General features: G+C 32.2%; 2 long non-coding RNA genes across 2 annotated transcripts in view; both read left to right on the top strand.

Moving 5' to 3' along the window:
* The first annotated feature begins 45,348 nt into the window (after nucleotides 1-45,348).
* LOC127732840 (uncharacterized) lies at nucleotides 45,349-50,309 on the top strand. The gene is made up of 3 exons (XR_007996452.1): nucleotides 45,349-45,468; nucleotides 47,128-47,171; nucleotides 49,931-50,309. It is a non-coding gene; the product is annotated as an uncharacterized LOC127732840 (long non-coding RNA).
* Nucleotides 50,310-70,173: 19,864 nt separating this feature from the next.
* Nucleotides 70,174-72,089, top strand: part of LOC127732890 (uncharacterized) — a 9,112-nt gene continuing 7,196 nt past the window's right edge. The window contains exon 1 of the long non-coding RNA XR_007996488.1: nucleotides 70,174-70,320. This is a non-coding gene — a long non-coding RNA (uncharacterized LOC127732890). The remainder of the gene's footprint in view (nucleotides 70,321-72,089) is intronic.

The raw sequence follows: 72,089 nt of genomic DNA, 5'->3' as shown, positions 1-72,089 counted from the left end.
TCTACAAAAGACTCATCAGTGACACTCAAATGAAAAAAAAAAATGAAAAAGTCAAAATAAAGTAAGAAGTTGAAGAGCATGGAGGACAAACAATTCCTAAAATTTAATTTTGATATATTTCATTTTTATTTTATTTTACATTAATAATACTTGTCATCTGTTGTATTACTTTGGTCCATCGTCTGTGTCAAAATGATTTTAAACTGTCAATTTCCGTTTACCTCTACAACCTATTGTCCTATTGGTTCTCGGTGTGGACAGGTTTCACTACATAACAACTATCATACAATTAGAAGGGTTTAAAAATTACACCCATAAGAGGGCTAAAGGCATGACAATTACATGTATTAACAACAATATAATGATGACAATTAAATTTACATAAAAAATAAAAATAAACCTAAACATTAAACACAACAAATGACCTCAAATGCCCCCTGTCCTCAGTTCCATAGATTGTTTAATAAAGGAGCCTAAAGATTTTACTTGCTGACTAGTGGTTGGATTTAGTATATATTTCATTTTATTATCAGAACAATCTTCCAAAAAGACATGTCTTAAATCATCACTTATTTTACATAATAAAAAGAAATGAGATTCATCATCAAAAACTTTGCACTTATAACAAAGTCTTTGAGGTCGTGAAATATTTTTATATCTTCCAGTTTCAATAGCGAGGGAATGATCACTTATTCTAAATTTGGATATAAGTTTTCTTGTATCAAGATTAGGGTATGTCAAATAAAATTCTTGTTTATATTCATTTTTGATATGCTTAAACAAAAGAAGTTCGCTATTTTGGTCGAGAGATGATATTTTATTGTCATATATTTTTTGATATCTTGAGATTCATTTTTATAGTATTTTTACTGAACTTCTTACAGTCTTCGTTTTTGTGAGACATAGGTATTACTATCCGGCGACGGCGGCGTAAACTATTTGTATAAAGCTTTATATTTCAGAAGGTAGAAGACCTGGATGCTTCATACTTTGTATGCAGATACCTTATGTTACGAACTTTCCGTCTGTCATATGTCCAATGTCCTTGACCTTATTTTCATGGTTCAGCGACTGCTTGAAAAAAAAGTTTAGTTTTTTTGTTATGTAAATTTCTCACTTATTATGAGTAATAGGATAACTATATTTGGTATATGGGTTCCTTGCAACGTCTACATGTCCATCAGACAGGGTTCACCTGACCTCAGCCTCATTTCATGGATCAGTGATCAAGGTTAAAGTTACGTGATTAGGTCCGTTTCTCAGATACTACAAGCAGTAGGTCAGCTATATGTGGTGTATGGAATGATTATAAGGGAAACATGTCAGTCTGGCAGGTTTCATCTGACCTTGACCTCATTTTCACGGTTCATTGGTCAATGTAAAGTTTTTTTTGTTTTGGTCTGTTTTTCTAATACTATAAGCCATTGGTCAACTATATTTGGTGTATGGAATGATTGTAAGGTGTACATGTCTGTCTGGCAGGTGTCATTTGTCCTTAACCTATTTTCATGGTTCATTTGTCAATGTTAAGTTTTTGTGTTTTGGTCTGTTTTTCTAATACTATAAGCAATAGATCAACTATATTTGGTGTATGGAATGATTGTAAGGTGTACATGTATGACTGGCAGGTGTCATTTGTCCTTGACCTCATTTTCATGGTTCATTGGTCAATGTTAAGTTTTTGTGTTTTGGTCTGTTTTTCTAATACTATAAGCAATAGGTCAACTATATTTGGTGTATGGAATGATTGTAAGGTGTACATGTCTGTCTGACAGGTGTCATTTGTCCTTGACCTCATTTTCATGGTTCATTGGTCAATGTTAAGTTGCTCTTGTTTGGTCCTCTTCTCAGATACTATAAGTTATAGGTCAACTATATGTGGTGTATGGAATGATTGTAAGGTGTGCACGTCTGTCTGACAGGTTTTATCTGACCTTGAGCTTATTTCCATGGTTCATTGGTAAATGTTAAGTTTCTGTTGTTTGGTCTTCTTCTCAGATGCTATAAGTAATAGGTCAACTATATTTGGTGTATGGAATGTATTTTATTATTTAACTGCTGATTACTTACATTGAAATAGATTACAGTTGGGTGCAGACCAAGCATTACATAAAGTAAACGCAAGTTAACGCCGCGTGCACATATTTCGTTAGTTAACTTCAATTTTCGCGTTTACTAGTAAACGCGCGTTTACTATAATTACGTTAACGCGGTCAAAATGGAAATCTCTAATGTCTACCCGAGTAAACGGGCGTTTACTATGTGTCCGTTTAGTCAGTAGTAAACGGGCGTTTACTTCGGATTTCACAAGTTTATTTTTACGTGCACTTAAAAGTAAACGGGCGTTTACTACAAATTTCACAAGTGTATTTCTACGTGCACTTGAAAGTAAACGCGCGTTTACTTTTCGCGTTAACTGATTGTGTAAATTAAGAAATAAACTTCGTGTTCATTTGTACATTTATTTTTAATTAAAACGATTTGTATCTTAATATTTTATGTACAAGTGTTTCAAACCAGAACAATTCAAAAACACTTTTAATTCGAAATATTAGCTTTTATTAATTACAAAAAATCAGTTCCAATAATTTTCCCGAGTAGCAGATTTTCTATATTTTCTTTTCAAAAGTTACATTTACAAATATCGAGGCAAATAGAAAGGTTATCCAACACATCGGAAAAATATTTGTATAGGATGGGATATAGACATCATGGTTTACGTTGCTTCCTTCCCCATTTTTAACAGTCTCTTCCTAAATATAACTCTATGCATTTAATACATGGATTTTTTAATCGTAATTCACCTTGTTTGCCTTGGATTTACATGATTTAAGATTCTGTTTTGCCAAATGTTCGATCGAAAATTGTACAGTGTATATATATATAGGGATATTGATCAGGTGTTGTATAAGTATGTACATTTGTACCATCTCGTCAATTTAGACAGACTTATCCATAACGATTATAAATGATATCTGGGACGTCCGAAAAATATACTCGTTCTGAACATGAAAAAAAATATTTGCCCCTGGACGTTAGGCTACAAACGAAACCAATCAACCGCCATAATATATTAACAGTACACTTTTCCAAGAAGAGAACTTCTCATACTTTGGATACATGTCAACTCGTACTTTTCATTATAAATTACTTTAATCAGTCATGTCAGTGTTGGATCATGCCGTTAAATATTATATTTTTGTTTTAAATACAAACCATCCCGAACTACTGACTTGAGTGACAGTTCATTATGCAACTAAAAAGATTTCCATAATAAAGTGCAAATATGGTCAGTTTTGGTTGATGCGGACAAATAATTTTGATATATGAGTCAGTCTAAGGTATGAAAACACTAAAATTTGTTTACGATTCAATATTTTGAATAAAAAGACAACATGCTGGCACTATAACTTGATGCGAACAAAATTGTGTAGTCATTGTTTTCTAATATTACTGTCATTTGTTTTATACAGTTCCTCATGACCTAAAAATATAACTAGTTTACTATGCAGCTATATAGATTAGCATGATATAGTGCAAATATAGTCAGTTTTGGTTGATGCGGACCAATTATTTTCTTATACAGGTCAGTCTGAAGTATGAAAACTACTGATATTTCCTTAGGATTCAATATTTTGAATAAAAACAGGACATGCTGGCACTATAAATTGATGCGAACCAAATTGTTTACTCATTGTTTTCCAATATTGCTGTCATTTGTATTATACAATCCATCCTGATATAAAAATATTACTGATTTAGTATGCGACTATAAGATTTACATAATAAGGTGCAAATATGGTCAGTTTTGGTTGATGCAGACAAATAAGTTTGTTATACGAGTCAGTCTGAGGTATGAAAACTACTGATATTAGTTTACAATTCAATATTTTGAATAAAAATAGGACATGCTGGCAATATAAATTGATGCGAACCAAATTTTTTAGTCATTGTTTTCCAATATTGCTGTCATTTGTATTATACAGTCCCTCTTTAAAAAACTGTGTTATACGAGTCAGTCTGAGGTATGAAAACTACTGAAATTTGTTTACAATTCAGTATTTTGAATAAAAACAGGACATTTTGGCTTTCTCAATTGATGCGTACAACATTTTGTAGTCATTGTGGTCCAATATTGCTATCATTTGTTTTTTACAATCCATCCTTACATAAAAATATAACTGATTTACTATGCAACTATAAGATTTACATAAAAAAGAGCAAATTAGGTCAGTTTTGGTTGATGCTGACAAGTAATTTTGTTATACGAGTCAGTCCGAGGTATGAAAACTACTGATATTTGTTTACGATTTAATATTTTGTATAAAAACAGGACATTTTGGCTTTCTCAATTCATGCGATTAAAGTTTTGTAGACATTGTGGTCCAATATTGCTATCATTTGTTTTATACAATCCATCCTTACATAAAAATATAACTGATTTACTATGCAACTATAAGATTTACATAAAAAAGAGCAAATTAGGTCAGTTTTGGTTGATGTGGACAAGTAATTTTGTTATACGAGTCAGTCTGAGGTATGAAAACTACTGATATTTGTTTACGATTCAATATTTTGAATAAAAACAAGACATTTTGGCACTCTCAATTGATGCGAACAAAATTTTGTAGTCATTGTGGTCCAATATTGCTATCATTTGTTTTATACAATCCATCCTGACATAAAAATATAACTGATTTACTATGCAACTATAAGATTTACATAAAAAAGAGCAAATTAGGTCAGTTTTGGTTGATATGGACAAGTAATTTTGTTATACGAGTCAGTCTGAGGTATGAAAACTACTGATATTTGTTTACGATTCAATATTTTGAATAAAAAGAGGACATGCTGGCACTATAAATTGATGCTATACAAATTTTTTAGTCATTGTGGTCCAATATTTCTGTAATTTGTATTATACAGTCCCTCCTGACCTAAAAATAAAACTGAATTACTGTGCAGCTATATAGATTGACTTGATAAAGTGCAAATATGGTCAGTTTTGGTTGATGCAGACAAATAATTTTGTTATAAGAGTTAGTCTGTGGTATAAAAACTACTGATATTTGTTTACGATTAGATATTTTGAATAAAAAGAGGACATGCTGGCACAATAAATTGATGCGAACCAAATTTTTTAGTTATTGTTTTCCAATATTGCTGTCATTTGTTTAAAAAAATCCATACTGATATAAAAATATTACTATTTACTATGCGATTATAAGATTTACATAAAAAAATAGCAAATTAGGTCAGTTTTGGTTGATGCAGACAAATAATTTTGTTATACTAGTTAGTCTGAGGTATGAAAACTACTGATATTTGTTCACGATTAGATATTTTGAATAAAAAGAGGACATGCTGGCACTATAAGTTGATGCGAACCAAATTTTTTAGTCATTGTGGTGCAATATTTCTGTAATTTGTATTATACAGTCCCTTCTGACCTAAAAATATAACTGAATTACTGTGCAGCTATATAGATTGACTTGATAAAGTGCAAATATTATCAGTTTTGGTTGATGCAGACAAATAATTTTGTTATAAGAGTCAGTCTGAGGTATAAAAACTAATGATATTTGTTTACGATTAGATATTTTGAATAAAAAGAGGACATGCTGGCACTATAAATTGATGCGAACCAAATTTTTTAGTTATTGTTTTCCAATATTGCTGTCATTTGTATTATACAATCCAAACTGATATAAAAATATTACTATTTAGTATGCGACTATAAGATTTACATAAAAAAGAGCAAATTAGGTCAGTTTTGGTTGATGCTGAAAAATAATTTTGTTATACGAGTCAGTCTGAGGTATGAAAACTACCGGTACTGATATTTGTTTACGATTCAATATTTTGAATAAAAACAGGACATTTTGGCTTTCTCAATTGATGCGAACAAAATTTTGTAGTCATTGTGGTCAAATATTGCTATCATTTGTTTAAAACAATCCATCCTTACATAAAAATATAACTGATTTACTATGCAACTATAAGATTAACATAAAAAGGAGCAAATTAGGTCAGTTTCGGTTGATGCGGACAAGTAATTTTGTTATACGAGTCAGTCTGAGGTATGAAAACTACTGATATTTGTTTACGATTCACTATTTTGAATAAAAACAGGACATTTTGGCTTTCTCAATTGATGCGAACATAATTTTGTAGTCATTGTGGTCCAATATTGCTATCATTTGTTTTGTACAATGCATCCTTACATAAAAATATAACTGATTTACTATGCGATTATAAGATTTACATAAAAAAGAGCAAATTAGGTCAGTTTTGGTTGATGCGGACAAGTAATTTTGTTATATGAGTCAGTCTGAGGTATGAAAACTACTGATATTTGTTCACGATTAGATATTTTTAATAAAAAGAGGACATGCTGGCACAATAAATTGATGCGAACCAAATTTTTTAGTTATTGTTTTCCAATATTGCTGTCATTTGTTTAAAACAATCCATACTGATATAAAAATATTACTATTTACTATGCGATTATAAGATTTACATAAAAAATAGCAAATTAGGTCAGTTTTGGTTGATGCAGACAAATAATTTTGTTATACGAGTGACTCTGAGGTATAAAAACTACTGATATTTGTTCACGATTAGATATTTTGAATAAAAAGAGGACATGCTGGCACTATAAGTTGATGCGGACCTAATTTTTTAGTCATTGTGGTCCAATATTTCTGTAATTTGTATTATACAGTCCCTTCTGACCTAAAAATATAACTGAATTACTGTGCAGCTATATAGATTGACTTGATAAAGTGCAAATATTATCAGTTTTGGTTGATGCAGACAAATAATTTTGTTAGAAGAGTCAGTCTGAGGTATAAAAACTACTGATATTTGTTTACGATTAGATATTTTGAATAAAAAGAGGACATGCTGGCACTATAAATTGATGCGAACAAATTTTTTAGTTATTGTTTTCCAATATTGCTGTCATTTGTATTATACAATCCATACTGATATAAAAATATTACTATTTAGTATGCGACTATAAGATTTACATAAAAAAGAGCAAATTAGGTCAGTTTTGGTTGATGCTGAAAATTAATTTTGTTATACGAGTCAGTCTGAAGTATGAAAACTACCGGTACTGATATTTGTTTACGATTCAATATTTTGAATAAAAACAGGACATTTTGGCTTTCTCAATTGATGCGAACAAAATTTTGTAGTCATTGTGGTCAAATGTTGCTATCATTTGTTTTAAACAATCCATCCTTACATAAAAATATAACTGATTTACTATGCAACTATAAGATTAACATAAAAAGGAGCAAATTAGGTCAGTTTTGGTTGATGTGGACAAGTAATTTTGTTATACGAGTCAGTCTGAGGTATGAAAACTACTGATATTTGTTAACGATTCAATATTTTGAATAAAAACAGGACATTTTGGCTCTCTCAATTCATGCGAACAAAATTTTGTAGTCATTGTGGTCCAATATTGCTATCATTTGTTTTGTACAATCCATCCTTACATAAAAATATAACTGAGCAAATTAGGTCAGTTTTGGTTGTTGCGGACAAGTAATTTTGTTATACGAGTCAGTCTGAGGTATGAAAACTACTGATATTTGTTTACGATACAATATTTTGAATAAAAATAGGACATGCTGGCACTATAAAACGATGCGAACCAAATTTTTTAGTCAATGTTTTCCAATATTGCTGTCATTTGTATTATACAGTCCCTCCTGACCTAAAAATATAACTGAATTACTGTGCAGCTATATATATTTACTTGATGAAGTGCAGATATGGTCATTTTTGGTTAATTTAAATTAATTAATTTTGTTAAACGAGTCATCCTGAGTCGGACAGTCTGAGATGTGAAAAATGCTGGATTTTGGTGATTATTTAATTATTTGAATAAAAGAAGGACATACTTGAACTGTTTGTTTGTGCAGAAAAAAGAAATTTAATATAATCAATTTTCAATTAATTTAAGAGGTGTTATTACATTATTAATTAACTGTTAATGTCAATCGAAAATGAACAGTTGGTCATTTAATTTTGATATACTTTATCATTTGATATTTAAGGTCAGTGTATCCAGGATACGATGACAATTTGCGTTAACGCGCGTTTACTACAAATAGTAAACGTGCGTTTACTTTTGACGAAATTAGAAGACGCGCCTTTTTCACGTTAACGCGGAAGTAAACGCGAAAGTAAACGCCCGTTTACTCTTTACAAAATTAGAAGACGCGCCGATTTTGCGTTAACGCGAAGGTAAACGCGAAAGTAAACGCCCGTTTACTTTTTATGTCTACTGAAATTTCCGAGTTAACGCACAGTTAACGCGGCGTTTACTTGAAGTGCACGCGAGTAAACGCCGCGTTAACTTTTTCCGCCCGTTTACATGTAATGCTTGGTCTGCACCCAACTGTATTTTATAAAAATCTTTAAATAACATTAATAATGATAATAAATAATAAAAACTTTTAAGGGATCATTACTAAACCGTGATTAACAAAAACATTGGAAGGTGTGAAAATGTTAAAATAAGGTCACTCATGCATGAATGTTTCACATAATCTACAGTTCACTCCAGTCCCTTCATAAAGATTAATTGGCTGAATATGTACAGATTGAAGAACTTTTGAAATTTTGTTTGCACAACAGAATCACATTTACTGATTTTTGATAAATATGAAATAAGATAAGTATTGAGATAAGTAAAAATGTTTTAGCATAGCAACATAAATAGATAAATAGATAATATGAAAATGTGACTTTTTACAATATTTTGATCAAAGATTGAAGATAATTTTAGTTTTTTTTTTTTTTTTTTTTTTTTTGGGGTGGGGTGGTCTTTCAGGTTCATCTCAAGGAATTGACAAATATTTATCCAGTTTCTGCAATGCCTTAACTTTATCTCACCTTGACTTCATGTTCATTCATCATTTAAATGTTAATTTAATGTAAAGCTTATATAAACTTATTTTTTTTAACTTTCGACATAAATTCAATTATGAACACTAAAACAGGCGAGACATTTCAGTGTGTCCACTCTTGTTGTTTTTACACCTAACATTTGTGTACCATGAGTATATACCTTGATCATGAAGTGATTTAAAGAAAGAGTAACACTCTTTGAGATGAGTTTTCACTCAAAAGTCGGTCTTCATATAAAAGTGACTGTGAGGCAATGAAACAAAAAAGCGTTAACCCCACTATTTTCTCCTGAAATTGATCGCGTTTGATTTGTTCCTGTTTTTTATGAACATCCCACTTTTGAATTTTCTATGGGGTTCAGTACTTAGTTATATTTTTGTGTACCTACACCATTAATTACATCAATATAACTAGTAATATTAAAATTGTAATTATAATTATAAGATGTTGTATGATTCCTATAAATGAGACAACTGTCCACAATGTTCTCAATTGGTGGATGTGAGCAATTATAGACAACCGTACATTCTTCAGCATTGAAAACCTATACCTTATAGTCGGCTAAAAAAGATTCCAACATAAAAAAAAGTCAATTGAGAAAAGTTACGGACTGATGTATGATTTTTTTTTACGAAAAACCAAATGTGACAGACATAATCCTGCGACCACCCCTGCAATTTGGGCCCCTGACTTTGGACAGACACATATAGAATAAGGCGGAGTAAAATTAGTTTGCTGGCGTTAAACCGTCCCACCCCTTTACTTGTAACATTTATAACTGCAGCGCTTTGAAATGGTATTTGGACAAATCTCGATCAACAATGATGTTTAGTATGAAATTTTATTTATTTCGTATCATTTAAATTGAACCAATTCGAGTAATCAGCGTTTTTTTTTTGTAGCAATTACTATTTAAACATTTTAGGCAAAACAGTAGCTTTATGTTTTGTGCAAGCGTTGTCGTTCTTACCACATTAACGTATTGGTTAGTTTAAACTTTTCAAATTTATTCCGGTTGTGGTTATTGAAATATTGTAATAAAACTTATCATTGTATAAATGTATGGTCATACATATTATCAGTGTAACAAACGCGTAAACGAGATCCGCGAAATGTAGATAATTACGGGAAATGACCGGTGCGAGTCACAGTTTTGTTTTCTAACGTAAACTGCTTGGTAAAACTGTCCGAGAAAGAGACTGTATTCCGTTCTCCTGACCTGTTCGTTCCAAGTTTAGCACTTTGATTTTATTAAGAAGTTAAACATGAAAATCTGATACGCGAAATGACTGACGTAGGAACAATGGCAGCAGGTGATATGCATTATAGGCTACTGTTTAGTTTAACAAATTCAGACAACAGTGTCAATGGAAGTGCTAGGACTTTTTTTAGAAAAAGGAAGAAAAAATATTAAACAACGGCAATACATCAATTTGGGTAAATGCCAAGACTAGCATGTCGTGTTACACATTATTATTAGAGAATGTACTTCATAGACGATTTTTGTATAGCTACCTCATACACAGAACATGACATGTTCTTTTACAATGTCCATAACAAACTATGCATATTTAGATGTTACATTGTAACTGTCAATAATCTGAGTCATGGTAATTGCACATCAATTACGACGCTCTTCGCATTTAAGAAACATGTTGCCGTTGAAATAAAGGCAACATAAGTATATCGGTGGTTAAAAGTCATAAATCGAAAATATGGGTTACGAAATAAAACCGAGGATACACATCAACTATAATGTTAAACAATATTTGACCTATAGAACATCACATTAATAGTCCTTTTATCAATGGGCATCAATCGCTAAATGGAGTTACTTGAACGAACGAAAAATTGCAAAGATCTTTTAGAGTACATACAATCTAACCCTCTTTCATCTTGCAATAGTATTAAAACATTTGACTTTTCTACACTTTACACAAGTATTCCACATTCCAAACTAAAAGACAAATTGAAAGAGTTGGTATTGCTTTGTTTCATTAAAAAGAGCGGCCAACGTAGATACAAGTATCTTGTCTTAGGGAGGGATAAATCCTACTTTGTAAAGAATCACTCTGATTCAAACAAAAAAATCTCTGAAACTGACATTATCAAGATGCTTGATTTCTTGATTGACAACATATTTGTTACGTTCGGAGGACGTTTTTTAACAGACTGTCGGCCTTCCAATGGGAACAAATTGTCCCCTCTTCTTGCCGACTTGTTTCTTTATTATTATGAGGCTGACTTCATACAGGAACTTCTTAGGAAGAAAGATAAGAAGTTAGCAATATCCTTTAACTTTACTTTCCGCTATATAGATGATGTTCTCTCACTAAATAATTCAAAATTTGGTGACTATGTTGAACGCATCTATCCCATCGAACTAGAGATAAAGGATACAGCAGATACAGTTAAGTCGGCCTCATATCTTGACTTACATCTAGAAATTGACAATGAGGGTCGGTTGAAACAAAACTTTACGACAAAAGAGATGATTTCAGCTTTCCAATTGTGAACTTTCCATTTCTAAGTAGCAACATTCCAGCAGTACCTGCATACGGGGTATATATCTCCCAATTGATACGATATTCCCGTGCTTGTATTTCCTATCATGATTTTCTTGATAGAGGGTTGCTGCTCACAAGGAAGCTATTAAACTAAGAGTTCCAAATGGTGAAGTTGAAATTATCCCTTCGTAAATTTTATGGACGCCATCACGAGTTGGTTGACCGTTATGGAATAACCGTTTCACAGATGATATCGGATATGTTCCTTACGTCGTAACTACAATCCCCTTCCCTTTCATGAATGTGACCTACCGAATTAAACTATTTACCGGATTTGTTATAACATGAGCAACACGACGGGTGCCACATGTGGAGCAGGATCTGCTTACCCTTCCGGAGCACCTGCGATCACCCCTAGTTTTTCGTGGGGTTCGTGTTGCTTATTCTTTAGGTTTCTATGATGTGTCATATGTTCTATTGTTTGTCTGTTTGTCTTTTTCATTTTTAGCCATAGCGTTGTCAGTTTATTTTCGATTTATGAGTTTGACAGTCCCTCTGGTATCTTTCGTCCCTCTTTTCAATACTATTGATTATTGGATATGGTTCATACTATGTTTTGTCTTCGTTACGGTCACAAAGGCAAAGTATGTTCTTTTCCTCTCCTACTCACTTGGGCCCCAAGGGTGACTGGGGAATATAAGTATGGTCACCATTGGTCTTCCTCCGACCGGCAGTAAAACCCTTGCTAAAGTGGGGCGTCCGTTTGGCTGTGCGGGATGTACAAGTTCGCAGTCACGTCCGGTCAGAATGGGGACGTTGAATCCGATGCCTCGTGTAAAGAGAGTGCCACGTTCTTTGCACGTTAAGAACCCTTGCAACAACTCTTTGAGGGGTCCGTAGGTGGCCTGTTGCAAGGCTAAATTTCTGTCCTTATCCATGTACCCTCATTTGTCCGTGGCAGTCCAAATTTTCCCGACCTTCATCCCGGACGCCCCTATTACAGAACCTACCTATTGTATTTATTGTTAATTTGTTCTCGTCCTGAATATGCATGAAATATTTGCCACTGGACGTTAAGCAACCAACAATCAATCAATCAATCAATCGTGTAAAGAGAGTGCCACGCTCTTTGCACGTTAAGAACCTTTGCAACAACTCTTTGAGGGGTCCGTAGGTGAACTGTTGCAAGGCTAAATTGCTGTCCCTATCCAATATACCGTCATTTCCCGTGACAGTCTAAATTTCTCCGACCTTAATCCCGGACGCCCCTATTACAGAACCTACCTATTGTATTTATTGTTAATTTGTTCTCGTCCTGAATATGCATGAAATATTTGCCACTAGACGTTAAGCAACCAACAATCAATCAATCAATCCTACTCACTTGACCAATCTTTACATGTTTTAATGTCAACTTTGGTTTTGTATTCTTATTTACATTATCTGATAGAAGTGAATCAGTATCCTCCAGCGACATGTTAGGAAATCTGTGTTCCTTCTTGTTTAAAACATTTTCTGACTCTGAGTTCTGATTCACTGACGGCGACGAGATTTCAGGGTTTGCATCATTACCATAGTTAAACCCATTAAGATTCATTTCTGACAAATTGTGCTATTACTGCCTTAGCCTCTTCTCCAGTAAGACAAGCGATTAGGTCCCCCTTTTCTACTTCCATTGACAAAGATTGCTCTGCAGACGACATTGTTAACCATTTGGTCGTTTCCAAAACCGAAACGACAAAATTCAGAAAACAACTGGAAGTCAATGTCCCATATTAATCCATGGGCAAATACGGATTTGTTCCGTTTTTTGGCCCTGTTTGAAAAGTCGTATTAATATTAGCGAAGTTACATCATGCCGATTTTACCCTAATAGGTCAAATTTAATCATATTATTTGATAAACTTTGAAGAGATAAATTGTAATTAACAACATAAACATAATGTACACAGTACAAACTAGAGGCGTTATTGACTTCGTACTTCTGTATTTCTGAGAAGGTTATCCAATGCCGTTCCTTGATCGTACAAACTTAGAAAATGAGATTCCCCAGGCTGCATTTTTACTACTTCTAAATGTTAAACTTAAATATAAAATAGGATGATTGTGCTTCTTAAGGTATTGATAAATGATACTTTCAAATTTATAGGGTCTTTTAAAACAATAAAGGTGTTATCGCGTGCGTTTAAATTAAAAAAAAAACAACGTCCAGTTTCACTTAGTACTCAATACCGCATCCCGGTTTGTTTCATGTGAGAAAATAGATAATACTGTTAGTTTTTCAATATATGTCAGTTTCAAAATTTAAGGAAAATGTGCGACCATTAAACGTGGACTTTACCGTATTATTGGTGGAAAAACGGGAACATGCAAGTCATTTTTTGGCATGCCACTTATCAATAGAAGAGTAAAAATGAATTCATCTTTGGTTGAAGATTTTGTCAACAGAACGACAAATTAGATCTTTATATGCTATAATTCTATGGGGGAAAATATTGGTGCTACCTATCTTAAAATTCTTACTCTCTGAAACAATCCTTGATAATAGTTGAATTTGAATGTATAATGGTTATGCTAAAAATTGAGTAATCAAAAAGTACTTACACTTGAAATATATATATAAAATGGCAGCAACCTTTAGTAATTACTTTGTCTGTCCGTTTGTACGTTGGCCACAGCTTCCTATTTTGTACAATAACTAAGTTTTCTTCGACCGAGTAAGCAAAACATGTTTGCATAACAATAAGTATCACTCGACCTTTAAATATTTTCCATTTAGTCAATATTGGTTTATAGCTTCCTAAAGCCTGACAGATTTTTATTTTGGTAGACAAGTTTTTCAACAGAATGTTATGAACTTGTACAAAAAAGTAGGAGCTTATGTAACAATACCAGTCGACTGAATATTAAAAAAGGGGAGATAACTTTACTACATAAACCAACATAACTAGCATAAGACTAGGCCATACATCAGAAATGAGGGGACTAATAAGGTGGAATAAAGTAAACATATTGTAATTTTTCAGCTCCATAGTTTGACCATCTTGCTCCCTCGCGTCTTTTTCACATTTTTCTAAGATTGTTGTACCAATCTGACCCCAGGTCAGACTATTGTTTCATTATTTGATGAAGTTGTATTGGAATATATTTCAGAGATTGCAGTTTTCATGAAATTGTACAAATGTTTCAGGAAGACCCTTGTAAACAGTTCCCCGAAATTTATCTTTATTTTTGAGTGTACACTTTTCAAGTGTAATCTACCTTCTCATTATGGATATGTATTGTAAATTGTTGTTATATTGTCATAATGTATTGATAATTACAGTGGTTTGTCTTATTTTAGATGTCCTTCCAGATAAAAAAAAATCTTGTCTGAAAAAAAGTCTGCTCTGGATTTTTGTTTTCATTTATCAATGTGGATGGTAGTTACATGGAAAAAAATGATGTTGAAGGATTTTTTTTTATATGAGTTGGGTCAGTGTATCCAGAATACGATGACAATCTGCGTTAACCTACGTTTACTACAAACAGTAGACTTGCGTTTACTTTTTACACAAAATAGAAGACGTGCTTTGTTTCACGTTAACGCGGAAATAAGCGAGAAATATAAAAGTAAATATACAGCAAAGAAGAGACGCCGTATTTAATTTTTACACTAGAACTGTCCAAGGTTTATATGGTAGTTACTTTTCTTTAAATCAAGTCCCCTCGGTTGATCCCTATCCTTGCATTGGTCGGGGTCTGAAAGGGTCGACCATGTTGGACAGATCGAAGGGTATAGGCCAAACTGAAGTGATCCGAACATCGTATGAATGGCTAGATGTTTTGAATAAAATAGGCATTCCAACCAGTAGGCCGTGGGAGCTACCCGTGTCTGTGGTTGATCAGATCCTTGTGGATGAGGGCTGAAGCCATACTCCTTAAGGTCAGAAAGTACCCGAGACAATACTCCAACAAGCTGCTTTGGTTTAGATATCATATAAACGGGAGGACGGATGGACTTAGTCCGATCAATCGGCTGGCAAGTCGAACCCTTCAGTTAATCCTCAACAATAAGCTTCCCTATAACAATTTTCATTACATATATTTAAATTAAAGTATATCATATTTAGCAGTCGAGGCAAATAGGAAATTGCATAATATTATGAAATATCCTAATTAAACACATTATTATGAAATTCAATAATATTAGTTATTCGAATAATTTTGTTGCTATATTATGAGATTTCGTAATTCATAAAATTATGGAAATCCATAATATAAGATGAAATTTTGATTTTCAATTAATTTTTTCGTTCGTTTTTTGGACCCCTTGACTATTTTTGGGACATTCTTCGGAGAAAAAAGTTATTTCTGAGTGGCGTTAATATCAGGGCGTTAGGAACAACTGTCAGATTTTCTACGAAACGCCTAAAATTCTCCCGAATCCCCGCTATATGAATTATTTCGAATATTTGACAATGGGAGGTAATCCATATCGACTAAATGGGCAAATAGCGGTTATTGCTCTTTGATAATTATATTTTTATCTTATGTTGATGATGTGAATTTTTAAAATGTCTTTATTACTTTGCAGTGATTTACATCTGTTTACATCTGTTTACTTTAATTACTTTTATTCATCTTAAATCATATAGTTAGGCCACACCAATTAAATTCCTTTTTCGACAGACCAGTCCCCATAATATTTTTGTCTAAACAAATTTTTTTTTTTTTTTTTAATATTCCCGCTTCCAGCATCTGGAAATGTAACTGGGTGTATTTCCCGCGCCTGTTTTTTTGTAAATATTTAAGAAATGACTTTAATATGTTTTCTGTTTATTCGAAATAACATAAAAAATGTGGTGCACACTGAATAACCCGCGTAGCGGGTTATTTAAAAGTGTGCACCACATTTTTTATGTTATTTCGAATAGACAGAAAACATATTAAAGTCATTTCTTAAAATTTAATTCTAAAAAGAAGTAAATCATGATAAAAACGTTGATAACGTCTCGGTCGCATGACAAAATTATGTCTATGAGCTGATAGACAAAACACTTTCAGCCAATCAGAAGACGTGTTACATCCAAAATTAAATTATTACTAAATTAATTAGTGATCGTCAGAGCGTTTTAATCGACGTCAAATCGCGATCCTTTAAACTGTCTCGAGCATAAACACATATTTCTTATCAAAGTCACGACGAAGAAACACACAACCAACATACATGTATAACACAAAAAACTAAAAAGTATACACATTAACGAACACAATAAATCCCTAAAACCTTGGGTGAACTCAGGTGTTCGGGAAGGATAAACAACTCCTGCTTCTTGCAAGACACCCGCCTTGTTTCTAATTATAAGTCAGGTCTTGTGAATGAGGAAAGACATCTATGAAAGTTCAATGAAAATCATTTAAGACAGTTAAAATAATTATTGAATTATTCAGTTCGATATCTGATGTTCTTAGAAAGTAACAGTAATACAAGAAGCCATAAATATGATGCAATTAAAAGTGGGCATTACATGTTGGTGAACAGAAAAAAACACATCAGCAGTTGATATATTAAAGAAATGCCAAAGTTCAAGTTGTAAATCAAATTTCATACCATCTTGATCAATATTGTATGAACCTATGATTTTATTTTTCAAAAAAAAAAAAATATATAATTGGTCGCCTTTACTTTTGAAGCTTCTCTTCAAAAATTTGTAATTTTTTTTTTTAATTTTCAAATCGCTCGCTCGCACTAATTTCTGGAGTGGAAAAATCCGTAGAACAAGAAATTAAATTGTTGTGGCCTTAAAGACGTTAAAAATTAAACGTAGTTGTTAAGACTGTTGTCATTTTGAACAATAAAACATTGATAAAATAATAAATACATTTGGTGATAATGGTGTAATTTTTCCAAATAAAATAACGACAATTAACAAATGAATTTAACAGTTAAAAGTATATTTTGTTATCAATTTTGTATATGCAGATATTTACTTTATTTATTGCGTGTATAAGACACTCTGATAACAACAAAATAACGATAAAAATGGTTTCAAGTTAAATTATAAATGACATTGCCTTTTCCCTATTTTGTTGGGGTAATACATGTAATACATAACCTTTTGTTAAATGAATCATTGGTTAAACTAGGATTCACACATTTTGAGGAGATTCAAACCAGTTTTCAATCAACAAATAAAGTTGTAGACATTTTTCTTGTACATGGAAGAATATTAAAATATAGCTTTGATTTATCGATAAACTCCAGATTTAGCATTATGTCTTTTTTTTAAACTGAGCCCTATCCGCGATCAAATGATTTCCTAAATAGTATGCAGTTGTCAAATTAATGGTCATAATGGAACGTTAAGAATTAAGACACATACAAAATGCAGGGTATTCGTAAACGAATAATTATCTTCTGAACGTACACTATCTAAATAAAAATCTAATCAGATTAAGTAGACACACTTCTGTATAATATCATTCCGAGTGATAAGTTTATCCGACCAGTCTACAGTTATAACATCACAGTTGTTTGAATTATTACAAAGAGATGTCTCACTATGCCTGTGATCTTGATTTAAAGGGGAATTAGTTAATATTTTTATCGTTATGAAAGTGTTCATTATACAAAATATAAATATTTAACTTAACAAATGACGAGAAGGGATACTGTGCAACGATTAAACAAATTAACACCGTATAAAATCGATATATTAAATTATTTCATATATAATGTAAAATGTATTCAGAAAAACGTTAATCTCTTAATGAAATTTATTTTAAAATTGTTACTGATAATCTTATTTTCACAAAGTCTTAAGATTGTTAACCACAGTGTGTTTACGCACACCGGTCTATTCACTTGCATCAAACTTTTAAAAAGTTTTAATGTCCTTATGAATGTTATAAATTGAAACTAATTCTGACCTGGTCTCCAAGATTATTTTTTACGAAAGCATTATCATGATTAATCATTTAAAACTGATTTTAACAATAATCAAAACACTAGAGGTTTTCTTGATTTGTACGATTTATTCATATCAATTATTTATTACTTATATCCAACAAACAGGCATGATGAAACATCATTGATCCTGTATGTGTTCCAACAATGTTACAAAAGAGTGTGCGTTCAATAAGCATGATAAGTGATAAAACCTTTGAAGGACAAAATTAATGTACCTGTCGGATATTTTTATTATAGAACAAGTTGTCGTTGTGATGCATCGTTCTTTCGTCACATTTAAATAAAGAAGTTATTCAAAACATCTTCGTTAAACCTGGTTTTACAGCTAGCTTAACCCCCCACTTGTATGGCAGTCGCATACAATTCCATTATATTGACAACGATGTGTGAACAAAACAAACAGACACAATAGGTAAAAATGTCAAAAATTGGGGAACAGCAGTCAACATTGTGTAATAATCTTAATCACTATAAAAACAAACCAATATATAATAAAGAAATACAAAAAGGCATATAGACAAAGCACATAAGCAAAAATGAAAGACAAGAATACTAAAATTGACCATAACACAATGACGGGATGTATAAGTACAGAGCCACGTCATATGTAACAAAGAAACACAAAAAGACATATAGACAAAAAACATTAGCAAAAACATGAAAAAGGAAAGACAAGAATACAAAAATTTACCATAGCACAAAACATAATAACAGAACGTTCCATCTCTTTTGAAATTCGTCTGCGATATCCCTCAAATCATTTGGGTCAGTTGGTTATGAAATCACCTCATCTTTATATTCTTCAACTATTGCTCGGCAAACCTCGGGTAAAAATTTGCTTACAGTATTCCGAGCAACTCTTAAGTCATACTGCTAGGAAGAATACTTTTCACCAGTAGCTTATTGTCTTAATGTGATGGTAAATTTGAAACCAGGCGACAAGGCTCTTCTATATAGAGTATCTGTCTTCTTGATTCTTGGTTTAACTTTTTCAAATATAATGCATCGAACATCTCTGGTGGCATTCTCAGAAAATTAAAGAAGGAAGGTTCATCCTCGAATCGTAACTCGTTCATCAACTGACCATAATGACCACACTGGAGCCTCCTTTCGGAGGAAAACTAAGATCAACCCCAACAGGCCTAAAAGTCTAAAGTTTCTTTTTATTCTTCTTATTCGCTTTCTCAATAACAATATCATGGCCAGGTCGTTAAGATTGTGTTTCTGTGTTAATGATTGTAGAAGAATAACTACATTTACATGGTCTTGTATTTTCATGGTTCAAATGAAGTTGATGTTTCAAACAAAACCTGGAGAGCTTTTTTTATATTTTATCTGACAATGACAATGAGCATGACTAGAACTCGAAATGGTCGTGGTATGAACGTATAGTCAGGTCGTAAGAAGAGCGTGATGAGGACGGCATGGGCGTGCTAGAATCGTACTATGGTCTTGAACAGGGTGATATAAACGTGGTAAAGTCGTAGTAGAAGCGTTGTTCGGTCGTGGGGAGAATGTGATTGTCGTAGTAAGGTCGTAGTAACGTCGCTGTGAGATCGTAGCTCAGTCTCTCCGACTAGAATCGCGCTTTTGCTACGATGGTACAGCAACCTGTACGATCTTACCACGACCTTACTGCGCTCTCACTACGCTTCTACAACGACCTGATTTCTCCACGACCGCACCACGATTTGGTTGAACATGTTCAAAGTTGTTCCACGCTCATCACGATTATGAAAACCTTACCACGACCGTCGACACTTGAATTTATTTTTCAGAGATCGAAGTACGATCTGGTCTAGTGTGACGGGGGTTTATCATATTTTACTATATATATATATAAGTGATAACAAATATTTGCCACTGGACGTTTGTTTAATTTCAATCACTTGTATAGTCAGAATAATGTTTAGGGTAATTATGAACTCCCTACAAGAGACCCAATGACCAAGAAGTTAACAACTATACGTCACCGTTGGCCTTCAATAATGAGCCCACACCGTTTAGTAAGCTACAAAAGGCCCCCAGATGACAAATGTAAAACAATTCTAACGAGAAAGAAAACGGTCCGATTCATGTACAAAACAAGGACCAAACAATACATATTATTACAACTACAAACGACTACCACAGAAATACATGCTCTGAGTATACTGCATGAGACGGGGTTAAACTAGTTTTCTGGAGCCAAACCTTCCTCCTTACCTGAAACAGTGATGAAACAATACAGCATAATAACAAACTATAAATGTTCCCGAAAAAGGGCTTAAATCATTAGATATGGAATTTAGTTGATAAGGGCTTTGATCGTTAGATCATTACAAAACAGAAAAAAAAACATCTTAACAAAACACAGACCGGACGTGGCAGGATATTTATATATACCTACAACAACAAGAAAGTCACTAAGAACAGATATGAGAGGACTCGCAGTTACTGACAGTTTATTCAAAACCAATAACAACTAATAAAAAAACATGTTTCTAAGACTAAAATATCAATCAGTACACATCCAACATCTAATCTATTTAGTGTAAAGGTGTCATTAACAGTCAGAAAAAATCATGAATTCGTGAAATGCTGAGATACAGTGAATGTGCATAATGATATAACAATTATATTTAGATTGGTTTTATTTTAGCGGTAACAAAATCACCAATATTCAAACAACACAGCTGTCTTTTAATACGCCTATGCCAGACCCAAAGACCTCTAAATTTCTATTGGCACTATCATTCAAATGGTTTCTGTTAGATTGTCACAAACTGACCTTGTTACAAGAATAATAAATGTCGGTGTATCGCAATATTTATTTATATGGTAATACAAGTTTCAAGAAAGAGTTTGTCAATAGAAATGGATGTTTAAATATCTAAATCTAATTTCATTGAATTTTTAAAGTTTCATGTTTTTTATATGATTTCTTCAGTAGTTTTAAAATTAAAAAGATTTGTACAAAAAAAGTGCCAGACAAGTATACGACAGTGAAAATGCAATCACACGACACCGAATAACGAAAAATGTATGACGAGATTAATGCATGAGTGTCTACATTATACTAATGTTTATTATTAATAACTCAAAAATCCAAATGGACAAAAACATGATTGACAATGTGACAACTATCCACCAAAGTTTAAATCAAGTGGATGAAAGCAATTATAGGTAACCGTAGGCAGGGTTTATATCCCTCCTTTTTCTCTAATATCAAAAACAGAGTTTCTATTGTTCCGGCTAAAAATCTATGAAAATGCACTGATATGCCTGGACAGGGAATAGGATAACAGGGTTGGTGTAACCCCTCTTCCTTTTTTATTCTGTTTTTCTTTGAATTAAAAATAATGAATGTTTTTTCTCTGTTAGATATTATCGTAAACACAATCTTACTTTTGAGACAGGGTTACTTGTGCCTACCATTTTCTCTTATTTCCTACATGTATGTGTTAAAAATCACAGAAATTTTAACTGAAAAATCGTTCAAAATCATTTCACGACCTGATTTGAACCAAACTTCAATGAAACGATAAATTCAGGAACCTGTTTGGGAATCAGATATATCCATTGAAGCCATAAGTTAGTGGCCTGATTCGTAACCTTGCAGGAAACAGACTCATAGACCAACAAAAAGAAGAGTGGTTTTTGCCCCCCCCCCCCCCCCCCCCCCCCCCCCCCCTCCTTAATTCTTTTAGAATAAAACAAATTTGGATAAGCTGTATACTTTGCAGTAAATTAATTTGCATTTTGATTTGCTTTAATGATAGAATGGAAACAATTTGCACAGTTGTTTTCCTCCAATACTAATAGTGACTTTAACTCAAAAATGTATTTGCTGCATATCAATATCTAGATGTTTGTATGCTTCTTTTGATCTCATTTGAAAAACAGTTTATTTTGACGGAATCGGTGTGTTTCATGGATTAACCAGTAGAATATGGCCGGAATAACAGCATATAAGCAGAGTAAAGCTATCCATCCGTATGGCCAGAAGAATAGACATTTTTGCTATTTTCCGGCTAACCGGAAGAAAAGCCACTGCCTAACAAAAAAGACACAAAGTATAGATCTGAGAGTACTCGCAGTTACTGACAGCTAGTTGAAAGCCAATGACAACTTATAATAAAGCATGTAAACATCCTAAGATTATAATATCAGTACATATCCAACATGCAATGGATTTAGTAAAAGCCGTCATTAAAGTCAGAGAAAAACCGTGTGCCATGCAAAAAAATAGGTATCGACAGAAAATTTTAGTGATAGCATTGGAAACATATAGATAACTCGAATGTCCTAGATTTTATTGTTTACAAAAGGTCTTAAACAGCCTGAAAAAATACAAACAAACGTCGTGCTGAGTTACTTTAGTCGAGCGCATCCGAGAATGTGTACTTAAATTGGTCCATTTTTTGTTCTTGTTACCAACTAATATTTTATATTTAAAAACTTGTTTCAGAGAAATTATTTCTTGCAAAAGCCATGCAAACAAATGTATCCAATCGAAAGAAAAGTAAAATAAAAAGGAAATCAGAAAAAACAAATACACAGCTGATACGAACCAACACATTCGTTAAAATAAAAGAATTCGGGTTTGTAAAGTAGGAGTGAAACACAACAGATTTCTTTCCTAAATTGTTAAAATATTTTAATTTGTAGTAACCCCTGGGGAAGGACGAGTGAAATGAATTGAGTGCTAGGGGTGATCCGCTGGAATCAGACTCTTTCCGATGCTATATATATAATACATGATATGGGTGCACAGTTCAGGGGCAATATACCACAAGGTCAGATGCGGATCTGTAAAAAGGGGGAGGAACCCCGACGAGACGACGTTCGGAGATAAACTCAGAAAAACAGTAAACAGTCTGTATAATTATAAATGTTGCTAAAAAGGATGAGCCCTCTCCCATAATCCGCCTTTGAAGGTTAATATTAACACAAAAGTATTAAAAACTAGAAATCAAGTTTTCACATGTATAAAGATACATGTCAGAAATCGTTAATTGATCAGATATTTGTAAAATTGCATTACCAACTCAAATTATATTTTAGTATTATATATTGATATGGCATTATATCAGAAGCGGATTCATGCGGGGACGTAGCGGGCGTGCATCTCCCCACCTAAAATTTGCAAAGCATGGGTTGTCTTCAGCTTAATAAAAGACATTTCGATAATTATAACTTAAGAAAATGTTCGCATCGCTCCGCTCGGCGAAAGTTTAAGTTTGTGCCCCCCTCCCCCTCACCTGATCCACCAGTCTTATCTGCCTTTTGTAAAATAAACCACATGCAAATACATTCTAAATATTAGAAAAAATATGATACGGCTGCGATAGCCTCGAGGGGAGGGGGGGGGGGGACACTTCAATATTTTTTTGGTAGGGGTGAGCAGCTGAGACATCAAGTACCCCACCCTTTTCATATATTTTGTTTGTCAAAAATATATACCTTGTCATATATCAATTAAAAAAAAAACAACCTATAGATATATTTGGATATTTTTCATCTTCTGGTACATTAGTATAGAGATTTTTTTTTGGTCCCGCTCATCGTCAAGTTTATGTTAAGAACAACGCAATTGTACACACCTTGCTTTTCAGTATCCTCTATTTGACCCTTTTATATCTTTCATTTTGAAGAAATTTCATTTTCAATAGACAATAAAATTTGTTTGGTAAGATAAATGTGGTAACACTCCCAGAGAGTTACACTTTCACAGGGTTTTATATTATATATTGAAAAACTGATAAAAAGTTACATTGCTCTTGACACTATGGAATTTCTTTTAATAATTGTTATCATGTTTCATTCATACAAACCTTTGAATGTTAATTAGGTGCACATGTCAAAATGGTCGGATTTATAGCATCTAGCTATATTATAACTACCATCAGTGGAAATACCACATTGGAATAAATAGAGATTAGTGGATTGACAAATAACTGATGCATTTACGACTCTGATTTTACCGCACCGAAATTAAATACTGACAACTGATTAGTTTCAAATACTTATGATATAATCAAGCAACCTATTGATATATTTAATCTGATTTTCTCACCCTTTTCATATATCATGGAGCATGAAATAGTGACCTATTCCAGCGGCTCATCCCTAACACTCATTACATAGTAAGTGCTCCCCCCCTCCCCACCCTAATCCTCTTTAAAACTTTAAAAACACAGTGTCATTCCTAGTAAAATCTTACAATCCTCAAAGTACAAACGAATTAAATAAACAACACAAAATTACTAGAAGACACGTTTTTTTTAATATATTATTCAGTTAATTTTACACATATTTAATTTTTTTCTCTCGAAAATCAATCAGCTAAAAATTCATTTTTCAAGAAGTAGAAGAGATAATAAAATAAAGGTAACGTAGTTGGTGTCTCTTGATCATGACAAGTTGTTTATGAACAAAATAAGTGTGTATGTTATATACTTTTTTACGATTCACATAACTAAGGCGGTTATAAATTCTTAAAGAAAATAAACCGAAATATTAAAGTTTGTAATAAAACACCTGTGACTTGTAAAAACTTTCTAACTACAAAGAAAGCATATGCCAAGTCAATCTTGGAAGCAGAATTTCTAGCAGAATCAATAGCAAACATCGGTCGAAACGTCATAGCTGGGTAATGAATATTCATATTTTAGTAGATTAACAAAACATGCAGCCATAGAAAGACAATAAAAACCGATACAATCTACAATATACATGTTGTATAAGAGATACAATATAGGATAGCTGCGTTCATATCCGTGGATATGGATATTTTAACACCCTGAAGTATCCAAGTTCACCATGAGGCGAAGCCGTACAGAAGGGTGTTAAAATATCTACAGGTATGAACCACCTGTGAACATATATAACGAATTCATCCCCGGTCTTAGTCCAAATCTGGCGTTTTTTAGATAAATTCGACCACAAAGTGTAACGTGAAAGCAACGTAGGGTACTACTTTTGGTACAACCCTTCAGATGGTCAAATATAAGACGTTTTTAATCCAGAGACAGAGGAACTGGAATGGGTCAAATTTGGCGTCCAATGTTGTGAAAGTCAAACATCAAAGACAACAAGGAACAACCATGGAACTAAGGAAAACGCGCGTGAAGTTCCCCGGTGTAATAGGTAGCAACGTCCGGGTATATGGGTTTGGAACAACCCGGGGCTATGGGTTTTGTGACGACGTGCGTTAACCAATAAAAATTCTAGAAATATACTAGTACCCCGGCCACGTCCCCTCTTTGAATTTGTTAGATGTATTTCTATGTGTATCCTTCTGATGAGTTAAGCCTTTTTCAACTGAATTTTTATAGTTCGTTCTTATGTTGTACTGTTACACCACTGTCCAAGGTTAGGGGGAGGGTTGGGATCCCGCTAACATGTTTAATCCCGCCACATTCTGTATGTATGTGCCTGTCCTAAGTCAGGAGCCTGTAATTCAGTGGTTGTCGTTTGTTGATGTGTTACATATTTGTTGTTCGTTCATATTTTGTACATAAATTAGGCCGTTAGTTTTCTCGTTTGAATTGGTTTACATTTGTCATTTCGGGGTCTTTTATAGCTGACTATGCGGTATTGGCTTTGCTCATTGTTGAAGGCCGTACGGTGACCTATAGGTGTTAATTTCTGTGCCATTTGGTCTCTCGTGGAGAGTTGTCTCATTGGCAATCATACCACATCTTCTTTTTAATTTAAGCCGGGGATAAATACTTATATTGTTGTTTCAAATTTTGAACAGAGTGTGATCAACCTTTGAGTTGGAAAATGAGTTCCAGTTCCAGTTCGAATTTAAGTTGAGATCAAGTTCGTATTCGAGTTTGGGTTCGAGTTTAAAGTTTAAGTTATACTTTGAGTTCGAGAAAAGGTCCGAGTAATAGTTCGAGTGAGAAATCGAGTTACAAGACGAAGTAGAGTTCGAGTTAAAAATATTGTCAGACAGTAACGAGATATATAGGTTTTGTTGAAACATGACTAGAATGAATACTAGTATATAAAAAGATGAAGTTGAATAACAAACAGAGAAATCGTCAATATTAACATGATTATGAAAAGAAAAGAAAAGAAAAATGATTCTAGAGGAAACGGGAAATACATACATATTAAACTTAATCGTTAGTCACTAAATAAGTCTAATTTATAGTGTGTTGGTGGTGGTGTTTGGGTCTTGTTTCTCTATTTTTAACTTCTTTGCCGAAATTCTCTATTCTGAATACATTACCACACCAGCATTCTCTTTTGTTTGAACTATTTTCCTCTATACTGTTTAAAATTTTCGCCTTTTACTTCATTCTCTATTGTTTGCCCTGATATTCTGTAAACCCTATCCAGACTCTTTGATATGTATTCACGTAAGCATTATTTCATTTTTAGTTGGACTTGAGACTTGAAAACAATGTAATGATTGCAGAAGAAAATGTTGTTTTTTTCTTCGTCGTAATAATTATTAAACAACGTCAAATAGTACAGTAGCGACATTTGGTAACGAAAATAAATCTAGTATTAAAAACAAAATTAATATTATGTTAATTTTGAAAGAGTTTCCATGAATATCAAAATTAGAAATGCAAGTAGGCTACAATTGCAATTACAGTTTCATAGAAACGCCTCGTTTTGACGAAGGAAATGACTTGTTATAGTTTTTTCCAGATTTTATATAGCTTGACATATGATATAGACTAGATTACATTCACTTCATTTTAACTTTGATGGATAGTTGTCTCATTGACAATCATACCATATCTCCTTATTCTTTTATAGGACTCTTATTGAAGACCATTTCCTAAAGATACTTGATAGGTTTTTTGTTTGCTTTTTGTCGTTGGATTGACTTCTTTTTTCATATAATTCATGTTTTGCAAATCTTCTTGTATTCATACCCTGAATTCTTCAGATTTAAGACTTCAAAGATCAATGTTAGGCACTTTGTGATTGATTGATAGATTTGTATTGGATAAGGCCACATTCAGCACTATTGACTATATCGTGGTGGCCGGGTTGTTGTCTCCAATATTGTATTAATGGAATAAACACATGTTATTTACTCTGTAACGCCGACATAATCACATGCGAAAAAAAAAACCCTTTCTATTGAGGGGCTTCCGTTGATTGTTCGGGATATATAAAAGAGGGACAAAAGATACCAGAGGGACAGTCAAACTCATAGATCGAAAACAAACTGACAATGCGCAGCAAGGAAAACAGTCAGAATAAGTTAAATCAGACGTCTTGTACAGAATGCACTTGCATGTACTCGATCGTAGTTATTACTCTTTGACTGATCGGAGATGGGCCGGCCGGTGGCGAACCCCTCACTGGTTGGGGACGAACCACGGAAGCAACAGATTTTACCTCATGAACCTGTTGAATCCTAAAAATTCACCGGACATTAGTTACCGATAAATCAATAAATGAATGATATATACTCAAATCCGAACGGATGCTTACAACTTTCAAGTGTTTACTAGAACCAAGCCTAATTACCAACTGTGAACTGTGATTCGTGGAAATGCATGCATTTTGAATGTTCTAAAACATTTTTAAGTTTACATTGTATTAATCTTCAATTGTTTAAACCTTTATGCATAATTCTAATAGTATGGCAAATTATATAACCGAATATGAATAAAGCACAAATCTACAACGATTGTATCTAATATGTTACTTATACTATCCTAACGTTGACTGATTGATGACTGACCGATGACTGATCGCTAATTCTGTTTTACTAAGTACTAAAGGTTGCCACGGTTCTAAGCGTATAGACCATTTTCAACAACTCATGTAGGTGGCTATTGCAGAGCAGCAGGTCCATTCCTGTAAAACTCTTATGTATACTCTTTTTAAATAGCAGTTTTTTTGTTCCCCGAAACGCCTGATTTTCTCTAGACAAACTGTATTAAGGGAGTAAACACATGTTATTAACTCTGTAATACCGAAACTCGGTCAACTCCGCTATACAAAATAGAAAGTTACTATTCTTCCGGTCAGCCGGAAAAATAGACAAAGCATAGAATAAAACAGACTAAATAAAAAAAATGACGTAGATATGATTTTATCATTTCTCTTTTATATAAAAACAGAAAAATGTCAGCAGATTTGATAATTTCGTGTAGAATTCAATTTTGTTTGAAATGTTGCTTATGAAATACGTTCCCACCGTACTAAGTTCAATGTATATTTCTCAAATAGCTGTATACTTCGTTGGAACACGCCGTTTAAGGGGTAAAAAGTTTTATTATACTAAATACTAGAAAAAAACCGCGTCTTGAGAACTAATTGAAATGTCCAGTTAGTAGCTTCTATCTCTGTGCTACACAGGTGCTCCTAGAACGGAGGAAATAACTCAGGGAAGAAGACGACAACCAAAACACTGATGATTAAAACATTTCTCAGTGGTGTTAGTTCGTAGTATTTTTTATCTTCGAAAGGTGCGCGTCAAGTTCTGTCTCTGTGTGATACGGGTGCTCAAAGAACGGAGGAAATAACTGAGAGAAGACCATGATTTAAAACATGTCTTCAGTGATGCGAGTGTGTTGTATTTTTTTTCGAGTGGTGCGAGTTTTGTCTCTCTGACATGGGTCCTCCGAGAAAGGAGGAATGTACGCACAGAAGAAGAAAACAATTTAATGAATAAAAACACATTTCTTCCGAGTTTGAGTGGTGCGAGTTTGTGATGCAACTTGTAATAATTAGTAAGAGTGTTTGAGTATAGTGAGTTGGTCGTTGGCCGAGTTGTCATAAATTTAAAACAAATTGAATACAGAAACATTTCCGCTTACAATACGTAGACGATAAGGAACCAGCTACGGAACTTTATTTGGGGTTGGATTAATTAAGTTACGCTAATTAGATAATAATCTATATTGTCATATAAACAAATCAAAAGAAATTGCTATATGAAGTTATAAAGTACATTACATACACTAACTATTTATTGTTATATAATACTTCAGACGATCGCCGGCTCGGAGACAAACCGGCTAAAAACATTTGTTAACAAATGTAATAGTTTACATGCAGATAATTATCATATTCCCCATTTCCATTCTCAATTTTATCAGGAACAGACCGAAACTTAATCACTAGACCAATGTGTTGTAGAAGCTGTTCATTTTAAGGGCATATAAGTAAATAAACATTAAAATGAGGGGACAACAAAGCTAACAATGCACTATTTACTTTGATTCAAGAGCTACACGATCTTCCAAAGGTAATTATTTTTCTATGTGAAACAAGTGTTACACGAGCTTCCGAATGTAATACGTACATGTTTGCTTTATTTATCATTATGCATGTTATACTTCGGTATTCAGATATGTAAATATTCGGGGAAATCGTATGCTCTAATAAAATAACCAAAAAGGAAAGAAACCCCGGAAAGATTCTCAGAGGAAAGATTAGTTTCGTTGCCAAATTGTTAAAGGTCTGTTTGAAGAAGATTTTGATAATTCATGTACATGATAAGAGTGCACATCAGAATTCAGATGAAATTTGGGAAAAGGTTAATATTTACATTATATTCCTGGTATACGGAAATGACCCTATATATATGTAGGACTCTGAACCGCGATAATACTCCGAACTGCGATGGTCACGCTGAAGTGCGATGGTTTGACGCTGAAGTACGTTTTTGATCACGCTGAAGTGCGATGGTGGCATTGTGATGCTATCTTGTTGATAGCTACGCCGAAGTGCGATGGTGGTTACGCTGAGGTGCGATGGATTACCCAACCTTTATTGTTAATGTGTCCCATGTCGACGAAAAGGTAAATTTGTTTGCTAGAAGCAGCGTTTCATGTTTATTAAGTAAATCATCGAGAACAGTAACCTGTTTAATTAAAAACAGTCATAACTAAATTTGAAATTGCGAGCAATAACGGATGGCACCCTTCTCCCCATTGCCACGGTAACGGCAGCCATTTTGAAAATTCGAAAGTCAAAGAGCGCATCTACACATGCCAATAACATTGTTGTAAAGTTTCATTAAGGATGGAGCATTTTGAAAGTTTAGACATTTTTGCTGTTTCCATGGTAACGGCAGTCATCTTGATTATGACATACCCCGATTGCAAATCTGCACATGCTGATTAACATTATGGTATAGTTCCATGACAATTGGTTCATACAATTCCGAGATATAAGCTGGACAAAAAAAGTGGAAGAAAAATAATAAGAAAAATAAGAAAAAAGAAAAGTAGAATAAAAATATGTCACCCCGACTCCGTTAAGGGTGCCATTATAAATATTTCCAGTCATAATTGTAAAGTTGTAGTTCGCTTTTGGCAAAAATAAGCCAACGTTCATACAGTCATTCAAGACGCTACATACAAGATTATTTTCCATTAAAACCAGTGTTAATTTCAATGACTGATATTGTGATAGCTGTTTAAGATGCAATTTAATAAGGGCCTTATATTAGTTTATTACCGTCGGTGTTTTTTTCTGCAACTGAAGAAAATATGGAATGTTTTTGCATATTCAACATGAATACAACTTGTATTTTTTTAAAACTACCGAAAAAGGGATATAATTAGTAGACAGGGAAAATGTAAATATGATTCTTTTTCGAAATCTACAGAAGTTTTGTTTTTTTATGTACGATGGAGCTTGGAATTCTCCAACTACATATGGGTCCGCAGAGGTACTCCCCGTATTATGATATTACGGTTAACGTGAAAATCATGAGAGCTGAGAGTTGATGTTACTTTCAGTAATCTCAGATGAGAGGAACAAAGTAAAGATAAGCTGTTAACGCAGAATAATGTCCTAATGCAGCAAATTTAAAGAAAGCAATCTATCATTTAGTATGGAACTGTAAAAGAGAGGCGAAAGGTACCAGAGGGACATTAAAACTCATGAGTCGAAAATAAACTGACAACGCCATGGCTAAAAAAGAAAAAGACCAACAGACAAACAATGATACACAAAACACAACATAGAAAACTAAAGACTGAGCAACACGAACCCCACCAAAAACTTGGGGTGACTTCAGGTGTTCCAGAAGGGTAAGCAGTTTCTACTCCACATGTGGCACCCGTCGTGTTGCACATGTTAGTACAAACCCGGTAATAAGTCTAATTCGGTAGGTCAAATTCGGGAAAAGGGGACAGGATTGTAGTTACGACATTAGGAACATATCCGTTATCATCTGTGAAACGGATATTCCAAGTAATGGCTTATATAGACCACTCGGCGGAGACCATCGCACTTCAGCGTGACCATCGGACTTCAGCGTCCCCATCGCACCTCCGAGTCCTACATATATATAAAATTTATGAAAAAAGGGAGCGAGATTTACTGTTTATTTTCATCTGTCAGTACTCATGCTTATTTTTTTCCAAAAATTTATTTTCAATTTTATATACACTATATAAAAATAAGGAGATGTAGTATGATTGCCAATGGGACATCAAAGTTCAAAACAATTTCCGGAAAACAAATATGACAGAAAAGAACCAACAACAACCACTGAAATACAGGCACATAAAGAATATGGCGAGGTTAAACATGTTTGAAGGCGCCAACACTCTCTTTACCTGGTATAGTTGTGTGACTGAACAAAGCAGGAACAAACTAATTATGCAAAATAATAAACGAAAAACACATATTAGAAACAGCAAAAAATGACATTCGACGATTTATAGGCTTCTGATTTGGGACAGGCACATATAAGGTGTTGCGGGGTTAAACATGTTGGAAGGCTTGCACTTAAATATCAGTCCTGTTGACTATAGTTTCTTGCATTGTGTTTTGTATAATATTCTCATCCCGCCTTGTGTAAGATTATTTATTTACAGTTCTTACCAGGCCGGCAGGATATTCTTTTCACCCCCACCCCAAATAAAATTAGTTGGATACACACTTCGGAGGTATGAATGGGTGGGGAAAACTATAAAATATATGGTAAAGTTTCCTTAAGTGTTATATGAAATGCCCTGTAATTTTCTTGGTGTTAAGGCTGTTTTTTTTTACTCACAAATTTCCTTTCTTTTGACACTTTTGTATTCCACTTTTCCAACGCACCACACACGAAACCAAACCAATATTGATCAATATGGGAAAAGGTTACGTTTCTAAAATCTCAAGTATTAAGAAAAAGGTAGAGCAACAAAACCCCAGCGGCACCAACTATCAATAAAGTATAAAAGTGCAACGTTACCCCCCCCCCCCCCCCCTTTTCCCCAAGGTACACACAAATTGACTAAAAACTAATGATCGGATGTTAAAGATAGTTAAGTCATCTGAAATTATTCGAGATTTCCTCATTTTCCTAACTCAAGTAATTACGTTATAATATCTTATCTATATAAATGTCATACGGCTATAGGTGATCTTATGTCCTTTCATAAACCCCCTCCCTCAAAATAAAAACAAACAAAAAACATAAGATACAAAAAGAAAAAAAAGAAAAAATTGTTTCCCTACACGCCAACTAATTTCATACATTTTATATCGTATGTTTTTTTTTAGTTTAAGAAATACAAGGAATAATAAAATGCTCCGCTGGGCACAGCTTGATACGACCGCAGAGGTCGAACCCTGAAAAGTTGGGGCAAGTATGGACACAACATTCAAGCTTGATACAGCACTGAATTTGGATTGTGATTAAATATTTGACACAGCATAGGTTTCTGACACAGAATAAATGTGGTATAAGAACTTAAAAAAATTTAATTTACCTATTCAAACCATATCATTATTATTTGCTTTTATATATAAATCAGAAATAACCAATTTAAAATGGAAAATTTTAAAGAAAAAAAAAGGGAAAAAAAAATCCCCCCCCCAAATTTTTTGAACCCCCTTATGATTCATCACCCCCAAACTCAATCCCAGCCTTCCCTTTGTGGTATGGTACCTTGCAGTATATTTCATAGAGATCCATACACTTGAACACAAGTTATTGTCTGGAAACTAGAAAAATGCTTGTTTTTGGCCCCTTTTTGGTCCCATATTCCTAAACATTTAGGACAATTACCCCTAAACTCAAACCCAGCTTTCCACTTGTAGTATGGAACCTTGTAGTACAATTTCATAAAGATCCATTCACTTACACACAAGTTATTGTCCTGAAACTAGAAAAATGCTTGTTTTTTGCCCCTTTTTTGCCCCTTATTCCTAAAATTTTGAGGCAATTACCCCTAAATCAATCCCAGCCTTCCCTTTGTGGTATGGTACCTTGCAGTATAATTTCAGAGAGATCCATACACTTGAACACAAGTTATTGTCTGGAAACTAGAAAAATGCTTATTTTTGGCCCCTTATTCTTAAACATTTTGGGCAATTACCACAAACTCAATTCCAGCTTTTCCTTTGTGATATGGAACCTTTTAGTACAATTTCAGAAAGATCCATAGACTTACACACAAGTTATTGTCATGAAACTAGAAAAATGCTTGTTTTTTGCCCCTTTTTTGGCCCCAAATTCCTAAAATTTTGAGGCAATTACCCCCAAAATCAATCCAAACATTCCCTTTGTGATATGGAACTTTGCAGTACAATTTCAGAGAAATCCATACACTTGAACACAAGTTATTGTCTGGAAACTAGAAAAATGCTTATTTTTGGCCCCTTTTTGGCCCCTAATTCCTAAAGGTTTTGGGCAATTACCCCCAAACTCAATTCCAGCTTTCCCTTTGTGATATGAAACCTTGTAGTACAATTTCAGAAAGATCCATAGACTTACACACAAATTATTGTCATGAAACTAGAAAAATGCTTGTTTTTTGCCCCTTTTTTAGCCCCTAATTCCTACAATTTTGAGGCAATTACCCCCAAAATCAATCCAAGCATTCCCTTTGTGATATGGAACCTTGTGGTACAATGTCAGAGAGATCCATACACTAACACACAAGTTATGTCTGGAAGTTACAAACATGCTTATTTTTGGCCCCTTTTTGGCCCCTAATTCCTTAACTGTTGGTACCATAACCCCCAAAATCAATCCCAACCTTCCTTTTGTGGTATTAAACCTTATTGTAAAATTTCATAGAGATCCATTCACTTAAACTAAAGTTAGAGTGCGAAAACCAATGTGTCTTCGGACGACGACGACGACGCCAGACGACGACGACGCCAACGTCATACCAATATGCGACCACAAAATTTTTTTGCGGTCGTATAAAAAACTAAAGTTGAGGAACAAAATTCTTTCATATAAATGCAGGGGAAGATGTCCATAATATCGTAATAAACTAATTAAAATATTCATATTTTTATTATTAATTAGGTCTTTCCACTTTTCTGTGGAAAGACCTATTGGTTTTCTTCTGATTATTTTTTTTTTTGTTCTTCCGCCAAATTTTGTTCTTGCGATAAATATTTGTTTCGCAAGATGTCGCATAGATGTTTCGTATATGATATCGAACAGTTTATGCGCCTTTGAAATTGACCCTGCTTAACCGAATACTTTTCTTTGTAGGAGTTATCTCCCCGAACACTGTTTTCCTTGTGCGTGCATCTCCTCCGTAACCGTAAAAGAAAGCGACAAATGTATTTTACCAAATTGCTCGTTATATCCTCAGGATGTTTGGTCCAATTTTGACCGAAGCGATACGTAAACTCCATATGAGAGTTATTTCCCCTTCTGTATTTGACATAAGGGATATATGAATGTATAGCATGAATGGTAAGTGATAAAGACCTAAGGTATATTGATTTGAGTTCCTTGGTTCATTTAAATGAAATTGAGGCCAAGGTCAAAGGTCAAGGTCATATTCTAAATTCTTACTTTTCCCTGTTATTTGATCTCCTCTGTCACTTTTAAAATTACAAATTAAAGAACTAGTGCAAAATGTTTGCTTAATTGTGATTAAGATATGATACATTTGGTCTGAAACAATCCAATGACATCTTATAGGAGTTATTGTCCCTGAAATGATTCAATTTAAGGTTAATTGATTATTACTCCAACTTGGTACATGATAAAGCCATAGGGTCTTTTGCAAACTGTTGGTTAACATATGACCTTGAAAAAAGTAAACCGGAAGTGACCTCGAGTGAAACGGAAGTAGTATTTTTTGCACTTATTTCATGGAAAAGTACCTAGAAACTATATATTTTTTGAATGATCATAGGTTAACCTATCATTTGAGACCGGAAGTGACATTTTATAAACCGGAAGTAGCATATTATCTTCCTTATTACAGGCATAAGTATAAACAAACTATATATTTTTGGAATCAGTGTGAATAAAGCTATCATATGAGACCGGAAGTGACATTTTCTTAACCGGAAGTTAGCAATTATCTCCCTTATTTCAAGCAAAAGTATATAAAAACCATTTATTTATTGAATCAGTATGAAGAAATCTATACTTTGACGCTATTAATAACTTTGAGTAAACCAGAAGTAGCTTCCTATCAATTATTTAGAAAATTGATGTGGAAAGACCTTCAATTGTTCTATGAACAATTGGTTTTTAATTTTATGTTTTTTTCTTATGATAAAAATAAAATTTATAAAAGTTTTCTTATTTGTTTTCAGAAAGATCTGAAAATACAATGACGCAAGTAGGAATGACAGAGACATATTAATTTATACAAAACTTTTTATGATAAAGACAGTTGAACATTTAGATTACTAAGTCAACATCTGGTTATAGTTAGTGAACCATTGAGAAAGTGTGACCACATAATTTATCTATAACAGATTACTGACAACATGCTGAGATAAAATTGTAGAAATATATTAGTAAATCCGGGCTAATGTCTTAGAGTGATTTTAAAAGTAACGAAATAAATGAACAGTTTGCAAACGATCATAGTTTCAAACATTGTATTTTAAAGTTAATTATATATATATATATATATACATAAGTATACTTTTCAAAACTGTTTTCTGCCATAAACTCAACTTTTTAAATGTAATTTATCTTTTTAAGCGCAAGAGAGAGAGAGAAAGAAAGAAAAAAAGGGGGTGGGTGGGGGTTATATCATTCAAAATATGTGTGCATCATTCTTCTTGTATAATTTCTTTTTTTTTATTGTATCAATAATCAATACATCACTTTTGCAGATGATTCGTTGTATTTTTCATTGTGATTTCTTAAAATTAATAAATTAAATGCGACTGCAAAATACATATAATTTTTGTTCTTCAAAGTAACACAAGTACATATAGTGTGAGAATATCAAAGTCAGCAGTTTATCTTGATTACATCAAATTAATCAAGTCAAACCTATTGTAAACGTATGCATGGGGTTTTTCTAACCACAAATATATATCAAATTCAGTAGAACAACTTGAAGTACAACTAATGATTTATTTTTTTATTTACTAATCAATTTAAAGTAGATATTTTGTAATGTTTTGGTACAAATTCATTCGTGTAATTTAACAATATCATAGCTGCTGTACACATATTATCTTTAAAATTAATTTTGTGTTTCCTTGTAATTGTTAAATCATACTTTTCAAAGTGGAACACTCACAGTGAGGGGACGACCATTTGATATTCTTTTGGGTGGGTGGGGGATGGGCAGAAAGACTGATCATTTACTTTTCATGTGTTAAAAAATGTACTACGAATGCTTTTTTTATTAATTTTTTTTTACATTAGTTTCCAGCAAATCTTCAAAAAAAAATGTCATAAACGACCGACTAAGCCTATAAATAAAAAGACAATGGCGCATGCATTAACAAGACAATAACCCAATGAAAAAAAGAATGACAAAGGAGAAAAAAAATCAGATGAACTATACAGTTAATAGATAAGAAACTACAATGATTTGTTTGCATTTCCACTTGATTACAATATCAATAGTATTATCGATTTAGTTTTGTTTAACACGTTTATAGATTTTGATCTCATATTAATTTTTATAATAAAAGACGTGTCCATTACCAATCCAAGCAACATTTTACATAGAGCGCGCCAAGTTTTTAATTATATGTCATAGATATTAAATATAATTTTCTATTTTGCTATAATATTTTGATTGACTATATGTCAGTGTCTTTCCCACTCAAGTGTTTCGGATCTCAATTTAGGTCAAAACTGTCGACCAAGGCGGTTCATCCTCATCAGGTGCTGTAGCCTTATAATTATTTGTATATAATTGTTAACAAATGTAACTAAATATGTCGTTCTAAATATGCATGTAATATTTGCCACTGGACGTTAAGCAACCAACAATCAATCATACATTAAGGAACATAAATGTGTGTCTCTTTTGTTAACTAAACGAACTAAACGTTCCTTTTTTGGGGTTGAGGTTTGGTTGGGGGGGGGGGGGGGGGGGGGGTATTTATGCAAAGCTGGCCATTATATTTCTCCTGCAACCTAAATATTTCGTCAAATTAAAACAAAAATAGACACAAATATTTCTAAAATCCAGTTGACTGAATGAATATAAGAAATCTAAAGGAAACACGGGACATCTAAAGCACTTGTTTAAACCATTTTAACCTATATACGTATGTATTTTAGTAAGGTATATAAGTAAACAATTGCAGAGACATTTGCCTGTGATGACATCTAGCTACACAACTGTAACTATCAGAAGATGAAATCATCTGAAAAAGGCAAGGTGACATTTTGCATCTCTTGACAAATACACACAATTTTCAAATTGTAACGTCGAAATAAAGTTTTGTACTTTTGTAAATTTAATTTATCTATGTCCGATATAAGTTGGACGCAAAATAACTGTCAAGGTTCTTAAAAACTGTGTTTTTTGACCGTAAGTGAACAAAAAGTAGGACGATTTTGCAATTTATATTTTTTGACCAAACGAAAATGTTATCGAAATGAAAATGTCAGTGACTTAATTAGTTACCCTCATTTTATTAAACATTACATGTATTCAAGAAACCTCCGACTAGCTTGAAACAAGGCCATTCGTTATTTAAAAATAAGGATTTGTGGTATGATTGCAAATGAGACATCTGAAGTGAGTGTATGCAATTATAGTCAACAACACGGCCTTCAAAATTGAGGAGAACCCATACTGTATAGTAGCTTATAGAATATAATTTATTTTAAAACTGAAAACATGAAAAGAGTATTGTGTTATTACATTACTGTAACATTACTGTAACAACACGACTGTCACTGGTTGAGGGAGGATGGATCGTTCGAATATGATTAACAATGCTATATTTCGTATTATGCCTGTCCAAAATTAGCAGTGGTCGTGAATTACTTTTTCTTTGATTAAATTTTCGAGATGCATTTTATTTTTCAATTAATCGGAATTAAGTTCGTGTTTGAAACAGCACACTGTCTTAAATTTCCAATTAAATGTTAATTATTCCTGAATAGCAATCGATTTTGTTTACATTATTTTCTGAACTAAGTCTTCTGGACGTCTTACGTTCTGGTATTAAAACCGTGTGGGATGGATAGATACGCAGCCACGTACGATCGGAACGTGTACGTTAAATCGGATGGTGCACGAGTAAGGGCCATTGATGGGTTGGTTTACATGCTGGTGAGTTTTTGCCCTATCCATACCCTAGTGCTTTTGCCCTATCCATACCCTAGTGCTTCAGTGGCAGTCTCTAATTCATAACATTCATACAGATCAGCTCCTACTTTGTAAAAACAACATATTCAGCATTTCGTCTCTCGTACATGCATGACATATTTGCCACTGGAGGTAAAACCACCAACTATCAATCTAGTATTGCTGTAGCGTACACATCAAGTAGAAAAATAAATGAAGATTGGAACGTAACGATTTCATTGGCACATCAACATTGTTTTTATCACATATATATTTTCTCGCATCTTTCTATTTTCATAGGGTATCTATTGTACAAACATTTTTATTCGTGTATTGTTTTGAAGGGTTTCTTTTGAACTATGGCCGATGCTGAATTATGACAGATACAGTTGTTCATGAAATTAGAAAAAAACGTCTTTTCTTGCTGTATTTTTATCCAATTTAAAAAAAATTGCATTGTTGACTTTTTTTATGAAAATTGATACAAATAATCTTCATACGTAATTAAACCAAATGCCATTTTTAAAAGAGGGGTCAATGAACTCGTTTTCAAGTTAAATCAGAAAACTGCATCTTTTCCCGAAATGCCACAGTTTGACGTCGCGAAAATAAAAGTTTACGTTAGCAATGTCATTACCTCCCCTGTAATTGTATCGTATGCCCTTAATACGAAATTCTGTCTGATCTCTGTCGGATTACATTTGGTAGAATCGGGACGCTGTCGGGACAGATTCGGTCCTTTTCTACCATGCGAATGATAAAAATCGGATTAGAATCGGATTGAGAACGGGATTGTCGGGACAAATTCGCTTGGAAACGGTTGAATATCGACGCTTCCTGAATAATATCTGATTGTTGTCGTGTTTAAATATAATTTTTTTTTACAAATTTTAATTTAAGTTTAGAATTTCCATCCACGATTCAGAGGATTTTGATCAGACTTTTGACAAATCTTAATCGGGAATGGTCCTGTTAAGGACGGCATTAAAAATCGTAAATGTGTGACCCCAGCTTAAACTGAAAGACAAGACAAGACTAGACAAGACATATCACATACTTTTAAATTATATATACTAAACACAGATCCGCTTATTGAAATGATGGATTAGTGAATTATTGCAAACATTACATGAATAGCATGCGAAGGTCACGAATTAATATGTATGTCCGCAGAGGTTAGCTAAACACCCGACAGTTAGGTGAGTTCCGTAACATTCAGGAAGACTCAACTGATATTATCTGTAATCGGATTACAATCGTAACTATGTCGTGACAGTTTCTGCTGTATCGGATCGAAATCGTAACAATCGTTATTATGTTCTGTGTTTTCTGGACTGTGTCCTGTTGAACGGACATGATCTGGAGAAATGTGTCATTGCTGTTTTTTGCCGATTGAGTCCAGATTGCAATAAGATCTTGCCTAATGCGAACAGTCTTTGCCAAAACCGTTCCGGATCAGTCCCGTTATTAATACGAAATTTGGCAATAATACCCACGGATATATATCTTCCGTCAGCGTCGGTTCACTGTCTGGTCACTCTCTGAACTCTGTCGGATCACATTCGGTATAATCGGGATGCTGTCGGGACATATTATGTCGTTCTTTACCATGTGAGAGATACAAATCGGATTAATACTGATTTAAAACCGTATAATCGGGACAAATTCGGCTGGAAACGGCCGAACTTGGACGCTTTCTGAACAATATCTGATTGTTATGATTCAATATATGTTTTTACAAATTTTAATTAAAGTTTCAATTTCCATCCCCGATTCACAGAATCTTGATCAGACGTTTGACGTAATCGGGAATGGTTCTGTCAAGGACGGCATTAAAAATCGTGAACGTGTGACCCCAACTTAAGGCCGTTAGTTTTCTCGTTTGAACTGTTTTATATTTGTCGTTTCGGGGCAACGTGTAACTTATTATGCACTATTGGTTTTGCTCATTGTTGAAGGCCTTACGGTAACCTATAGTTGTAACTTCTACGTCATTTTGGCATCTGTTTCAAACCATATCTTCTTATTTTCATATCGTAAATCGAAATCAGTCAAAATAAACTGTATCAACCAAATCATGAATGACTGTATAAGTTTTATACATATACGGTCAAAGTGTATGAACACATATGTAGTACATGGATGGAAAATAGTTAAATTTAGGCAGCTTAAGAAACGTTTAAAGGAAATGGCGCCTTTGTTTGTTTATTGTCAATAGGTTTAACAAAAATTCCAGAAGAACATAGGCATGAGAGAGATGGTAAAGTTTGTTAAATAGTTAAATGATTAGGAACACGTTTTCCTTCATTGACAAATTCATCATTAACTAATAAATAAGATTATAAATGAGATTAATGCCTCGTTCACACGTACATTTAATTCGAATTGAATTCGAATCGAATGCGAATCGAATTCGCTAATCGCGTTCACACACTCTTCTTTTTTAATTCGAATTGATTCGAATTGGCTAAATCGCATTATCCAATTCGCATTAGAAATGCGTTTTTGTTAATACGAATTAAAAGTTAACGTCGTTAGGACAGTGAAGCGAATTTGACGTGCATTGCAATTCGCATTAGAATTTACGTTTGGACGTTAAACGTTTCGAATGCGAATTAAACTAATTCGAATTAGTTAATGCGAATCGAATTCGAATTACGTGTGAACGCAGCATAAGTTCAGACATGTAGTTAGTATTAAGGAACAGTGTTTTGATACGTCTTACTTGACACGTATGGTTTGTTTTTTTTTGCATTCAACTTCAGATCGAGATACTGAGTAGTAACTATATTATGTTTTTAATTTTCAGCTGGAAATATTTAGATTAGCATTTATCTAATCTTTCTAAATCTATTGAAACTTCTTATTGGATGGTGTTAAAACTCTATTTTACGTTATTTTGTATTGTGTTGTTTGATTTGTTGGTCTGCAGTCGAATTAATATTTTATCTTCAAATCATTCTATGATTTCATTGATCAATTATTATTATTAATTTATTCACTATAGCTATGCTTTATACGTGTATTTGAATATTTTATGTTATTCTAGTGGCGATACTTTTTTTTTATTTAATCTGAATCTGCAAACTGTATAAAAACTTATAAACATTGTGTGTGGACAAATTATTACTTTGAAAAATGCACGGTATTTACATTTCAAATAAAACCCTACGAGTCATGTTATGCAATTCATGTATACCTTCAAATCTAATTTCTTTCAATCTTTTCCAATGTAGATTATTATGCTATTCTATAAAACTGCACTAGCAGTAAGCCTGGAACTGTGTCACTGGTTATTTATATATTTTGTTAAATTATCAGGAAGTACATCTCTCCCAGCAGGTGCCCTTAGATAAGATTACCAACAAACACAGATGTGAACCGAAGAAAATTGTATTCCAAATTATTTACATTTCACATTATAAATTGTAATATGATTCATATCATGTGACTATTTCTGCAAAGGTTACTTAGTAATGTATTTAACGCCTTCAAATGTTTACTCCATTGTGTTGCAGAACCACAAATATGCATATGAAGGACGAGTAAGATATGGGTCCCTTGTTCATACGCATTCGTCTTTTTTTTTTCCTTCTTGTTGGAACACTTTTCTAATATTGTGTTTTTTTTTTATTTTTGTCTTAAATGACTGCGAATTATCAAATTCTCTAACTTAAATTCTAATGAATGAAATCAAAATATGAAAATCATTTTAATTTAATATACTCGTTACCAAAGTATCTGATCCAAATGATGCCATGCTCTACTCGTAGTCGACAGAAAACGACCCCCTACAATAACAGTACTGATTATCTCAGATCTTGTTCTGATTTTTTTTTAATTTTAATTAGCTTGAAATATCACTTTGACTAAGATAATCTATTTTGCGTGGTCAGAAGTCATCAATACGTGATATCCTGAGGTGGGATTGCCGTGAGGAGACTTTATGACCTTACTTATGCTCTGTTTTTAACTGATGTAACTGTTTTGAATCAATACTTTTCAGTTTTATCTTGCTTTAACTTAAGCATTTGTATACAATCACTTCTTTCATATAGAAATATCTGACAAATGTACGTAGAAATATGAACATAATACGCATTTAAATGTACAAATAGTTTGACATTCAACTGGAACCATGGTGAACAAATTGTCATCGATCAATTTATGCTGAGTAGTTTCTTTCCAAATAACAATAGGTTATTTGCCAAATGTGTTTTATCTCCATGAGCATGTGCAATTAAAAAAGATTAAAGGTATAAATATTCTTTGTTACAATTAATTCACCTCAACTCAGAATTCTACGTATATATAACATATTATGGACATTTTGCTGTTTGTTTTTAAGCTTTTAGTAAATTTATTTTCTTTATCAGATAGCCAATGTCCATCATTTGGACATTAATAATTTGCTATGATGCAAAGAATTACTTTTCAGCTTTGTAGATTGTTAATGTTGTAATGTCAGATCCGCATCAATCGCATAAATGTCTATGCTTATTTGTACACAGGCTATTGACAGAACGCAATAATTATTGTCATAGTTATCAGTTTTTGTAAGGATTTCGATTGTTTGTTTATCTCCCGTTGTTAGATTTTTAAACATATTTTACAGTGTTTTTTTTAGAAATATTTTTCTGTGATTTCGCATGATTTTACGGTCTTTAATTTGTTTACATAATAAATAAACTGTAAATAAATTCGCAATTGACCTCCACATGCATGATTTGCTATGTCGGAGACTGATTAAATAGTAATAAATATAATGATTCTTTCTAGTGCATTACACCAGATTTTAAATAATCTTTAGTCAAGTTTGATTTATCTAGAGTTACTCCTTGTGTATAATAAAACCCATAGTTCGAACACAATTTAATAAATTCCTAAATTGTTATACAAATTTATATTTTAAATGTTAACTTTTTATAATAATGAGTTGTCTTCCTTTCGACGTCGTTTAAGACAAAAGTTGTTATCTCCCATGTCCATTTTGACACTAGGCGTCTAAGAAAGACAACTCCACTTTGATCCAATATATCAATAAAATTATGAAATTTCATAATATTATGGTATTTCCTATTTGCCTCGACTGTTTAGGATGATATATGATTTTGGATTTACTTTTAGAGAATATGTTTTAAATATATTGAGTAAAAAAGATGATACTAAATTACATGAAATTAAACCTAAGTTAGGTAAACCTTGTGCAGAATAGATCAGTGTTATTTCTAGATGTCGTATTGGCCATACTAGAATTACACACGAGAATCTTCTTCAAATGAAGACGAACCACAATGTATACCTTGCAAATGCAAGTATACTATTAAACATGTTATAATTAATTGTATTGACTTTGCATATATTCGTAGGAAGCATTTCAATGTCAACAGTATGTATGATTTATTTAATAGTGTTTCAATTACAAATATTGTTTCATTCTAAAAAGAAGTTGGAATATATTATAAAATAATTTAATTTTCGATGTAACGCGTCTTCTGATTGGCTGACGTTGTTTTGTTTATCAGCTCATAGACATAATTTTGTCATGTGACCGTGACGTCATCAACGTTTTTTCATGGTTTACTCCGGTTAAAAATAGAATTTAGAATTAAATTATAAGAAATGACTGTAATATTTTTTCTGTCTATTCAAAATAACATAAAAAATGTGGTGCACACTTTAAAATAACCCGCTACGCGGGTTATTCAGTGTGAACCACATTTTTTATGTTATTTCCTCATAGACAGAAAAAATATCACAGTCATTCCTTAAATATAAAAATGTTTTAAAAATTTAAAAGAATTTTTATTTTTATCACGTTATAATATTAGTATTGATTTTTATTTGTTAATAAAAAAAATGCTTAAGACTGGATTTAAGATATACTTTAAACTGAGAAATATTTGAATTAGCTCTCGCCGCGATTTAGCCTTTTTGTGCTCATGCGGCGTAAAGCAAACACTTATCAATCAATCTTACAATTTAAACTTTTCAAACTCTTTTACAGTCTCAGTTTTCTTAACGTACAGAAATTATTTAAGTAACCTTTGTGTATACATGTTTACTCCCAACAGCGGTTGTAGGCATAATTGTACTCAAAGTAATTAGTATTACAATATAATATTTTAAAGTTATTTTATTCCTTTAAATCGAAAGCACATAAGGCGACAGCAAAACGTATCTTTATATTTAATTGTTGATAAAAAAAAACACAATTTTAAATGCCTTTAAAATGACATGTCAATAATTCTCGTTTATCATACATGATATGCAAATTTCTACATCCCTGTCTTGTAAAGCAGTTGTAAATCCTAAATCAAAGCAATACAATGTTTACCTAGCATGTTGAATATACTTTACGATCCTTATTGATACCAAAATAGTCACTAGACGATAGCTAATGGCATTCATTCTGTATGTACACCCCACATGCTTGTTAATAATTACATAACATTGATTTTTATTGATCATCTATCTGAATGAAAATTCCCAGGTTAAATATAGAAGATTCAATTTAGTCGATAGAATGTTATAAAAGGATGCGATCGACGTTATTATGCATTAAAAATAAACAAGTCTGTTACAATGATTATTGTTTTTACAAATATGTATACTTCATATATTACTGGTAAGTCTTTATTCTATATTTTCATAAATCACGATTGTGTTTGTGTAACCTGACTTTTTGCATCAAAGAACAAGGTGAAATAGGGGCGAAAGATACCAAAGGGACAGTCAAACTCGTGATCGAAAAAAAAAAACGAAAACGCATGACTGAAAAAGAAAAAAAAAACAGCCAAGGCTCCGTGTTGAAGACCGTACTGTGACCTATAATGGTTTACTTTTATAAATTTTGACTTGGATGGAGAGTTGTCTCATTGGCACTCATACCACATCTTCTTATATCTAAATAATAGTACACAAGACACAACATAGAAAACTAATGACTAAAAAACAAGAAACTATTAATGTTTTAAGTTTTTAAATATATTTTCAAATAAGACATCGATCGTTCATCACAGAAATGTCTATGGCGAATAAAGAAGAAACATGCAAAACTATTTTTTATGGCTTTAAATAAAATACTAAAACCATAACTCGCGGCTAATATTTTTTGTTTAACTAAAATGTTTTTATTGTTCCTAAAAACGCAAAATATTTTTTTATATATTTTATGAAACCTTCTCTAATTTAGATTTTCGAAGTTATCGCAATATTCAACCAGGAAAAATATAAACAATAAAGGGTCAGCATCTATTTAAAATTTACTTGAAGGTTTGAGTAGCTGCCACTAAAGATAATGAACATTTAACAGTCTGTTGAATTATGATTAAAATAAAAACTCTTCAAAGAAGAGAATTTTATACGCAAGTTATTTGCTTGGCAAACCTGGCTGAGTAAGGTAAACTTCAATTTTTATGCGAACATATTTTCCTCATCCCAGATTTTGCATGTGACTAGAAATACATAGATTCGTGGTCTTGTGGAATATAAGGATTAACGTTAATCATTGCATGCGTATCTGTTGTATCTATTTCAATCGCTTCAAAAGTGCACTCTAATTTGTTGTAATGATCATGATGATGTAACATTGGCCTTCAACATTTTTTTATCACAGCCATCATGTTTTTATAGTGTCGATTTATTATGTTCTATTTCTATAACGCCCAATTATCAAACTAAATAAACACTAAATTGTAATATAGCACCCTGTTAGTCTATTCCTAAATTTTATAGCCAATATTTCTCCTTTTTTATTTTTCTAAATTATTCTTCCTACATTAACATATTCTTCCTACTTTAACATATGTTTAAACCGGACTCAGATCTCATGCAGTTCATCTGGCAATTACTAACGTCGTAAATTCATCCAATTATACCCATAAAGTGAGTACCGAAAATGACAATTTCGTGTCTGATTTTTCATTTGATAATGACTTTTATGTGTTCATGGTAAATGGTATTCTTAAAACATAAATACTGCATTAATTAATTGATTATTTTGCACAAGAAGTCCTGATTTTACAAATAAGGGGCTGTGTGATCAGACAGCTTCCACCAAAAGCAAAATAACAACGGTAAAATCCACTCCACGCCTCCATTCGGCCTAATAAGAAAAGAAAGAATACATGTCGTAAAGAAATACTCAATGATAGACCCAGGATGACAAGATGAGAAATAATCCTAAGAAAACCAATTCTGATATGCATAAACATTCATAACAATTGTGCAATAAGAAATAAAGATGGTTATATATAGATAAGTGAAATAAGACTTATTCTTGCAGGACGCAAAGAACACAGGGTCCTATAACAGACTAGCAGACCTGGTGTAAGTATTTAAAATTAATCCTTACGTTAACTGTACTCATTCAATTGGGACATTATAAAACAACAACAAAGCAACGATTTGTATTCGGTAATCGGATCTACTTTACCTCAACTCAATTTCGGTCTTATTGCAAAGTCGTGAAAATCATTTAATGTTTTTCGCATGAAAAACTTCCAAAAATAAAATGGTCCTATTTGTTATATTTGTATTTGACTTCAACCTCAACAAGTATTAATTTCTTTGTTTAGAGGCAGTATCTGTTGTTTCTATCAAAGTTGTTATTTGGTTAATTAATACCTATTGTATACGGTTAATTATCACCTTGAAGCCTAGGATTTAGATAACATTTGTGTCGTTTTGTCCTGCGTTCACCTCAAACATTTATACAAGCATATTAATATGATCACCATGTTTTTTTCCCTCCGGTAGAAATATCAATTACATACTGGTTCGAATGTTTGATGTGTTGAAAAAAATAATACCCGGACCATTAGCATTAGGATTATAAAGTCAAAGACTCAAGTAAGTACTGAGTGTCATGCGCTTTGCAACAACTATTTAAGAGACATGAAGCGATATCAATTGTCTCATTACAACAAACTCCACTTCTCCTGTAGTATCGTAAATGTCCCCCTTGGGAATTTTCAAAACCCAATTTGATATGTGATATCCGTAAATATAATCAAGCTGAGACAAATCCCTGAAATAAAATCTAATTTTTCAACCGTTTATATTTCTATGGGTTTCGAGTCTTTTGAAATTAAATCTAAACCAGCTAGCTAAACCTTTTAATACTTTTATGTGCAGAAAAGATCAGTGTGTTATTTCTAGATGCCGTATTCATTGGTATTGGTCATACTAAAATAACACTTGACTATCTTCTTAAAAATGTAGAACAACCACAATGTATACTTTGCAACTGCAAGTATACCATTAAACATGATTAATTGTATTGACTTTGCTGATATTTGTAGGAAGCATTTCAATGTCAACATTGTCAACAATATGTATGATTTATTTAATAGTGTCCCAATTACAAATATTGTTTCATTCTTAAAAGAAGTTGGAACATATTTTAAAATATAAAGATGTCGTATAGATTTAAAATGATTTAATTTTTATCACGTTATGTAAGTGTTTGAATTTTTTTTTGTGAATAAACAATTTACTTTAGACTTGAATTTTAGTTTATTGAAGGACCTTTTGTCTGATTTTAATCTATACTGTAAATTGTAAAAATATGTGAATAAGCTCTGGTCGCGATATAAACTTTGTGTGCTCGTGCGGCGTAAAGCAGACTCCAATCAATAAACTAATACAAATAGGGCGATAACAAAACGTTTTATTTAATTGTAAATGAAAAATAATTGTAAACGCCTTGAATTTGATATCGACATTTACCAATAATTGATCGATAAATAAAGGACATGTTATGTCATTATACATGTTATGCACTATATGTATTAAAAGCAATGACGGCTGATATTTTTGAAACAGTTTAAACGTAAAAACTATTGAGGATATTTTCTTTTTCTTACGTCGTGTTTTTATAATAAAGAACAGATTTCTGAAAAGATGAGATGGCATTTTACCACAAAGTTGTATTAATATAATAATGAAAAAGGAAAATGCAATTGTAAAATTGAATCCTCGAAATAGTTTTAAAAATGTACTAACTTTGTTTTAAGTTTTATTCAATAATTGTTTCTCTTATACTTCATTTGTAATTTGTTAGTTTCTATTTTCTTTTATTATACATGATGTTTGATTCGGTATATTTCCACATCCCTGTCTTGTAAATAAAGGCAACAGTAGTATACCGCTGTTAGAAATTCATAAATCGATTGAGAAAAAACAAATCCGGGTTACAAACTAAAACTGAGGGAAACGCATCAAATATAAGAGGAGAACTACGACACAACAGAAAAAAACAGTTATACATTTTTAATAAAATCATTACAGTGTTTACATAGCAAGTCTAATAAATGTATCTATCCTTATTGATACCAAAGGAGTAAATCAATCTTAGCGTTGAATTTTATTTGTTAATAAACCATTTTGATTTAGACTTTAAGTTTTAGTATATTGAAGGACCTTTTGTCTGATTCTAGAAATATCATTTAATTTGTTGACATATTTGAATTAGCTATCTCGCGATATAGCGTTTTCCCGCTAAGGCGTCGTTAAGCAAATACCAACCAATCAATCAATCAACAGTTTATACCGATGAATCGAAGGTTGGAGACAGTTGATAATGTTCTTGTTGAAATAATTGTTCCATTTTTAACAGAAATTGGAATTTATTCCAAAATATGAATTTGTTGTATTTGTTAAAGATTTATTTTAGTTTTTATGATGATATCTTATTGATAATATTCTATTTGCAAATAAGTAATTTCTAGTTTGTAGTAAATTGAAAGACTTTTTGTCTAATATTTAAAAGGAACACGTTTTGTTATAATATTTAAAATAGCTCTCGCCGCGATAAAGCCTTTATGTGCTGATGTGGATTGAAGCAATTACCAATCAATCAATCCGGTAGTCTTATAAAACTCCAGCCTTTATAATGTCTGATCATTGCAGAGAAAATCATCTGTATTGATTTAATCATATTCTCCGTCTGTATGTGAATGGAATATTGCTAATTTAACGTTAAGAAACCAACAGTTAACCAATATTGCCTCGTTTGATGATGCCTGTATTAATTTGATTGCAAACGTAATATTTTATCTCACAATTGTCATCTTATTCTATTTTAGGTTCGATATGAACACAGTGGAATAAAGTCTCGATGTTGGACTTTAACACCATGCAAATCTTAGTTTTGTGGAGGAACGACGTTTAAATCATCGACTAAATACCTCCACGTTTCACAAGTGTCATCTTGACTTTGTCAAGGACTTGCTTGGTTTTTTTATTTCTATTTTTCAATTCATGCTCTTACGCTTATCTCATCATTCGAACTGTAGCAATTTAAAACGTTTAGTGTATTGCTTTTAAGATTTTTTTTGGAGAATTGATAATTTGTAACTTTAAATAGTGCATATTAGAACTCAAAGTTTTCTAAATACAAAATTAAACTTGATTATACTATTCTTCCAACGGCTAATTTCACTGAATAAAAAAATGTATCATTTACAGCAGTGTCATGTGTTTGCCGTTCTATTTCTAACTTAACACAGTAAATAGCTTCTGGTTTAGAAATGCTTTCTATGTTTTCGTATCAAAAGAGATCTCACGGTAGGAATCACAATGTAAAATGCCCCGATTTTAGATGGAACAACATGAATGTACTATACCAAATATAAAAAAAGATGTGGTATGATTGCCAATGAGACAACTCCCCACAAGAGACCAAATGACACAGAAATTATCAACTATAGGTCACCGTACGGCCTTCAACAATGAGCAAAACTATACCGCATAGTCAGCTATAAAAGGCCCTGAAATGACAATGTAAAACAATTCAAACGAGAAAACTACTGTTAACCAACTTATTTTCGCGGATACTTTATTTCGCGTTTTACCCTTTCTTGACCACTTCGCGGATATTTAATTTCGCGATTTTCTGATTAACTTGATGAAGTTTAATAAGGAAAATTCCAAGTTTTACATATTCGCGACGATTATAGTAACTAAAAAACTAACAAAAGTTCCTTTTTCGAATGTTCGTGTTGCTTGCCTTTCTTATTTAAAAAAACCAAATTCAACAAAAAAACGTAATTGACAAACAAAAGTAAATCAATTCAATGAACGTAAGAGTGAATATTTTCAAGAAGAATTATAAAAGATCAATTGAATTCCAAAAGGAAAACAAATGATACATATCTTGATGAGTGTTTTGTTTTCAACATATTGGGGTTCATATTACTGCAACATCTAGAAATACTTACCATAAAAAAAATGAAAAAAGTTTTTTTGTATAAGAAAAGGATGTGAGGTTTTTTTATTTGTTTGATATAAAGCAGCATTCACACAATTGTTTTTTTTTAATGATACATACAAACATATTCATGTTTGTCATAAACAATTATAACTAATCCACTTTGGTTCTTAAATATAGAGAAACATAAAGGTCAGATCAGCATTCAATATGAAGGTCAAGTAAATATATAGTTACTAAAGTGATAGGACTGTCAAAAAAGGTCACAAATGCCATAGATCTTGTCATCGGGATTAAAACAAGAATACACAAAAGCTTAGGGCTGCATCAAAGTATCAAGTAATTTAATGATACGTTTATGAAGATGGTGTAAAACTAGCAATGATACACCATTATTTTGTCCAAAAATGCATTGTTGATTTGGTAAACGCACTCACATAATGGTCATGGCATGTCATCGAGACTTGCTATTTTGAATACCAATTTTCACAAAAAGGCACGGTGCAATCTACAAGTTTTCAGCTGTTTAGATTAATGGTTTGTTTGTTCAGGATGTTATGAAGATTCGTTTTGTTTATCAACAGTTAAAGCTATTTAGTGTTGTTAAAAACGAAGGACGAAATATACATTTATAAACTTACATTTGTAAAATGATAACAGGTTATGCTAAACTTCATTTATACTTAAAAAATAAATATTTGAATAACATAACAAAAAATTCACGACGACCTTGTACTTGAATGAACGTACTTCTACTCAATATATTTACCTGAGAAAAGTTTACACAATTTCTTGTTTCTAGAATAATACGCGTACGTTATTAACCCATGATCTTCAAAATTTTTATAAAAAAAAAAATACCAAACATAAACATTTGTTTGTATTGTTTCAGCTGAACATTTAACATGTCAATTTCTGAACAGCCATCAATACAGAAATGTTGACAAAAATAGAAAATAAAAAAGTATCTATAATTACTTACCCTCAACCCAAATATTTTGTAAAGGATGAAACACAAGGAAAAACACAGAGATTGTTGAACTCTAAACAAAAATGTTAAATCAATCTTCGTAATATCGTAAAAAGGGATAATATTTAAATTTATGAATATGCAATTTTGCAAAACTGTGATAATTAATTAATGATAACGCGGAAAACGATAGGTATAATCCTTGAACAATTCAGTTATACTGTCAATAATGTCAATGCTATAACTCGGAAAGTCCATTGCCTGTTTTGAATTCCATAAACTATTTATAACTTACATTTAACAAGCTATTTTTAGAAGTGAACTTCTGATCGCTCGCTTAATATACCTCGACCTAAAGTGAAAAAGATACCATTTGAATGTCAAAGGGTACACATAGGTAGTTTTTTTCATTTGAATATATTTACTAAACTACCAACCCTTCCCTTTTTAAACTGGTATAATGATGTTTCCCCTGGGAAGAAGTATTTTCATTTAATGTAAATATTGAAAACAAAGCACACACGTATGTTTCAAATGCATTCTCCTTTTTCCTCAACACTTGGTGTCCGTCGTCGTTAATTTTAACAAAAACCTTCCCTTCTGAAACTACTTGGCAAAATTAAATCAAGCTTGGCCTAAATCATTCTTATATCTTGTTTTACAAATGTCTTTCATGACCCAGCCCATTAACCAATATAGCCGCAATGGTTACGTCTATCGGGTTTAGAGGTCTTTATTTCATCGAAGACTTTTAAAAAAGATAGGATGTTGCTAATATCTTTCAAACGCATGATTTGAACAAAATTTAACAACAAAAAGGTATCCGACTATGCAGGGTCCATGTCTATCCGACAACCATGGACAATTTGAATTTGTATTCTACATGCGAAGTAAGCCATGGATGCCACATGCGAACAATGAACCACACGATCAAATAAGTCGTGGCCAATTAGTCGATTATATTGACTGGCGTTCTATTTGTATCAATAAAATTGAAAGGATTTACAAACGAAGAGTTACAATGGCGAATATCTTTTTCCGTTGCAGACAGTTTACTGATTTTATATCTGTATAAAAATGTATATATATAAATGCGTTTTGTTTAAGTATTCGTTGTTGTTTGTGCTGTATTTAGACCCCTATACAACGAAATTTGTTTTACATGCCCACGTTTAAAAATTGCGGTTTTTATCCAACGCAATCATAGGTTTGAACGTTGTTTTCAATTTAGAATTGTATATATATATTTAAGGTAGATCATAGGTATATGTTTCCCGAGATGAAATTTTTTCATACTTAGCCAAAATGAAGATTTTACTATGTACTTTTCAAAACAATAATAAAAAGGATGCGTCACCTTGCTTTTTTTCAAGTTATGAGTCTTTGAAAATTGCCTAAATTTGCTTAGAATGATCATGAAAAAACACATTTTGTGCATACAAAGAAATCTATGAGATAGAACTTTGAAATAAATTTTGAGAAGATAGGGTTTATAATATGTTGGTGTCACCGAACTTATTTTCTTGCTACAAGTAAAAATTCAAAATTTCCCTATCAGTCCAGTATTTCTTTTTTGCTAAAAGAATTATCTCCCCTTAAATTGTTTAGTTAAAACATTTTTATTATAAAACACAAATGTTTGGTATTTGTTTAAATATTTTGAATAATGCAATAAATCAGCAAGTTTCCTTCAAATTAATAAACAGTCTAACCAATAAAATTGCACATCTGTCTACAAATTTGCAGATTTGGGCAAATAACTAGACTGATTGTGTACTGCGACAGTACAATCCAAGATTGCGGTAAACCATGAATCTACCTGAAGTCTAAATTGAAAACAATTTTCAAATCTATGATTGCGTTGGATAAAAACTGCAATTTTTATACGTGTGTATGTTACAAATTTCGTTGTAGAGGGGTCTAAATACAACACAAAACAACATTTTACAAAAGACCGAAAAAGTACTAGTGACTTAATATATTTTAACAAAACGCAATTGACTAACAGGTCGAACAATTGATGTTCTTAAACCGTGCTGACTGCCATTGACGATTGCCATATAAATTGATCACAAGATGAAACAAAATGGATCTCTATATTTATTTAATACCAAGTAAAAAACAATAAACTGGCGGCAAAGATGTACATATATATGTATATATATATATAAAACGTGCCTAGAAAATTAACCTTATAATGTTATCTTCCAACGTAGCCTACTGTGCTATTTTCCAATGAAACTTATTTTTGGATCTATAAGGGTCGAAAGATATCATAAGGACATTCAAACTCATAGATCGAAAATTAACTGACAACGCCATGGTAAAACAAGAAAAAGACTTAACAGACAAATAATAGTTCACAAGATAGAAAACTAAAGACTAAGCAACACAAACCCCAACAAAAACTGGGTGTGTTCTCAGGTGCTCCGGAAGGGTATTCATATCCTCCTCCACATGTGGCACCCATCGTGTTGCTCATGTTAGAACAAACCCGGTAAATAGTCATTATTTTTTTTTCTTGAAAACAGTTTTGTTAATTAGCGCCAATACTAACAAAAATCCATTACGACATCCTCTTCAATAGTCTAGACATGGACCTGGAATATTACATATCAGTTCATCAAGATTCAATCCTGTACCCTATCTGTAAATTATAACATATCGAATGGTACAACAGTATAGTAGGATGAAAATCTTTTAACGGTGCTGGTGAAAATTATTGATGCACTTTGTATTTTCTAAAGACCTCGGGAGTGGATTGGGCATTGCTTGCCTCAAACGCGTAAGTGTTTGATTTAAGATATAAAGTGGGGTGCTCATTTTCGCCATAACTTTCCATGTTTTCTGCAGTTTATATTCAGGTCTTTATGTTTTTGAAGTATACTGATATTTCTATATGAAAATAACATCAAAAACAAAATATTCTTAGCTTGAAAATGAGATTCTTTGAAAAAAATCATCTGAAAAATTAGATTAAAGGCTATTTGAAACTTTCTGATGTTTTGTCAAAGGGGGACACATATTCGCCGTTTTTACACATCTATTTAAAACCAAATAACTGCAGCTTTAAACAACATTTATCAAACCAATTTCATTATAGATGAATAGCAGACATTTCAAAGGTGTAAAGAATTGAAATTTAGGGCAATCAGTCAAAGAATTACTAAGAAATACTTCTTTGAAATCATTTTTTTATTCAGGAAATTGGCCGAAAATCGTTGTCTGTTTTACGGTCCTTCGCGGTAAGTGCCGAAATTTTTTTCAAGTTTAAAAAATAATCATTATTGTTATAATAATATAATTTACCAACATATTTCTTCCATTTCATCTATCCTTTGAAGTTTTTACACCTCAAAATCATAATACAGCGAAATTGTGTCCCCGGCGAATATGAGCGCCCCACTAAGTGCGTTAAACATGGAGAGAACTAATAAGTGACATGCTCTCCTCCTAACGCTACGCCCCCTTTTTTTTCTCCCCGGTAAAATGATGATTTACTCGCATGTCCTAGTACAGTTATGAAAGTTGACAGAAATACGAAGCAATAATTCAAAAAACTACGTTAAGTTGATAATGAAAATATATACGGGATAAAGGACCACGAGTGTCTATACTTAGATACTAATACATTTTTAAGTATGTGATACATAATACAAAAATAAAACTGAAATAAAGCGATAAAGACAACATTTAGGATTGCTGCCTGTCTTTAATCAAAGGAAAAAGTAGTATTTTATGCAATGTGCGTATTGTAATTTGATAACATGTTTGTTTAAGGATTCCCTCTGGTACAGTTAAACTTTCAACCAGATATTTTTATCTATAAAAGAAAAAATCATTTTACTCATTAAAATGTGAAATGATGACACGCTTTTGGAATGTTATATATATATAAGTTACGCAATTAAAGATCTTGAATATAATGGGTAAACAGTAGGGATGTTAGAAATATGGGGTAAAACAAGTGATTTCCGCTTACAAATACTTAATCAGGGATTTGGTTAATGAGAAGTCTCGTGTCACCCTTCTAATATGCAGAAACGTTATCCATGACTAATACAAATAAGAGGAACACTTTTAAAGGGGGAATGGGGGGTAGATAAAATGTAAGTGTACCTATATTGTTTTAATTGTGTTCTAATTGTTTTACCTCATGATGTAATGAATCAAACAAATAAACTACGGATCAAAAGCTTTAAAAAATAAGATTTATTTGGCTGTAAATTTGTCATTGCATTTATTGCAACAAAGAAACACAACAAACTTTTCAATCAAAACCTGAAGACGATTGAAATACTGAAGAGCCATTTAGTAGTAAAAATGTTATTTCATGATAGTTATCAAAGGTACCAGGATTATAATTTAGTACGCCAGACGCACGTTTCGTTTACATAAGACTCATCAGTGACGCTCATATCAAAATATCTATAAGACCAAACAAGTACAAAGTTGAAGAGCATTGAGGATCCAAAATTCCAAAAAGTTTTGCCACTGGGTAATCCATAGCAGCATAAATTAAATTCGGCCAGTCCACTAACAAGACATAGAAGTACCAAACTAAGCCTGTTGCATATGCCATGACACTGGTCTACAATCATTCTTTCAGAACTGAAACGATAAATAAAAACCAGCAGAAAATATGCATAACAGGAATATGGGAGAGCGGGTAATTTCTAAAGCTTTGGTCAAGCTCCGTGTAAGGTTTAAATCCAAAAGACAAATCAACACGATGTAAAATGTACTGACTAAAATTTCGCGGGCTAAACTAATTATCATATAAAAGTGATCAGTAAAAAATGAATCGGACAGATCGTCTATTAGAAAGTAAAATCACAAAAAAACTAATTCAATGGCAAAATTAAAAGCTCAAGATTACAGTCACTGTCAATACCAAACTACAGTGGCTTCAGTACAGAATCAACCACAGAATTCTTGCAACAAATAAATGTTTATGTAAAATAAAACTTATTGATAATCCTTTATGTACCTTTGGTAAATTAGAAGATGAAACTGTTGAACATATTTATTTTACAAGATATTGATTATTTGTTTTTATCTCGTGGGGTAGGCCTAACATTGAATAAGTTTAATTTTATTTTTGGAGAAATATCAATAGTTCGAAAAGGTGACTCATATAATTAGATTTGTCTATACATGAAACAATATGTACGTAATATAAATACAACAGTAGATGTTTTTATAAGATCTTTCACTCAGTGCTATTAAAGAAAACCTAAAATATATGTACAATTTAGAAAAAATAATAGCAGTCAAATATAAAAGACAAGATCACTTTGATGACATGTGAAATACATTTAAAGAATCATTTAAATAATTCATTTTGTCATTTATTTTTCACAAATACGTATTGTTAAAAATAATACAATATAATATTTAATCTTATAGCACAATTTATTATATACTGATATCTTGGATATGTTTTGTTAAACTCTTCCTTTTTCATAAAATACATCGCTTAACGACAACCGCTGAATTAAAGGCTCCTGACTTGGGACCGGCACATACGGACAGAGGTGGCGAGGTTAAACATGCTAGCAGGATCCCAACCCTCTCCCTAACCTGAGACAGTGGTGTAACAGTACAGCATAAAAACGAACTACACATTTCAGTTGAAAAGGCTTAACTCATCAGATGGGTACAAATAGAAATACATCTAACAAAAACACAGAATGGACGTGACCGGGTACTTGTATATCACAACAATACAGTAAGTGCAGATCTGTGCGCTAAGGTGGTGGTGTCAAGCAAACATCATTCAATCTTTTTTGTGTATTAACATGAGTGAGTAATCTTCATTATCACTTTTTTTTATACAAATTGTTATATAACTTATTTAAATATTGCAAGCTCATTTATTTATGGATTTATCGACCATAGTACATCCTATATTCGTCAATCGATGATATGAGCATCACACATATTAGCAATAACGTAACATTGGCCTAGATATATCTTCTATCAAAATAACTTTTTAAGATTAAAAACAAGATAAGATACGGTCGATGTATAAAAGGGACTTGACCAAAGTCTACAGGTAATTGCTCAGTATTAACTACGGTTGAAGCTGTTTTTTTCACAAATATGTGTGTAACAAATATCACAAGTAAGTCTTATACATTAATCGTATTGAATGGACTTATTTAACGTGCCTTCTTTATCAAGAAATAATCTATAGTATTTCATAATTTGCTAGCTGTTTATCCTGGTTTCAAATATACCACTAACGATTTTTATATGTTTTTTCTTTAACTTTTATCAAAAGCAAACTATATATTTATCCATGTACATGTGTTTTTTTTTTTCCTTTTACGTCAATACTATATTTATGTTTTTCTTATATGAAAGAAAAACACATCTTGTTTCCCTTCTCTTCTCTTCCCTTTTTACTTTTACATTTATTAAAAAACTACGAAAAGCATGTCACAGAAAAAAGGCAAATGAGTTTTTGCGTAACGAAATGTTTTTTTTTCTTCTCATAGTTCTGAAAGAAGACGTGGTTGCCAATCAACATATTAAATCAAAAGGTTACACTCCATCTTAATAAATATAAATTTATAAAAAATAAAAAAACAGATGTAAAAACTTTACACTCAGCTGGAAAATAAATTTTTAAATTGAATTTTGGTTTTCTCTCGACAATATCATTTGCGTTTTAGATTTAATTTTTTGACGTATGCACGGATTCGTAAAGACTTTGCAGTTCAATTCAATCTTTCCTGTTTGAACATTTTTTTTTTTATTTGAAGCTTAATATTAAAACATTTCGACGTGTCAATATATAAATCGATTAAGCAAAATATTTCAAAATTATACTCATGCATTGCTTATAATAATGCATATTTAATTAATTTTCTGTCAATAATGTATGGGTTTTGTTTTGCAGCGACGCCATTTAGGATGGTCACGGTATGTTTCTAGTTTTCAGCCCAATCTACTCTATATTTTATTTTTTGGCCTATTGTTTAGTTAAAAATTAGCACCCCATTATTCTTAATGACTTCATCTCCAATGGATGACTGGGGAATCAAAATATGGTCACCATTGGTTTTCTTCCGAACGGCAGTAAAACACTTGTCAAAGTGGGCTTCAATTCGGTTGTGCGGGATGTACAACATGTACAAATTCACAGCCACATCCAGTTAGAATGGGGACGGCAAATCTGATGCCTCGTGTAGAAAGCGTTCCACGCTTACTGTATGATTTGAACCCTTGCAACAACTCTTTTGGTGATTCGTAGGTGGCCTGTTGAAAGGTGATATGTCTTACTCTATCCATTTTACCCTCCTTTTCCAGTGGTAGTATAAATTTTAACTTTCAACCCGCAAAGGCCTCTATTACGGGACCAATTGTAGTTTTTGTTCTCATCTCTCATCCTGAACATGAATAAACTGTTTGCTAGCAGACGTTAAGCAACCAACAATCAATCACCACCAAATATTTATTCTATTCAAATAATTATCTATACTGTAAACCTTAATCAGACGCAGAGCAGCTGACACTTTTGTCAATAACTGACACCTTAAATGCGTTCAATAATACATTAGAAGCGAATGGTAAAACGCAATCACTTTTCTGATTTGTCATACGATGATGAAATTAAAATGGTTATACACGATAAACTGGATAAAACATTATGAATGTAGCAAAACAATTACGGTTTTGATTTCTAAACACTTACGGTCATCATTTCTAAAAAAGAAATAAGGGGAAGTAGCATGAGTGTTGTTGAGTCAAATATCCACAAAGGTCAAAAAACGATGTACGCAACTGCATGTCACCATATGGCCTTAAACACAAAACCCATATCGTTTTCTAAGTAATGAAAGGCTTGGGATGAAAAAATGAGATACAATTCAAAGCAAAGAAAGAGACTAAAACGTTAAACTGAACTTCCTGTTTGTTTTTTTTTCCAATATTTGTGGGGTAAAAATGAGTTATATAAAAGACAATTGCATTTAGATTTTTCTTGCAGGACTTAAAAAATACAAGAGCCATATCAGACTGGCAAATCTATTGTGAGTATTTAAAAATAAATCCCAAAGTTAACAGTTATCGTTTAACTGGATAGTTATCTAGTTTTAAGACGAGGTTTTTGGTAGTTTGATCAACGCGATAGCAACTGTTATCCAATTCAAGTTGTTTCTATTTGAATGTCGTAAACATTGTATTTTTTTCCCGTGAAAAGCCGCCCATAATAATTCTAATTTTATTTGTTTCATGTTTGATATACACTGTTAAAATTTCTACTGTGACCAAAAATTCAAAAACCAAATCATTTGAAATTTAATTTTTTCGCGATTAATAGTTATAGTCGAGACTTTTACATTACAGGTATAACTTTTCTATATCAATTTAATAGGATGATTTAATTAAAATATAACCTTTTAGGAATTATAAAAATAAGAAGATGTGGTATAATTAAAAGTGAGACAACTCTCTATCAGAGACCAAACTGGCACAAAAGTAACAAGTATAGATGCCCATTACACTAACCTGACCATGCTTATCAGGTCTGTTAATTGAAAAACCAACGTTTTTTACCGAACTTTAAATGCAGCATTTTTGGTCTTCATTTTTTTCATTTTTCAAAAATCAGTAGGCCTTGAAATATGTCAGTGTTTGCATTTATACCCGTTGTTATTTAAAGAATACACTGCTTTTATACTATCTTGATAGTTCGTTCAGCTTATTAACCTATATTAAGGGGGTAGGCCTTGGTAACACCAAAAATTTCCTCTCGTTTACTTTTTCTTATATTTACATCATTGAAAAGGTAGGGGTCCATGCATCATCTGCCAAAGTCTTAATGAAATTCACCATTTCATTTTATGTTTAGGGTATATTGAATATGACCAGTTTTGGAGTACCCTAAAAAACGGTCGAAAACACTAGTAGGTAAAAATACTTGTGTGTTTCTTCACATGTTGTCATTAGAAATACCCATGACTGTTAAAATGCATGAAAAAAACATTTAAAAGTAGATCTGAAATATCATGGTAATTCAAATAGCCTGAATGTAAAAAAAATGGTTCTTAATTATTGATAAGGCGAAAATTCTGGCCAGCTCAGATAACACATATTTTTTTTCAAACTTAGCCAGAAAAAAAAATTGTCGTTTAATTCCTGCCAAAAATTGCTTAAACATTTATTGGTTATAAATCTTGAAAATCACCAACTTTTATCGAATTTGACCGTTTGAAATTTTTAAAATCTTTAAACAAGTTGGCTAACAAGGCACAAGAAAAAAAGGAAAATTTTGGGACACAATTCATTTCCCCCCTACAAAACCTTCGACAGACTGTCTTTGCATTCTTTTTATGTGCAATAGTCAAATGGATAGTGGCCTCAAAATAATTGTAATAAAGTTTATAAGGAAAAACAGTAATATTCAGTATGGAACGAGTACCCTTGGGGTGAATTGACATAATTTTTTTATCACAATTATATATTGGTTTCTCACCCCAGACTACAAAATGCCCCTGTCATCAATAGCAGACGCTTTCAGAATTCATTGTTTTGACAGTCTGTCACTATCTAAGTACTATCTTTGTGTTAATGTAGATTAACTTTAAGCATAAGCTTGTACTAGGATTGATGTTCAGATCATATCTTCTAGAATAATGACTAAGTGTCCTTTACATTTGAAAAAAACAAAGACAAACAGTACAAACTCTGTATCAATGGTTTAGCACTAAAACCATATTACTCACTATTTAATCCATTTGTTCAAATCGAATTTCCTAAACCTTCTAAGATTTTTTTATAAATGATGCCACAAGACACTATAGTTGCTCCAGAACTCCTCAGACTCAGTACATTCACAGTGATTTTTTAAACCATTTATGTATGAATGGTAATTTTATACCTTTTCATCTACGTTATTAAAAGAAGATGATCTTTAGTTTAATGCTTGGTGGTGTCAAACATGAACTACAGTTTACTGGATCTGTTTGTATCCTTCTCACAGCCAAATGTAAACAACATAAATGCTTAATCATTGGTTAATTTACTGCTATGTTAAAACGCACAAATGACTTTCAATACATGTGTTAGAGTTGTCTCCCATTTACCAAGTCTACCGCCTTAAGTAATCTTTTTTTACAAAATTATAGGCCGTTTTCTTTGTTTGCTTTCAGTTAAATGAATATCGGTCATTTTGCGTTGAATTCAAACATTTACAAGGGTATGTGATAATCTTCATCATTGTTTTATTTACATTCGTTAAAGAAATCCTAAATAAAGTGGTGACTGTATTATTCTGTGGGGTAAATAAATACGCGGACCATCCGTTCGGTTGATATTGTGACATCCGATCCCTCGGGTAAGTATTGTAGGAATAACACTATCTGCAACATCTCTTATTTAAAGGCAAGTTGTATATGTTCACTGCTGTCTCATTGCCGCTTACACCACATGTATGGTGGTAATCTAATGTTTTGATTTTCATCCCGGCGGAACAATTTTGCAGAAAATGCCAATCGTATTGATTAAATCGTAACCAGACATGAGTACGTATCGAATATCTTCTTCTGGAAGTAAGAAATCAACAGACAACATTTAATCAGTTGTTCAATATTTGATGTAGCATTTATCAATTGAGTGCAAACTATGAAAACATCATCCTTTTTTTATTGTGTGCCACATTTGATGTAGCCCTTATTACTTGATTGAGTAACATGTCATATTGTTTTTATTATATTGTAGGTTCGAAATGAACATTGTGAAGTAACGTCTCGATGGGAGACGATTAAGCCATGAAAATCTTCGTCTGGTGGAGGAACGACGTTCATATCACCTACAAAATATTTCCACGTTTCACAAGTGTCGTATTGACTTTGTCAAAGACTTGCTTGGTTTTTCACTTTTTATTACTTATATTAGTTTTGAAAAAGTTCAATGTCATGTTTAAGATAGTACAAATTATATAATCCCTTCCAACTGCAATTTTACTGATAAAATTTGTGTTATTAATTCCACTATTCTATGTTTGCCGCTTTGACTTTTCTCGGCACAGGCCTCCAGTGATCGGTGTGAAAAGATTACAAACAAAATGGTTGACTGGGTAAAGATATACTTTAAATTAAAATGTTGAACTAGGTTTCAGCTAAAACGACTGTATGTTATGGTGCCTGACAACATCATAGTACAAAATACAGTTAATGGCTTCAATATAAATATACAAGTAGAAAGACCTATTTAAACGTGCTAAATATCATTTAAAAAATAAGAGCACCAGGAGAGCAATCACAAGGCGTCAAATGAAGAAATAGCAATACTTTGTAAATACGATATGTTATACATGTTATACACAAAATGAAATTGAAAATGGAAATGAGGAATATGTCAAAGAAACAACAACCCGACCAAACATCAGATAACAGCTACATTTTAAAAGCCTCCAATGGGTTTTCAACGCAGCAAGAAAATTCCACAACCAGAGGTGGGTTTCAACTGGCCCCTTAATAAAAAATGTACACTTGTTCAGTGAAAATGGATGTTATACTCAAAACAAAAAAATTAACAAAAATTAAAAAGTATACCTACAGTGAAACTCAGTTTAAAAAGAAAACCGAGTCCGATGTGATAATAAGTAACAAAAGAAACTGAGAAAAATGACAATGATACATAAATTTACAATGGACTACCAGCAGTTACAGAAATGGCAGCTCCAGATCTCAATTAAACTGATTGAAAAAATATATTATTAAAAGATTTGTTTTTGGTTGTTGATGTTGTTATTTAACACTTTTTAAAAGATCAACAAACATAATTAAAAAACAAAAATAAATAATTCTGTGAACGTAAAAGTTAATATCACGCTCATGATAAGTTCAATGACGAAAGTTAATTGTATATATTTATACCAGCAACATCGATGACTAACGTCAATGGGTTTCCCATTTTATAATCAACAGTTAAAAATAGATCTTTAAAATTCCCATTTGTAAAAAAAACGACAACCTTATTATTGAACTCTCGTGTACTAAATATCTCTTTTTTTATTGTTTTGCTTAATTGATACGAAATAAACTAAACTTTACATATAAAAAAGATTGATTGATTGATTGTTGTTTGCTTTACGCAACATTAGCACAGAAAGGCTATATCGCGGCGAGAGCTAATTCGAATATTATAACAATTTAAGGTATATTTTTAAAATCAGACAAAAGGTCTTTCAATAAACTAAAATTCTAGACTAAAGCAAATTGATTATTTACAAATAAAAATCAACACTAAGATAACGTGATAAAAATTAAAATCGTTTTAAATATTTTTATATTTTATAATATATTCCAATTTCTTTTAAGAATGAAACAATATTTGTAAATGGGATATTATTAAATAAATCATACATATTATTGACATTGAAATGCTTCTTCCGAATATCAGCAAAGTCAATACAATTGATTAAAACATGTTTAATAGTATACTTGCAGTTACAAGGTATACATTGTGGTTCTACTTCATTTTTTAAAAGATATTCGTGTGTTATTCTAGCATGACCAATACGACATCTAGAAATAACACACTGATCTTTTCTGCACATAAAATTATTGAAAGGTTTAGATACATTAGGTTTAAATCAAACAACTATAGGCCACCGCACGGCCCCCAAACGAGAAAACCAACGGCCAAACGTATGTACAAAAAATGAACGAAAAACAAACATGCAACACATAAACAAACGACAACCATCGAACCACAGGCTCCTTACCTGGGAAAGGCACACACACATAGAAAGTGGCGTGGCCAAATATGCCAGCGGAATATCAACCCTTCCCAAATCTGGGACAGTGGTAAAACATACAACATAAGAACGAACTACAAAAATCTGTCGAAAAGGGCTTAACTCATCAGATGGATAAAAATACAAATACTACAAATACAAGTGGACGCGGCCGGGCACCCGCACATGTTTATCTTAAATGAAAACAAATACACAACTTAAGAATCATCAATATTCACGGCTCAATTTCCAAATTGTTTCAAAGTTGCAGGATACTTAAAACCACAAATTATAAGAAAAAAACTTTTCTTTAATACGGCTTAGACAATCTGTGATTTAGGATAACACAACCTTAAATAATAAATTCAACATTGTGTAACATCTTAAATTTTAGGAAATGACCGTGCTATGTCATATCAACACATGATCGAGGTTTGACTATCATGCACTTTAAAAAATGGCCAAATAATGCAGGGTTTCATTTTAATATATAAGGACGCGCGATTTGGTTTTAGTAGTCTCGACACTGCACTGAAATCAGTAAACCAAACGTTAACATGATGAACACATGAAAGACACAATCCTTGACATACTTTATCGAACCATTTAATCTTATCATAACTTGGAATTTCTATAATCTATTATATTTAATACTAAAAATAAATACGCAGTATGGACTGATAACCCTTAATCATGTGGAGTACACTGTGTAGTTACGTATGGATATTTATTAGTTATATTTGACAAATTGTTTTTAAATTCATATGATACTTCAAATTGAAAACAAGTTTCACCTGTTTTATTTACATGATAGGCTACGTTTTACTACAAAACACACGTACATTCATTTTTATTTTTAAATAAAAAATATCAATCATTGACTCATATTCAACAAACAAGCTTGAAAAGGAAGCATGACGGACATGGGCCTTGAACTATTAATGTTTACTATTAATACTATCAATCGGAATTTTCATTTACTATTTTTAACCATAAATTCCATAAACCATATTTAAACTTAGACTTTTGAGAGCTATTTTTAAACGTAAATTTTCGATCACTCACATGACAATACTAAGCAGTATTCCCGTGACCTAATCATATGAATGGTATTATCTAGAATTATCGGGTACACGTAGGTAATTTGTATTTTAAGAACCCATTACCTTTTTAGAGTGATTGATATGATATGAAACAAACTATTTTTTTCCACAAATTATACTATTGTTTAATTGTACTCCTTGTTTTAATATTTGCTTTTACTTTGAACAGGATGCCATGTTACCCTACCCGAACACATTATTCTGATTCAATTGTACATTCTGTATATTTAACCGGCCGGTTGAGAACCCACCTCATCCCGTACTCGGGACGAACACGCTACCAAGAGCCTTTGAATAATTAAGATAATATGACCACATATTCTACGTTTGAAATAAATATACAACGTACTTGATGTATACAGAAGTATTATCTGTATCAGAATATTGTTTTTTTGTTTTTTTTTTCTAACCAACGAATAAATGAATCATGTCGAAGACATGCGCAAACCTACTCCACAAAATGTTTAATTAAAGGTTGCAAAATATACAGAATCAACTATGGTTGACTTGTTGACTTCAAAGCCAACCATACAGCAACGATGCTTCAACCTTATTGTGAAGAAATAGAACCAAACTTACTAAAATAACGAAATATTATAAACACATATACATCCCAATATAATGCATGTTGAAATACTGTCTTTATTTTTTTTTTTTTTTTTAATCTTTAAAGACTTAATAATCAAAAATGTATACGAATACATGTTCAACTTAAATAATTGAGTATTGTATTGTGTGTGTCATTCAGTCGTTCATTCATCCATAGTTTTATAACTATTTGGTAGATATATAATTTTAAAATATAAAAAGAAAATTTATTAAGTTTTCCAGAAGATTATAACTACTACCAGACTGATTAATGGACAGATTGACACTGCCAAAGTATTAAGCAAACGATGTTATCAATATTAATACAGTGCCAAAATAAACTCCCCGTGAAAAACCTAGTAACTGTTATCTTTCATTCCGATACATTTTGACCAGAACTTCGATACATTTGCAGCTTATGGTGGTAACAGCTAAACCGATCCGCGACTAAATTTATTATAATGGTTTTACTGGCTCTGCTAGTTTTTCCTGTTTAACGGTAAGACCATTTTTTTGAAAATAAAATAGTGTGCTGTTTATTCTATATCAATATCTTTACGTAGAAAACGGCAGCATTGCATTAACATTAATAACAAAAACAATAAAGGTAAAACTTAATCTTGTAAGGTTCGTATTTATTGGACAAATTTTATTAGCAGGTAGTATATTCAGGTTGGCTTCAACTTAATTTTTTTAATTTTTTTGTTGTTGTGTAGATTGTTTTTTTGTATCTTGAAATATATTCCACATTTTGTCCTATCTAAGTTGCGTGTAACGATACAAAGTTAACCCTATGTGTTTGAAAACGTTAATAACGTAATGTCTTTATTGTGTTTGTTTAAGGTCTATCTAAATTTCAATGTTTAAAGCGCATTTTGTAAACCACAATGTTTACCATACTTATATCAAAACATAACTTTTACAGCTTTACTAAAAAACTATGCATATATCAGACGGCTCAGGATAAATATGACCTTGTATTGTATCACTGTTCACAGAGGTGTATATACAAAACAATCTAAATATAGAATTGTTACAGTTAAGTGCATTACATAAGGTAAAACACTAACTTTGTTGGCTGTAAATAGATTATAGAAAATGCATACAGCGGGCTTTAGCCGATTAAGACAGAATGTGTTTAATATAAGTATTGAATGATTTGTATCATAGTTCCATTTTATGTTAATATAAGGTTTTATTTACTTTTATTACTTTTGTAGTTTTTTTTATCAAAATTTGACAGTTAGCAACGAAAGACATTTTCGCTCTATACTGAATTGATATATGTGACTCTTATTTGTTTTTAAATATTTAATAATAATTTAGAATGTGTTAATGTGGTCCTGTTATAGATTCGAGGTTATTGTATTGGACCTGAAACTCGAGGAGTAGAGATCCAATACAGCTGATCTATAACACATGACAGGGCCAATACAGAAACAGCCAGTTTATAACGCTTTTATTTAATGTTTATAACTAAGTAACTTACCTTGAAGTTAAGGAATATACAGAAATTCATATCTGAACTTGTCTTTTCGCATTCACGATGGATTTTTTTTCAACATTATCAGATGTAATTTCTGATTTCTCGTCCAAGTACTTAATCTTATGCTATTACAATTCATATTCTATGTTGTATCTTGTGTACTACTAGTATTGTTTGTCTGTTTGTTTTTTTTTTTTTTCAGCCATGACGCTGTCAGTTTATTTTCAATCTATGAGTTTGAATGTCCCTCTGGCATCTTTCGCATCTTTTTTTTATTTAGCAAATAGAAGGTACATGGGAAGGATAAATCATACAGTTTAACTATTCTTGCTCTACAATCGTCTGTGTTCTGATGATTGATCAACGGAAATGAAATTGAAAAATAGTCGTACTCGAAAAGGCTCTAAAATATTTCTGTTGTAAAACACTGAACATCAGTTAAACTTTTTTATTATATAAAGTTCAAAAATATGAGTACAAATGTATTTTATGCATAATGATACGTCCAAAGTTAAATTTCGAGCAAGTGTTCTTAAGTTATTTTCGGCGTTAAAACTGGAAGTGAACGTCATGGGCCAATACGGCTTTTTCCGTATTGGCCACCGTATTGGCGCTGTCCAGAATTTAATATAAGCTCCTGCTTTTTATCGACAGGACAACGTCTCCAGTATTGCACATGCTAATTTATCCGTATTGGGGCTGATTTGCCCATATCATTGAAAATAGTATATTATATACTAAGTATACTTAGAACAATACTTTGGACAGATAATGAAATGTATAATTAATCTTTTGGGCTGTTCATTCGCGTTTTATATAATATATGTGGTATTTGATTTTATTTATATCAGCGATTTTCAGTTGATCATACGACGAACATTGAATAACGTTAACATTTTTTATTTGGGAAAATTTCATTCATTCATTCATTCATTCTTCCTTCCTTCCTTACTTCCTTCCTTCCTTCCTTCCTTCCTTCCTTCCTTCTTTCCTTACTTCCTTCATTAATTCTTTAATTCATTCATTCAGGTGTAAACGTATGCAGTAAAATCCGGTTTGGAATAATATTATAATCTCCCCTTATTAAACTACCCTGCATTATTTCCTGAATGCATATATTGCTGACTCAACATGCTTGTAATATCTGACACTGGAATTAAAGTATCCGTTTACAATCATAGTCATTAGCACAAGCGTTGCTTCTTGTTTTTCTTAGAAACATAATTTTAAAATATTAGATTTCAACGTTTAACATCTTCTTTGAAATACATAACTGATTTTTTTATAATGTCAGATCTTTCTAAAAACCACAATATTTAGATAGCTGACCACGAAGAAATGGTCACACGAATTTGAACTTAGTTTGCGTCTTCATTTTTGTAAATGAGTAAACGTATATGCCGAACCAGGGTTTGAACAAGGATTTTGCAGGTCCTGAATAGTTAAATATGTGACCAGTATTTAAAGCCGAAAATTCTTGTTTGACATGAATAGTTAAAGTCTTTGAACAACGAATTTTATGATATAATCTATAGATAAAAAATTAAAATAGTACATACTATAATTTTATGGGAAACGAATTCATCTCTAGGAAAGTGTAATATATTTCGAAATAGTTTGACCGCCTGAAAATATGCATTACCATCGTTTTCCTCTTATGATAGGCACACTCCTATCCTTATTTACTGGCATGGACCATCAAATAATGCAACTTGTTACTGGTGTTTACTAAAACGAGTGTCAATAGTTCGCTTTTTTATGGGGGAAATGAAACTATAACCACTTAACAATTTTCAATTGCTATAAATATTTGTTTTCGGTAGTAATTATCCGAGAAAAAAAAATAGAAGCGAAAGAAAAGAAAGAAAAATTATACTAGCATGTCTCTTTGTTTATCATAAACGCTTCATACGCATAGATATCAGGATTCAAAAGTATGTACGATAGGCGGAAGGTTCGAATAGAAATACTCATTAGTGACGCTCGAATGAAAAATATTCAAACAGGCAAAATATACCCCAACGTTGAGAAGTTAGGATCGAAACTTCGAAAGGTTTAATTTGGCTTAATATATTAGAATACTAGTATGAGAAGTTTTTGTATGCTCCTTTTGGAAATATCTGTAAGCATGTGATCAGAAAGGAATTCTATTTATTATGAACACACAAAGACATTAACAATAACGGTAAAATTTACAAATCTAAAAAAATGTTTTGCACCTGATCCAACATAAAGACATACTCACGATGATTATATATAATGGGGATCACATGACTTCTGTGTATAAAAGCGAAAGAAATTGATCATATCGCTATTTATTTCCGAGATTTCATTTGACAGCATAGGCTGTTTTCAATTGTTGAAGAAGGTATGTGTATAATGTAAATCATTAAATATATTATGTTTTCCATTAACTTTCTTAACTAAATAAAACCTGTTAATGTTTCAAAATATACATCGTTCACATAATATTAGTTTTTTTTTTAATTTGATCTTAAAACTCTATCATGTGTCGATCGTTTGTTAATTTTCAGCTTGCATATTTGTATGTGTAATCATATTCTATATTGCTTTCGTCACTTACACATATATTAAACTCCATAACAAAATGCAAATACGTTTCAAAATAAATGTTTGTATTGTAAGTGCAAGCAGTAACTTTGCTGTCACATCTATGTCTGTATTTATTAATCGAATCCGTGATTATCTTTTTGGTATTAGATTTACAACCAACCAAAAAAAACAAAAGTTGAGTTTTTACTGTCACCGATAATAGAGTATATTCGTGAAATTTATATGAGAGGCTTTATGTTGCTGCCTATAACAATACGTTTGCGATGAATAACTTCTAAATACAAGTTTTAGATATTATTATATCAAAATGTCCACGATCGCAATGCTGTTGAAAGAGTATAAAATATCATTTCACATGGCTAAAATGAATAATGTTTTGATGTATCTCATTATATTTCACTTAAATCAATGATTTATTTCAACGTGGTATGTAATTTCGACTGACCATCGTTCCAGACCACCGAGTTCAATAGTTTTGTTTTTCGGTTATAATGTTTTTTAGATTGTGTAATGTTAATTGTTAATTCCTTCGAATCTGCTATTATGTATTTTCATTGCCTCATACATCTTTTTAACACCCTCTTGATGCCTTTAAACCATGCTAACTTTTAATTAGCCTAATTTATAATGTTAAACAATCTCGAAAAATCAGACCTTAAACAAAGTATCCCCCCAAAAAATCCTCACTTGTCATGTTTTATTATATTTCTACACGTGTTCATATAATTTTCTGACCTAGGAAACATATGATTGACTAACAATCAATGAGTACACCTACGTCTCAATAATAATTGTTTAAGCAAAAGTTTATTCAAGCGTGGCAATAATTGATTGTAAAATAGAAAAAAGAAAGCGTTCCATTATGTATATTTGGTTTTGAAAGGTAGAATCTTAATGATGAAGAACATTAAAAAATGTCTCTACGTGTTAACTTTTTTTTTCACGATAAAATATACTTTCGTCCTCTTAGATATTTGTGTAAAATTTTAACGAATCCTTGGTCGTGTTTCTTCCTTGGCAAATCGGTAAAATAGGCCAATCTAAAGTGTATATCCGATAAACATGATAAATTGACAATGATACCATGGAATCATTCTAATTTTAGCACAGAAGCTATTAATCAATTGCCTGGTTTATATGTTTTGTATTTGTGCAACATAGGTTTAGACTATAGAAGTAAGATTAAAACCCGTCTCCATGGAGCAGTTGGTAGAACAATTAAAACATGAATAATACATGTCATTGAATTTTTAAAAATCAATTTCAACCGATCACTATTAGCATTTCTAAACCCAATCTTGAACTTATTATATTACAACATCCATAATGTTATATAATAACAGACTGAAACTATTTTAGAAAAGTTTAAAAACGTTTCACTTAAGAAATAAAATATAAACACACGGGGTGTTGTATTATATTTTGTGTTTTGATCTTGCATGAATGCATATTAGGGTCCATATTTGTTGAGCAGTTGCCAAAATCATAAAAAGCAATTTTATTATAAATTAAAAGAAATATCTGAAATAAATAGAAATAACTATTTTGAACCTTGATTTAGAC

The sequence above is a fragment of the Mytilus californianus genome, unplaced genomic scaffold (genome assembly GCF_021869535.1).
Source record: "Mytilus californianus isolate M0D057914Y unplaced genomic scaffold, xbMytCali1.0.p SCAF_29, whole genome shotgun sequence".
Classification (NCBI taxonomy): domain Eukaryota; kingdom Metazoa; phylum Mollusca; class Bivalvia; order Mytilida; family Mytilidae; genus Mytilus; species Mytilus californianus.
The sequence above is the reverse complement of the archived record's forward strand: the minus strand, read 5'-3'. Positions and strand labels throughout refer to the sequence as shown.